This window comes from Hipposideros armiger, unplaced genomic scaffold (genome assembly GCF_001890085.2).
Source record: "Hipposideros armiger isolate ML-2016 unplaced genomic scaffold, ASM189008v1 scaffold_142, whole genome shotgun sequence".
In the NCBI taxonomy this organism is placed as follows: domain Eukaryota; kingdom Metazoa; phylum Chordata; class Mammalia; order Chiroptera; family Hipposideridae; genus Hipposideros; species Hipposideros armiger.
In genome coordinates, this window is record NW_017731492.1 from 1,595,901 (window position 1) to 1,667,989 (window position 72,089).

The 72,089-nt window shown below is 36.2% G+C and overlaps 1 pseudogene; it reads left to right on the top strand.

The window, feature by feature from the left end:
• Positions 1-24,936: 24,936 nt before the first annotated feature.
• LOC109386960 (40S ribosomal protein S7 pseudogene) lies at positions 24,937-49,955 on the top strand (annotated as a pseudogene).
• Positions 49,956-72,089: the final 22,134 nt, after the last annotated feature.

Consider the following 72,089-nt stretch of genomic DNA (forward strand, 5'->3'; position numbering starts at 1 on the left):
TATCAATCAGCTACTATGAGTTCATCTAATTAATAGAAATCTTAGATAAATTTACATAGTATTTTTAAAATCTCATGCTTTTACAAAACAATGTCCAAAATAATCCCTTTACAACAAACTTGGCTTTTAGAAGCACATTGTAGAAATCCAGGCATACTCTATGCCTTTTGACTCATGTATTATATGCCCAATAAATATTTGTTGGTGAATAAGATCATTTTGAATGTGTTCTGTGCCAAAGAAATCCCAGGGAAGTGTGGATATTTCCCAAGACACTACATATCTGGCTCCAGTTTTAAATAAGCAATGGTTAGTTTTATTGAGGGGACTAGACAGAGGTCATTGGAGGAGTCAGCCAGGATTTGGAAGTGGAATACTGCTGGCTCTCGGCCTTGTTTCTAGTAACTACCCCACCCTGTTGTTCCCAAGAGAACCAATGCACACTGGATAGCTGAGCAGGTGGCATGGGCTGCAGTCATAAACAGCTCCTTTCCTGTAAGGGAGCAGTGGACTGGTTTATGGATCCATGAGCTTTCCTGTGGGGAAGCCATTATGTCCAGTTAAAATTGTAACTGAAAACATCCGTCTTTATCAACTTCTCAGTAATTCTACCCATACCTACCCCAAAGTCCCTCAGCACTGCTCCCCTCATTCATTCATTTGAACACAAGTCCAACTAGCTTTAGGGCAGAAAGATAACATGGGGACAAACTAAAAATTATTTCGTTAGTCTGTGTGTGATGAGAAGTGGCTGTGGATTAAGCCCACCTGCAACTTAATGTTGGGGAAAGGAAGCCATTTGGGATTCAATGGGTCTCCTTCCCTGTTTTTCACGTGTTTACTTCCTCTGCTTCCGTAATGAACGCCATAGCTTTGGAATTCCAAACCATTAAATGGAATTAAGACACAGGCTCATTATTTAGAGCCAAAAGGTTACAATCAACTCCTGTCCCACAATCAACCAATATCCTTTTGTTTACTTGAAATATAACAGGAAAACACTACCTTGTGCCTAAATGACTTAGGGAGTTATTTTCATAATTGCTTGTTGAATTTTCCTAATTAATCAGAAGTCTGGCACAAAACATGCAACTGTTGAGACCTGAGACACGAGCCCGGCAGAAAATTTGTCAGCAGAAATTGTCTTTTATGCAATCTCTGTGCTACCTGGCACAGAAAGTACTTTATAAATCTTGATTATGATTATAACACAATGGTTAATTAGCAGAGCTTTTCTTTGTCCTTATAAACTTCTTCAGACTTCTTGACATTAAAGAATTGAGAAATGAGAGTTTCCCTACTGTTGTATGCAAAAAAATAAAAGAGAGAGCAAGTTTGCGTTGTTTTCCAAAGGATATCCCTTGTACTCACAATATCCCATGGCGTGAGCCCCACAGCACCCCAGCCAAAGACTCAAGCTAGCCAAAGAAAATTTTGACCCTACTGGACTTCAGTGGGTCAAGGAGTTTTATGGTGTATGGAGAGTGACTGTAAAGTTAATCTCTTATTTATGTTACACTGTGATAATCCTGCCTAAAACTAACAGCAACCACAAAAGTCAGGAAGTTGAAAAGAATTAACAGAAAACAAATTTCATAGACCATCTTTTTGTTTTGACAGTTATTGGTCTAAACATGATGGAGGGTTTGTTTGTTCAAAAAGCATTTTTGGAAGCCTCACTCAATGCATACATTTTGTAATCACATATATTTAAATGGGCACATAAGATATTCTAAATTATAGAACTGTAAATTAAGAAAAATAAATTTACATAACATATACTTTTAAATATTAGAGATTAAATGGAAGCCTTATTTGGAAAGCATTCAGAGTATCTTGAAAATGATTCAGGATTTGTTTCTTTTTGTTTGTTTTGTTTTTTAAGACTTGAGTTAAAAAAAGTTGGCAAGAAATATTTAAAAAATGGTTTTCCAGTTTAGAAAAGTTACCTTACAGACACTTACAGTGAAGACACATAACAGGAAATATTTAAGCATGTTGCAAAATATTCAGGTTAGATGAGAAATGCTTTTCTGAGGGCATTTAATCATTGGAATAAGTCACCAGAAGTAAGCTATCTAAAATCTTTTTTTCTAGAAGTCTTTAAAACATGATACATTTCATCTCTTCAGAGTGGCACTGTGTGTGAAGATGGATAATTACAATACATGATTTCAGAGAGAATATGAATTTTTCTAACTATGAGTAAGGATTTTATTTCTTCAAACACACTTAAGATGGAAAAACACAAAACATTAATTAGATTCCAATAGAGTAACTGAGAAAACAAGCAAAGTTTTACAGAAGCTTTCATTGCTTCACAGAAAATAAACGTTGCTCAGCATACGTGGTATTGTTGCAGGCTCTATAAAATTGTTAGATTTTGTCTCTTTTTCTACCTCAATGTAACAGTCCATGAACTCATATTTGTCAGCCCAAGCAATGACATAACTTCTTAAACCTTGCCAAGATCAATACTATTTCTTGTTGTTGAGTGTTGTTTCTTTATGAAAAATAGTCATCATATATCATACCAGAAAAGGCCCCAGAAAATGAGCTTAGATATTAAAATTGTCATGGGACAATTTTTAGGATAATTTCATTAATGAGAAGATTTTTCACTAATGAATCAAGACAGGTTTAACTCCTGTGGTGTAATATACTAATCTCAAAGATACAATACCATCTTGTGAAGCATTTATGTGCCAGTAGCCACACCACTCCTCATTCCTCTCTACATTTCTGAAATGAATGGATATGTGTGACAAAGATAGAAAAATAAGAGAAAAAAAGGATGAAGACAAAGCTTAAGGCACACATGCATGTAAGAAAAGGGAAAATGAGGAAATGCTCACTGAACAGACAGAAAATAGTGGTCCCAGCCGTGTAAGGAGAGACAAAACATCACTGCACCCGGTGAAGCAAGTGAGGGAAAGTTTCAGTAAGGACAGGGATGCACACCTGAGTCAAGCAAGGGCTAAAAAGCAACCAGAAGATGAGGACTAGGTAAGGCCCGAGATTTCACAGTGAGGACATTATCAGAGACTTGCTGATCAGAGACTAAAGTAGGTAGGAGAGGATGAGAGATGCCAAGTGAGGAAGAGAGGAGTGATCTGGATATTTTGCTGGATCATTTATAGTTGGAGGTGGGCACTGGAAGCATTCCTAAGGAAGAGCAGAACCAGAAGAATAAAGGATGCTCAAATGAGGCAGAAAGGAAAACCGCAGCACTGCCCAACAGGAATGGGCAAAGGGACTTAGAACAAAACCCTTTTCCTTTTCCACTCCCTGAGCTCCAGAGTACATTGGCGTCTTCACGGTCCTCCCCGTGAAAGTGTTTATGGTGAGATTTTAAATAATATTCATACATTGTAGTGTGATTTTATATTATTTATTATTTTTTCTGAATTGAAACATAAAGCGCATGGTCTCTACGTTATGTAGCTAGCTTTTGCTGGGTTGTGCTGAGGTAATAAACAGCTTCAAGATCTCAATGGTTTCTAACGACAGAGGGCTATGTCTTGTCTACATTACAGGTAAGTTCTACATGTGTTCTTAATTCATGGATGCAGCATGACAATGGCCCTTATGTGGACATGTTGTGTTTACAGCAGGAGGAGAGCAGTGACAGAGGCTCACAGTGGTTCTTGAAGCTTCTGCTCAGAAATGGCAAACATCATTCCACCCCCATTTAACTGATCAAAGCAAGTCATCTGCCTACGAGTTGGGTGCAAAACTATAATTCTTTGACAGGGAGGGAAGAAAACACTTGGTAACAATATCGTTTACCACAACTTTGAAATTTTTCAAAGCACAAAATTCATAAGAGAAAATTAAAAGTTGCCATATCTTTCCAATTCATTTACTGATGAGATCATAATATGAATATACTTTGCATCCTAATGTTTAATTAATATTACATTATACATCTTCTCCTATGTCATTTAGTATTCTTGCCAATTTGGTTTTCAAAGCTGTATGTTATTCTATTGCCTGGGCATTTTTTTTTTTTTAGCTATTTCCTAGACTTTTCTGCTTTTTTATGTTTTGGTTAATAAATTGTCATTCAGTCACTTATGACATTTTCTAAGCTATTTTTAAATACACACTGTGAGGAATGTAATGACCTGAAACAAATCCCACCACACCTTTAAACATGGCTGCTTTATTGTCTCCTCCAGAAGAATTAATACTCTATTTAGAAATATGGTTATTTTTAGTTTCAGTTGCACCTGAAAAATGAAATCAGTGCTCAGGGGTGTTGAAAAATTTTTTGTTTCACTCTTATGATTTGATTTGTTGTGAAACTGAGTGACCAATTAACCCTCTTTTTTAGCCATAAGAATTTTTCAATTATATAGCAAGAGAGTTAGCAGTTTAGATACTGTCCATTTCAAAATCTTTATTAAAAATATAAATTAGAAGTTTGAATGTAGAGGTTAAATGAGTTTCTTGTAACAATTTGACATCTAAACAAATAAATATTTTAGTGATGTAGTCGAAACTGGTTTGCCTACACATAATCAATCTCTCTCTTTTTTTTTCCTTAATATAACCTTTCTACAGTCATCCAGGTGCTTCAGTGGAGACTGACCCCGCCTTCTGTTTCAAGAGTGAGCATGACTGTTCTAACTTTAACCTTGATCTTGCCAATGACGAACTCGGGAATGGGCAGTTTGCTCCATTCTGCCAATAAGACAAGAAGGATGTCTGCATTCTAAGAAAAGTTCCCTCTCTCCTAGGAGAAAGTCAGGGGAAAAGTCATTCCTTTTCTTCCTCCTAACATTTTCATGTTCTGGAGTGATACGTAGAGTAGCTGCAGACAGTTACCCAGCACTTTAGGAGCATGCTAACCTGGGCATCAAACATAAGAAGAAAAAGAACTTTGGTCTCTGATGACCTTGGTGAGCACGGAATCAACCATACTGAAAATTTGCTTTTTTGAAGTCCTGTTATATAAAAGCTAGAGCATTTCCTTATTGTTTAGCTAGTGTTAGTGGATCTTCAGGATACCTGTAGAAGGCATTCTACTTCATAAAAGACAGGCAGAGATGCAAAAGTATATTAAAAAATGTCAACTGAAGGCTCCAAAATTATCATTGCATTTCTAAAACATATTTTTTTCTGATATTTACACATATGACCACAACACAAATCTATATACACTTTCTGCCTCTGACTTTGACCCAGGTGCTAAGAGGTCTGTATGTCTTGTTTACATGTGTTAATAAAAAGTTACATTTAACATTTAAATGTTGAAATGAAGATAAATGGACAGGATGATTTCATTCTTAAAGTATAAATGCATATACTTTAAAATAAATTCCAGCTCTCACACTTGCAAATTATTTCTCAGAAATGTCCACAAATTTTACTCACAAAAGATCATATCCTAAGTAAAAAAGATGGTGCTGACAATCTTAATGTGTTTCCCACAGGGTAATTAAATAGAGCTAGAGAATTATACTTAAGAATTAGTCCTATGGTTAGTTGATATAGAATGCAAGCAATTCTACCTTATTTGTGAGAAAAGATATATGAAAAATTTGGATTAGTGAAACCCATGGGTAATAAAAATCTGATTTCCATCATTGGCTTTAAAGTCCTTCCAAGTCTCTCATCCAAGTTTTTGATGGCAAAATTCATTGACTTGTATGGCCTTTCACATTTTTGCTTTCCATTTTCTGAATCTCATGAAAAATATAAATGAAAACAACTAACTGAAGTTAAATAAATAGGTATTTATAATTTAGACAACCAAGTCCTACAGAATTAAGTTCTCACTAGAAAGATTCATAAGTATACAAAAGATTCCTCAATAAATTCTATACAGGGTCAATTTTTTTTTCCAACTCATTCAAGTTTCCCTTTTGGTATATGCAAGCATGTTATATTGTTTACATATTGTTACATATTGTTCAAGATTGCAATCCATAATCTTGTTTGCATGAAATTAGAGTGTTTGGTGAATCTATTTTTTTGCCTTTCCAGCTTCTAGTGATAACCTACATTCCTTGGATCATGACTCTCTTTGTCCATTTTGAAAATCAGCCATATTATATTTCTCTTATACTGCTTTCATTGCCACATCTTCTCCTCTAACCCACTTCTTCTGCCACCCTTCCCCAATTTGAATGATCCTTGTGATCATATTGGACCCACATAGATAATCCAAGATAATCTTCCTGTCTGATATTAGCAATCTTAATTCCATCTGCAATGTAATTCCATCTGCAATGTTGTTTCCCCTTTGCCATGTATCCTAACATTCACACATTCTGTTCTGGTGATTAAAACACAGATGACTTTGTGGGGCATAATTTTGTCTACTGCAAACTATACCATCAATGCTTAAAAAAAATAAAATATGGAACCACAAATATGAGTAAGCAATACACAACCACCAGTAACTGTCAGAAAGACTTTTTAAAAAGATAAAATTTCTTGAAATGGAAAATGCAATTTTTGAAATTAAAAAAGAAATCCATAAACCAGTTAAACAGTTTTATAGACACAGATAAAGAAAGAGTGAACTGAATATATCTGATTAAACTACCCAGAAAGCAATACAGAGGGGGAAAAAAAGAAATAGAAAATATAAAAAAGTTAAAGATATATAGAAGATGGAATGAGAAGCTCCAAGATATGTGTCGTTGGAAGCCAAAAGGGAGAGAATAGGGACAAGGGAGGGGGAGGAATATGTAAATACATAGTGACTGAAAAGGTGCAAAATAAATGAAAAACCTGAATTTGCTGATCCAGGAAACATAATGAATCTCTAAGAATATAGATAAAAAGAAATCCACATGTAGATGTGTTTTGGCAAAATTGTAGAACACCTAAATCAAATAGAAGCTCTTAAAAGCATCAAGAGAATATAGACCTATCACCTAATAAAGACAAAAAATTAGACAAACAGAAGAACTCTCAATAATGTGTTAAACGATTATAACTGTATTCAAACATTTTTTTACCCTGAGAAATTATTTTTCAAAAATAAAATTGAAATAGATTCTTTTTCAGATCCACAAAAAACTATTTACTACTAACAATTCTTTACTCAAGGAACTTCTAAAAGACATAGAGCCACAAAATGGAAAAATTATCACAGGGATAATCTGAGATAGAAAGAAAGAATAGTGATAAAATGTAAACATATATCTTAATCTAAATAATAGTGTCTGCATGAAATAAGAAATACAGTGTCTAATAATTTGTAGTTTTATTTAAAAGGACAACTCTAAAATACTGGGCAAAAATGTAAATCAGAAGGGGGAGTGGTCAGTGTTACTGCATTCTTACAGCTTGATAAATTTTGTCAGTTTGTTAGATATCTTTGGACATTATAAATTAAATATGAAAGGTGAAATTTCTATAATAACCACCAAGTGAAAAGTAATATAATATAAATGCTAATATAATAGAGGGGAAAATGAAATAAGAAAGAACTCAGCCAATTAATTAAAATGGGGAAAAAATAAGAAAAAAAGCATAAAAAAGTGAAACGATTAAAAAACAAAGTGGTAGAATTAAGTCAAACTATAGCAATAATCATAGTAAATCAATAGTCTCCAATAAAAATACAGATAATTAGATTGGATTTTTAAATATAGCTATACGCTATTTACCCCTAATAATAAGAACATGGGAAGACTAAAGTAAATGCATGCAATTAGATTGCATTGTCTATCAGTTAATCAATATGTAAGTATTGCTACATAACAAATTACCTCAAAACCTAATGGCTTAAAACAAACATGCTTTATTTAACAAGATCAGGAATTCAGAAGTGACTTAACTGCATGATTCAGAATCAGGGTCTCTTAAGAGATTGCAGTCAAGATGTAGGCTGGGCTTGCAGTTATCTCAAGGCCTGACTGGAACTGAAAGTCCTCTTACAGGCCTCGTACCCTCAAAACATGGCATCTGACTTGGATTGCCTCAGAGTAGGCAATCCAAGAAGCTATGGTGTTTTTTTGTAACCTGGGCCTGAAGCTACACACTGCTGTTTATGCAACATCCTAGTGATTATGCAAGTTAATCTTATTCATTGTGAGAGAGGACTATTCAAGGAATTGATTACCAGAAGCTGGGGACTATTGAGCACCATCTTGAAGACTGGTTACAACAGAGACATACCAAAATAATACTATCAAAAAAGGATGGGGTAGCTAAGTTCATATCAGACAAAATTAACTTTAAAATAAAATCATTGTTAAAGATTAGAAAAGACCAATAAATAATGACAAAAGTTTAAATTTATCAAGATGAGCTAACAAATCTAAACTCAGATCCCTGTAGAAAAAATTTGTCTTAATACCAGGGGTACCAAAAAAATGTATACACATGACATCTATTCATCTTTTGTTATTGGTATATATTGAGTATTATAATTGATAGATTTTTCCTTTCTTAAAATGTGTATACATTTTTTGGCACTCTCTGTATATAGGAAATAAGAGTATATTGAACAAAAAGAGGAATTGTCAATCTACCATTTGGGGGAGAAATTTCAACACATTTCATTCAATTATTGATGGTTCAGTCAAAAATTAGTGAAGACAAAGAAGATCTGAACTATAGGGCTAGCAAGGTTGACTATGTAACAGAGAATATATATTATCTAATGCATACAGACATAAAGCATTTAAAAGAATTAACCATACATTAGGCCCAAAACAGGTCTGATGTAATTTAAAAATTATCATATGAAACCATGTTCTCTGGACACTGTGCAATGAAGATACAATATCAAAAAAATATATATATTTTTGTAATCTAAAACCACATTTCTAAATAACTTATGAATTAAAAAGATACCATAATGTCAACTTCAAGTTACTTAGAACTGAACAATTGTACAAATATCACATCAAACAAACCCTGTGAATTGCTGTGAAAGCAGTACTTTGAGTATAGTTAAAATGTTCATATTACATAAAGAATTCTATAGACTCAATGAAATCCCTATCAAAATATCAATGGCTTTCTTTTATAGAACTAGGACAAATAATCATAAAATTTATATGGAACCATAAAAGAACTCCAATAGCCACACCAATCATGAGAAAGGAGAACAAAACTGGAGGTATCACACTATTTGATATCCAACTATAGTACAAGGCCATAGTAATAAAAACAGCATGGTATTGGCATAAAAACAAACACATAGAACAATGGAACAGAATAGAGAGCCCAGAAATAAATCTATGCCTATATGGTCATATAATTCATGACAATGGAGGTAAGAACAGTGGTGTAAAGACAGTCTATTCAATAAATGGTGTTGGGAAAACTGGACAGATACATGCAAAAAAAAATGAAATTAGACTACCTTCTCATGCCATATACAAGAATAAACTCAAAATGTATTAAAGACTTAAATGTAAGACCCAAAACCATAAAACTCCTAGAAGAAAACATAGGCAATAAACTCTTAGACATCACCATTAGTAATATTTTTACTGATTTATCTTCTCAAGCAAGGGAAATAAAAGAAAAAATAAACAAATGGGATTACATCAAATGAAAAAGTCTTTTCACAGCAAAGGAAATCATCAACAAAACAAAAAGACACCCTGCAGAATGGGAGAAGATACTCACCAATGATATATCTGGTGAAGGATTAATATCCAAACTTTATAAAAAACTCATACAACTCAACACCAAAAAACACAAACAATCCAATTAACAAATGGCCAGAAGACCTGAGTAGACATTTCACCAAAAAAGACATACAGATGCCCAATAGACAAATAAAAATATGCTCAACATCACTAATCATCAGAGAAATGCAAATTAAAACTACAGTGAGATACAACCTCACATCTGTCAGAATGTTCATCATCAGTAAATCAACAAACAAGTATTGGTGAGGCTGTGGAGAAAAGGGAACCCTTGTGCACTGTGGGTAGTACTGCAGATTGGTGCAGCCACTATGAAAAACAGTTGGAGGTTCCTCAAAAAATTAAAAATAGTATTACCATATGTCAGTAATTCCACTCCTGAGTATTTATCCAAAGAAACCCAAAATACTAATTTGAAAAGATATATGCACCCCTGTGTTCAATGCAGCACTATTCACAATAGCCAAGACATGGAAACAACAGAAATGCCCATCAATAGACAATTGAATAAAGAATGGTGGTACATATATATAATGGAGTATTACTCTGCCATAAAAAAGAATGAAATCTTATGATTTGCAACAACATGGATGGACCTAGAGGGTATATGCTAAGTGAAATAAGTCAGACTGAGAAAGACAAATACCATATGATCTCACTTATATGTGAAATCTAAAGAACAAAATAAAACAGAAATAGACTCATAGATACAGAGCACAAATTGATGAGTAATAAGTACATACAGTGTCAAATGGGTAATAGACTTATTCAGATTATCACTTAGACATATAAATGACTAATCACTATGCTGTTTCGTGTACCTAAAACTAATTTAAAAAAGAAAGTATGTGTTAAAATGAGCAAATTCTGAGAAAAATAGCACTTATAAAACTGGTTCATAAAAGAAATACCCTAAATATGTAGTAGTAATTTAATTAGTTAAAATACGCATATAATAAGCACTAAATCAAAATAGTTTCCCAAATTGGACAAAATTTTCAAGGTACCAATTGTTTTGGTCTATGTACATTTTTAAAAATAGTTGAAGAGGAAGAAATACTCCTCAATTCCTCTTTTGAAGTCAATATGACCATGATACCAAAATCAGATAAGGATTATCTGAGAAAGGAAAATTATAGGCCTGTTTCAGTCATGAATAAAAATGTAATATGCCAAAAATGAATACAGCAGTGGAAAGAAAACATAATTCACAAATGACTAAGTTACATTTTTCCCAGGTATCTAAGAGTAGTTTAACATTTAAAAATCTATAAATATCATTTACCACATAAAAGTTTTAAAAACATTCAAAACAAAAATTTTGTAAAACTCAGCACCACAATGATAAAGATTTATAGCAAACTAAGAATAAAAGGGAACTTCTTTAACCTGGTAAGAGGTTTCCACCAAAGGCTAAAAGAAAAATCATTGCTAATGGTAAAACATTAAGAGAATTCCTTTTAAAATAATGAACAAGTTAAGGACATATAATCATACTACGCTATTAAACATCGTACTTGAATATTAGCCAGCATAGTAATATAAGAAAAAACAAAAGTCACACCAACTCAAAAGGAAGAAACAAAATTGTCTTGATTCTCAAGCGATATAATAGTTTGCAAAACAAAACAGAACAAAACAAAACTTCCCCACAAATTGACAGACTATTAGAAACATGAATTTAGCCAGCTAGCTAGTGATATGATCAAAAGCAAAATATCCATTGCACTTCTGTATATCAGCACCAAATACTAAGAAGATCAGTACTCAAGACAGCATTTTCTACAGGAAGAAAATATATTGTATACCTAAGAATAACTCTTACAAACATTGCGGGGCGGGGGGGGGGGATTGAATTCCAATCTCAAAAAAGGTATAAAAGTAATTATCAGATAGATTAAAGGATTTAACAGTTAAAGACAAACAGCACTTTTAGGGCAAATAACAGAGAAACATCATCATGAGAAAATCCAATCTCCTCAGAGTAGTCAAGAATTTCTTAAGGAGAATAGGAGAAGTATTACAACAGAAGTAACAATTGATAATTTACACTAGATTAAAAATTAATAATTTATATTCAACAGAAGATACCATAAACACAGAGGAAAGACAAGCCACACTGTAGAAAAATATATTTGCTGCACATAGCCAACAAACAGTTAGTATGAAGCATATATTAGGAATTTCGACAAATCAGTAAAAGACAGATAATGTGATAGAAAAAATAGGAAGAAAATATCTACAGGCATTTCTCCAAACAGAAAACAAGAATAGTGAATAAGTATATGAAAAGTTATTGAACCTCGTTAATGATGAGGGAAATGGAAATTAAAATCATCTTGAGATTCTATTTTATTCCCCTAAATTAGGGACAATTAAGAAGTTTAATAATACCAAATATTGGTGAGAATGTGTAAGCAACAGATTTAGAAAAAAATAATCAACATTTCCTACTAAAATTGAAGATGTTCATACACTAAATAACTCAGCAATTCTCCTTGGTACTTACTTTAGAGAAAGGCTTATATACACAGACTAGAAGTAAAAGAACGTTCATAGTAATAGTTCATCGTATCAAAAAGCTAGGAGATCCCAAATGTTCATCACCAGGAGAATGGATAAACAAATTACGGTAGAGGCATACAACAAAACACTGTAAATCAATTATTACATAACAAAGATGAATCTGAAAGATATATAGTGTTTAGGGAAAAAAGCAAATCCCAGAAGACTGGGTGATACCATTCTTCCAGAGATGAAAAATCAACAATATGGTGTTCAGATCTGCATATATATGCAATAAAACAAAAAAGGTGGGAAGATGGCAAACAGAATTCAGAGTAGTGGTTATGCCTAAGGGTAAGGCAAGAGGATTGGATTAGGAAGAGTACAGGGTGTTGGGTACATGGTCATTCATTTTATTAGTATGCCTCGTAACTGAAATCTGCGTCACATATAGTCTTTGAACATAGCAAATATTGCATAAAAAGATGAAAAAGAGAAAAAAGAGAATAGTGTAAGAGCTGATTAAAAGGATCAAAACAAAGAATTTAAAACTGAGAGAATAAAAATCATTTTGAGTCTCTTCTTTGGGTTTTCATGAACAGTCTTATGGCATGGTAGGAAAAGCAAAGCATAGCATTATTTATCCACATTATAACCTAGATTTCTAAGTATTAGATGTTTTAAAGCTAACTGGCATGTAAACTGTACTTTTTGACCATGTTTGTGAATGTTTTTTTGTTATTTTTGTATACATATTAGAAGTGGAAGTTCTTTAATTTTTTTATGAATAAAATGAAAATAAACATGAGCACCTACAAATAAAAAAATACAAACATGTATACACAGACACACAAATTAAGTGTAATTACAAAACACATATGCAAAATATCCTAGGAAATTTACCTCTTAAAATAATATGATAAAGATTATTGGAAAGGTGTATGTTTTAAAGGTAATTTTAGCTTTTTAACTAGAAAAGCTGAAGACCTGAAACTGAAATTCTTCAGTCATTTAGTCCAAGAGGTGATTCTATTAACTGTTGTATTAGTAAATCTTTGTAATGATTTGTACAGTTCAAGGACACTTGGCATATGAAATCTCTCCATCAGAAAACTGGTTGGGTTTCGAGTGTGTGTTTCTCTCTGGTTCTCTCTACTGGTGGACATATACCAACAAATCTTTCTCATTCTTGCTTCTTTCATAACCCACACATCCTATATACATACTCCTTGTCCACTCATTCATTCACATTTAACAAACATCAAGTAAAGATCTTGAGGCATATATGTGGGCAATTTGCAAGGGATGCTTTGTTTCGTTTTTTACTTTTGAGGGAATAACAGAGAAATTATCTGTTCTTTGATGCCTTTACATTGTGCCTGCTGTGAAAAATATTTGTTTTTGTGTTTTTACAATATTGGTCCAATCCTGCCACTAGCCCAGCACTTCCTAAAGTATCTATTCACAGAGTCTGACTGGAGCAGATGGACATCATAGGACATTTTTTAAATATTGCCTGAAGAAAAATTTTCATCATAGCAATCATTCCTTCTGGATTTTCAAGGATATTCTGTTTGTAAAATCTTGTGATAAAATATATTACTGGGGATGGTACAATGTAAGTTACCAGCCAACACCCTTTCCAGGCTATTTAATAACCAGCTCAGAGTGACGTCCTTTGGCTCAAGATACACCTAGAGGGCTGAGGCCAAACAGATGGGATAGACAGAGGGATGGGACCAAGGTCAAGTTTTACCTATGTTATAATTTTGTAAATGATCTCAAAGTTATTCCAAGATAAATCATCTCATCTGCTCTTGTTTTAACTGGAAAATAAAAAGGAGTGTATTGAAAACCTATTCGAGAAAGTCACATTTGTAGATTAGGATGAAAAGCATAACATTTCTAAAAGAAAACTATCCAATGGATTCTGTAAAATAGTCTTGGGAATCTTAGAGGGAATAGTATTAGAATCAGAAAATTTCATAATAGTATCCTTTTGAGAGCTCTGCAGATCAATTAACTGCTTCTAAACATGAGGAGGAACTTCCTATACTGCCATATTTGATGGCCCACCGAGCCAAAAGACAGTACAAACTTTAAAGGGCATGTTCATTTAAAATGTTCTGTTTGGTAATGGAAAATAATTATGATAGGAAACCTGAGTTGTAAATTCAAGTGTTAAGGGCACTGATTTATTTTTTTCCAGATTTACTGAGAAATAATTGACATACATCACTGAATAAGTTTAAGGTGTACAGCATGATGGTTTGATTTACATAATATTGTGAAATGATCACCATAATACCTTTAACATTCACCATCTCAAAAAAAAAAAGATACAAAAATTGTATCTTTTTTGTTCTCCTTGTGATGAGAACTCTTAGGATTTACTGTCTTAACTTTCCTGTACATCATAGAGCAGTGTTAACTATAGTTGTAATGTTGTATATTAGATCCTAAGGGTATCTATTTTTACATCAATATTAATACTTTCATTTGCATTTTTCTAAGTGAATTCCTAACTATACCCCTAATTATATTAGATGATCATGGTTAGATTGTTTTTTTTCTTTTCATATTTATCTTTTTATTTTTAATGTTTTTATATTTTTTATTTATTTTGGCTTATAAACAACCGATATTTATTTCTCACCATTTTGGAGGCTGGAAGGCTGGGATCTAGGTTGCAGACTGCTGACCTCTCATTGTATCCTCACATGGTGTTAGGAGCTTCATATTTATTTTTAGGTAAGTCAAATGGTAGTTTGAAATACACATTCAGCTACTCTTTTTTTTTTAATTTTTAGCTGTAATTTCAATTTTGTAGGCAGAATGAAAACTGAAAAAAATATCATCTGATGAGTCGATGGGAAACGTTCCTTGTGTGCATTGTGTTCTGAATTTAATGAGGCCATCATGAATCAGAATGCTGGGAACTTGCTGTAACAAACCAAGGTTAAGAAGATTCTGAGGAGCCAACTCAACCTTATGACATAGGAAATTAGGATTTCCTAGCATGAGGTCTTAAAATACAGGACATGAACATGAATCAGAGGAGAAATGGATATGTTCTGGAAAAACAGCAACTCCTCTCAAGGAGAAAAAGAAAGTGTGTTAGTAGTAAGAGAAAATATAATGTCTACTCATTCATTCACTTATTTAACAAGTATAATGAACACATGTCATGTGCCAAGCAGGAAACAAAAATGCCTAAAGCATGACACCTAATTTCCAACCTAGTGTGTGTGAAAGGATAGAATGGATTACATATTGAAATAGTAGAACTCACAAATTACATAAGCCTTGTGTATAAATTTAGGTGCTCATGTAGTTTTGAGCTATAACTGGCCTTGCACAAAATGTCACAGAGTCGAGTTGTTGTGTTTTTTTTCCTCTGAGTTTAAAGTGTAAAATGATCAAAACCATATGCTGTGAATTTCACAAAGGATAGTATTACTTGACCAGAAAATATAAGCTGGTCCTTTTAACCAAAACAAAGTCAGGCGTTCAGTCCAAGTCCAGTCTTTGATGAGGGAATTGGGAGCTGGGAATGGGGTACTGGGTGGTGGCATATATCCTGGCTCCGAAGATTTAGAAGTCTAACTAGGTCTCATCCATGTTTTCCTGGTTCTGCCCTTATTTTTGACAACAGGCCAATAACATAGAGGAAACCAACTGTGAAAAGATGGTCCTCAAGTGACCCTTAGCAGAGTACATATCATCCCAGAGCAGGAAGTTTTTTCCACTCCATTCTTCTTGCCCTTCATTCCAACCTCAACCTCAGCTGACAACCTAATTTATGATTTAAAAAAGAATTCATTTATTCATTCATTAAACACATACTTATAAAGCACTTAACTATGTCAGGAATTATGTTAAGCATTAGAGATATAATGGGGAACAAAATGGCCACAGCCCTGCCCTCATGAAAATTATAGCCCTGTGTTGAATATACTTTATCAAATATTTATTTAATTCTCCCTGTTTCTTGTTATTTGGAGGATATAAAAGAAGCAGGGCACTGTCTCTGTCTTCTAGGAGTTAACCATTTGCAGAAATAGATACGTCCAGTTTAAAAATATAAGGCAGTACGTAATTAACAGTGAAACTGAACACAACCAAGTGCTCAAATGTACAATTATATAACAACTGATACTTCCTTGGTGACAGCTACTGATTCTCAGCATGGCATTCGGAGCACCGACTAGGTAGTGTCTTTTGTCAGACAGGTGGTGTCTTTCTCTGCCATCTGTCCCTGGAGTGCATGTAACAGAAAGGCAGAGACCCTGGAACTTGCAAAATGAAAGAAAAATCACACCAGTGTGGATAATTGCAAGAGAATCAAAAATTTCCACTTAGAAGCCAAAAGTGGTTCAACTGGCATTGGACCATGGAGGAAACCGAGTGACTGGATTAGTTTAATACATCAACCAACCAAAAATGAAAGAACACACACAAAGATGCTAATAATATAAAACTAACTTGATGACAGCCATGCATCACATCTATTTTCTCCCCTATCTCACCCCTGCCCGGGGTCTTAATTGGAACTAAAACAAAACACAGGACATCTTTTCTTCAGGCCTCCATTTACTGTCATTTACTCTTTTCTCTCTTCTACTTATAGTACACTGCTTCCTTGGGTTGGACTTGCTCAGAGCTGTCCAGACCTTCTCTCCAGGGGAGAGCCCTTCCTTGCCCCTGTCAAAATTATGTTAATCTACCTGTGTGGGAATCCAGCCCTGATTTTGCCTATTGCCCAACTATTACATCGGAGCCGTTGATTAAATGATTGGGTCATTTTACCTCTTGATTCAAGTGATGCTTTTTGTTTTACTTTATGCACTTGTCAGTTCATTTTATTGCTCACAGAGATAGCTCTGTCCTCACAGAGAAGGCAGCATGGTCTGAAGCTGAAAGGGAAGGAACTCACTTACATGGTAGCAATGACAATAAGCCTTTTCAGAAAGCAGCAGTTACTCCCTACCCCTCCATCCCATCCTTCCCTGCCCCCTACACACACATATAAGTGGCTTCCACTCCTTCTGTCATTCCAATCAAAACAGGTTGTATACCGCTAATTACTGAGAGCTCAGAATCCTAATCCTTCACACCTTATTTATTAGCCAGTCTAATAATAATGTGAGAAATCCAAAGGGCGAGGGTGATGGTCACACTTCCAAACAGCTGTGCTAGAACTGTCCTCTGGTCACCCAGCACCATTCAAGTCTTCCTATTTTGATATTTATGTGTGGTGTTTTGTTTACTTTCTTTTACATATGGATATGCTCATTTTCCACAACATGGTCCAAATAATGACTCCATTATATTTTCAGAAGTAGAATGATGAAGAAATAAGTAACTTATGAAATGTTTTCTAAAAGAACACAAGTTTGTGAGCACAAATTTGTAGATGGGTATCTGAAAGATACTGCGTTATAGTAATAGTTCTAATTAATATACTCTGGGTGTTTTAAAATGTTAGTTATTATCCATAAGCTAATCATTATACATTGTCTCCTAGGTTTTCATGAGTCCCCATCTTACAAGGCTCAGATTCAGATTTTAGTTGCTCCTACTCTGTGCAGTCTGTGTGCTGGACAGAGCATGCAAATTCTTGAAGCATAATATGCACAATAAGAAATGAATTCATTTTGCACTGGTCGAATCTTTGGACAACACCATATAGTGTTTAAAATGTATCTTGCTGATTTTTAACAAGAAAAAAAATCACAGAAAATATAATGTTGGTTTAAAAAAAAATATTTTGAAACAAAACAAAATAAAAACTGCTTTATCTTCCCAAGCCAGAAGTGTAGAGTTAGCGGCATAGTGGCTGACCCCCGTTTTCAGTATATTCTCTGTTTTAAGGACATTGACAGGAAATGGTCAGCCTGGAGATACAATGAAAGGAAACTCAGCAGTGAAGGTTTCACTGATAACATGTGATTTGAAGTCAGAGAACGGCCCTAATGGTCATTCACTCGCTTAGTCCAAAGTGTTTAATAATCTAAAGTCTCCATTAAAATCTTGTCATAAAAGCACACAGAGGATGGTATTTGACACAGGAGGCAGGGGAGAACGTTTTCCTACTAATAAGTCAGTTACAATCACTGGTATCGATATTAAGGTATTATTTTACAACATTCTATTTATCTAATCTATATTTGCCCTAAAATTTCTTCTGTTTTACAATTTTAAAAATGACTAATTTTTAAAGTAAGCTCCTTTATAATAGAACTTTGACAAACCAGAGCACAGCCCTATTCTTTCTCATCTCCTGCTACTTCTCTCCACCTGTCACTGTTTTTCCATTTATCTTAAGAGAATAGCTCTTATTAGTGGACCAAAAGACACCAAAATTCAATGTTTCATTTGCATTAAAAACTCATCCTATGTTTTCTTAACTGGAGTATGCCTTATGGTCAATCATTTAACTTTTTCTAACATCAATAACTGTCCTAAACTATGTAAGAAAGTCCTCAGAGACAACAAAGGGTACACTCTTATTCCCATACAAAGCACACCACCTGCAACCCCATAACTTAGATTTATTGTTCTGTCTTCCTTTATTAGATTATTATTATTATTATTATTATTATTATTATTATTATTACCTTACTTTTAACCAGATTGTCAGCCTAACAAGATGTGGAGCATGAGTTTACATTCCTAGATATATGTGTGCTTACTAATGGTTGCCTTTCTCAACTCTTGCAATTTCTTTGACCTTAAAAAGTGAATAGGTAAATTTGTTAAATTGTGGATTACATAAAGCATTATTAATGTTCAATGGAAATATGAAAATTTTCACTGAGTAAGCTCTAGTACTTGGTTTTTATAAAGATTTTTATTACTCAAACATCTCTTTTGCAGAATTTCCAAGTTTGCAATTCTTTTAAACGGGTCGTAAAAATGTATAAAGCTGATTTTTAGTTGCATGAAGTTTTTTGTATCTGTGAATTAAAAAGCAGCACCATCCAAAGGAAATATATCGTGAGTCACATATTTAATTGTAAATTTTCTACTCGACCCAATCAAAAAGTAAAAAGAAAAAAGTGAAATAAATTTTAATAACATATTTCATTTCACCCAATATATCCAAAATATCATTTCAACATATAAGAATTATTCAGATTTTTCTCACTCTTTTTTAATACTAAGTCTTTGAAATTCTGTGCATAGCTTACACATAGAGTGTGTCTCCGTTTTGACTAGCCACCTATCAAATGTTCATTAGTCACATGTGGCTGGCCGTTATCACGCTAAACTGCACAGGTACAGAGGACTTTTCTCCTTTAATCTTTAGGTCTCTTTGGGTCTAATCAATAGCCTTTTAAAAAGTTATGAGGGACTTAATGGAAAAACATTCTGTTTAAACAGGTTTTATTTACCTAGAAATCTAGGGAGAAAAAGATGTTTTTTCACTTGGGGCACTAGAATGTGCCTTTTGCTGGTAAGTCATGACCTCCCAAGTTTAGATTTTTCTATTTAATAATATCTGAAGTGGCTCTTAAAATCATCATTTCATGAAAACATCAAAGTACTCATGGAGCATGGCTGAACTCTCTCTGTATGGATGCTAATTATAATTTGCAATGCATATTTCTCTGCAATCTATTTACCTAACAAATCTTTGTCATGCATTCCCTATATGACAGGCTAAATGTAGAGAGGTGAAGAGTTGCAAAACTAGACAGTTTCTACCCTCAGGGAGTATCCATTCTAGGGAGCAAAAAAGAGATATTAATCAGATAAATACATGTGAAATCACAACGCTGAGAAATGCTGCCCAGGAGGCCACTGTCTTATGAACATAAAAAAGGAGGTCTGACCTAGGAGGCAAGGTCAGGGGAAACTTCCTTGAGGAAGTGGTGCTTGAGCTGAGATCTAAGGGATGAGTAACCCTGAGCGGGCAGAGAGGAACTAGAAGGATATACTGTGGAGTTTGATATCAAGCTCTAGCTTTGTCTCTTGAAGAAACTGGTGAAAAGAAACCTTTTTTCCCTGTGGCTGAGGGAATAGTTCTCACCCAGACTGAATCCTTGGCTTTTCTTCCTGAGAGTCTCTCATGAGCCCAGCACTGTCTTTTCCTGTAACTTCTGTGCCAAGCGGGGACAGTCTCTTCTGCTTCAGACTTTCACGCTCTTGTTTCTGCTTAGGTATTTAGTGACTCCAGGACTCCTTGGGATATGCACTCAATCTTTTCTTTGAAATATTTTAAATGCATGTGAATGGAGATTTCTGTATAACTAATTCACCAACTGATAAAAGCGTTTGCAACATATTAAAAATGATATGAGACAAAGAACTCATACAAATCAATAAAAGAAAGTCAATAAATCAAATGGGAAAAGGACAAAATAGGCAATTCACAGAAGAAACACAAATGACAAAAGCACATGAAGCTCAGCAGTTATCAAAGAAAAAAAATGATGCATGTAGATTTTGTTTAGCTTATCTTATTGAGCATGGTATGTTTCTAAGGAAACAGGTATTCTAAAATACTACTGGGTAGAAGAGTTATTTAGAGCCACTGTTCTGGAGGACAATTAGTCAACATACGCTAAAAGATATAGAGTCTATACTTATGAACCCAATATTTCTATTCTTGGAATTTATAATGAGGAGCTAAATAGACAAGTGGCTAAAACAAATGTATAAATTTTGGGCTGTAATAGTTATAAAATGGAACCTACCTAAATATCCAATAATAGAGGAATGATTAAAAAGTATATGTTAGGGCCAGCCGAGTGGCACGATGGTTAAGAACTGGCTTGGGAAGCCAGAGGGCCCTGGTTCAGATCCCACATATGAGGGCCAGTGACACTGCCCTCCACAGCTAAGATGCTGAACAACAGCTCAACCTGGAGCTGGGCTGCCGTGAGTCGCCGGCGACGGCGTAGGCTGTAGCCCCTGTGGCACTGGGTTGCCATGGGCTACCATATGTAGCCAGCAGCCAGCGTGAGCGGCCAGCAGCCACAGTGAGCGGCCATCCAGAAGCCGGCGACTCATCTGCCTCGCCCGGGAGGAGCGCAGTAATGGTGCCAACTTGGGCCAGTGAAGCAACGACCTCCACAAGTAGACTGAAGAACAAAAGGACAGCAACTTGTCTGTTCCCCTTCCCCCAATTCCCCAGCACTGTTCCTATCCCCGCAATTCCTCAATAAAAATCTTTAAAAAAAAATTATGTTAATACAAATATATTGTACAGTATCATATAAATGTGTATATATTCAGAGGAAGATATTCACAATATTCTGATAAGTGAAAAGAAAAACAGAGTATGAAGCATTATGAACAAAATACTCCCATTGTTTTGTAAGAACATCTGCACACACGTGCAGTATATGTGGTCCTTACATTGGAAAAAGTCTAAAAAATGTAGCCAAGTTTTAACACACAATGATGTGATTACATGTAATTCCTTTCTTTTTATCTAAATTGTCTGCTTCTAATAGAAATTTTCTCTCATACTTAAGAATAAACATTCTTTTTGAGATATTTTCTCATTTAGAAAACTAAAGTTTTTAAAAAGGAAAAGAAAATAAAAAAAGTCACCCACCCTATTACCATCCAAAGACAACTGCATTAATTGTGGAGTATTTTCCTTCAACCTTTCTTTTTTAAGTGTACTTTTTCTTTTTTTTTAAATGGTTTTGATCATATTTAATTGGGCTTCTGAGACCAGTGCTAAACCTTTCCTGAGGGACAAGCTTTTACAGAGGATTTTCTTGTATCCAGTTACAGACTTTTTCCAGAATAGGGGAATAACAGTTTATAATTAGGTTGACTGAATTTAAGCTTTATCCAGATGCCCTTGTGAAAGGAGATACCACCTCTCCTCGTTCCTGGTGTGTTCCATTCAGTCAGATGTGGTTTTTCTAAGCCAACGAGTCTCCTCGGGAATTTTAGCTGAACTGGACAAAGTGCTTATTAATCACACAAACCAGTCCTTCAAATGCCCAGAATTAGCATTAAGAATAAGATCATTAGTAGTCTTATTAAAGAAACACTGTGACAGTGACTAAGGAGATAGACACCAGAGCCAAATTACCTGAGTTCGAATCCTAGCTCTGTCACTTTCTAGCTATGTAGTCTAAGATTATGTACTTAATTTATGGTGCCTTAATTTCCTCCACAGTAAAATTGGAATAGTAAAGGCATCTACCTCATAAATTGTTGGAAGCATTAAATGAGTTAACATAGGCAAAACACTTATAATAGTGTGTGGCACAAATTTCAATGCCCATTAAACGTTACTTTATACTATTATTCAGAAACCCTACCTACTTGGAAATTATGCCGATGCTCAATGGTTGAAAGGTGTGGACATGCGTATTGTGATTTCAACAATAAAATCCATTGAACAAAGTTACCCTAGGTGTTCTGTATATATCATCTTACTATTTCTTACAATAACACTTTACAATAAGCATTGCTTCTATTTTTAGGACTATAAAACTGGGGTTCCTAAAATTAATTCTTGAAATCACGTGTACTTAGAAAGAGGTGAAGCAAGGATGCCAGAGTGGGGAGGTGTTCCTTGGTTTACACCTTTCATTGGTTGAAGTGCTTTCTGGACGAGGAAACTGTAAATGGCAGAAATAAAGATGCCATGATATTTGCGTACTGCTTACCCATCCTTCAGTAACCGAGAGTTTCTCTTCATTAATTCGGCAATATTTATGGAGCACCCGCCATAAACCAGGCACTGTTGTAGGAACTGGAGCTACCCTGCCTTTCAAGTTTATTTTGGAGATGGAGAGACAGGCAATAAATAAGAGAGTACCATTTATGAAGCTATTGTCTCTTATCGCCAAACCACCCTTCTATGCTCAGCTTTCCGATGGCGGGGCAAACACTCACCCTGCCTAGCCAGCCCTGGGTACCTCTGTCTAGTGCATTAGCCAAGGTAGAGCTTGCTCACTGCAGCTACACAGAGCCTCCTGCTCAGCCCTTCAGGGAGCACCCCCGCCCTCGCACACCCCAACTCACTCTCCATTTTCCAGAGGCCATAGGAGCTGATGAGGGAGAGGGTGAACACAGAGAGAGGCCAGGCTGCCAGGGTCTTACGCAGGGAGGAGCGTACATAGGGGCTGAAAGTTTCTGCCATGCCCGGTGGTGCCCTGTTAAGCTCTGCCAAGAGGGGGCCCTACAGGAAGAGTGGAGAGTTGGAGGAGAAAGAAGTGTGCTTCCTGGGCGTTCCCTATCTGTGGTATGCGCCCCAAACATCATCTAGAGATGCTTTTTCACGCTGCAAGTAGCAGTTCCCGCCCATAGCAGCAGGTAAACCCAGTTTGCAGTAGTTTAGACAAATAGAGAACAAGCTTCATCATGCTTCACCTCAAAAACATCAGCATCGGCTGGCTGGGCTGCCTTTTCCCAGGTCTATGCTTCAGGTAAGAAGGTGTAAGGTACTAAAAGTTTAGTAACTCCAGTCTGTACTGTTTGTTCCCACAGCCCCAGAAGTCATAGCTGTTTCCAGCAGCTGCTGCCTCTGTGATATCTTAGTGTTTTCTTCTTACCTTTTCAGTTACTTAGTTAACTGAATGTACTATTAGTTACCTAGTTATGATCCCATGTTGAACAACTACTGTTCCAATTTTTACGTTTAAACACTACAGCCAGGAAGGTTGTGCATAAAGCTTTTCTTTTTCTTTTTTTCTTTCTTTTTTTTCCCCCCCCTCCAGTATTTAGCATTATTTCTCAGGCCCTCTGGCAACTAAGATGACCTGTGAGATACAGGTGGAAGTTATTGGGTGGGACTTCTGGAAAAGCTTTTTGGCCATTCTTTCTCTTTCTCCTGTATCCTAACAGAAATGAAGATAGGATGGCCAGAACTTCAGAAACCACCCTGTGCCCTTGAAAATGGAAACCATGTGCTGAGTACAGCAGAGCAATAAGAAAGAGCATCGTTTTCTAATATATAGTGTATATATTTCTAATATATATATGCTATATATGTATATACATAGTATATGATATATATAACATACTTCCCTCAACCATGTTGAGTTTCCCAACTTCAAATTCCTTTAACATGAGACAGAATTACACATCTCTTGTTTAGACTATTGTCTCTAGTAGCCAAATATAATTCTTAACCACATTCCTTCAATGATCACAGAGTGACATCATATGTGAACATGTAAATTAGATTTATTATTTCCCCTCCTACCTTAATAGGTTTACGATAATAAATTTGAATACATCTATTTTATTATACAAGTATCTAAAAATAATTCTTAGATATTCTAAGGTTTCAGGACTTTTAGTTTTCACTTTAACACCTTTAGATAACATCTGCAAAAACAATCACCAAACATTTGTGAAATGGAGATAAGAGGATTACCTACTTTAGAAGATATTATACATGTGAACACTCAGTAAATATTAAAGGAACATATAAATAGTGCTGTTATCCAGCCAGATAGACTGTGTGAAGCCAAGGTTAAATCATGATAGCAAAAAACAATTACATGAAAGATAAACCAGTGAAAGTAATTCTGATATAAAAAGTAAGTATAGTCTTATACTTGGCAGCACAGTATTTCAAAAAAATACTGTTATATATATTTTTTACACCCCTACCATTAGATATGGAGGATTCATTTTTTCATCAGAGCTGTATTTTGTAAAGATTAGACAATCAGTACTACCTCATATTAAAAAAAGTCTCTGTGAAAATATAGCACCTGCAGTCTCATAGGGCTGCATGCCGTGCTGTGAAAACAGCAGGGAAGTTTTATAAAAAGTAACTTCACTTACATTTTCCAATACAAAAAAAGGAAAGGTTTGGTTTCACTAATGTAACCTGTACTACAGCTCTTTATGCATATTTCTGTGAGACACTGCATTTCCCTTAGAGATTAAGATGGTCTCATAAAGAAATCGCCCTTTCCAAAATAGACAGTTTGCTTTTCAATCCATTACATAACTTATGCTCCAAAGGAAGGAAGGAAGAGGAGCGTGAGCCAGAGGGAAAGGCAGCCCTGTAAAGTCGTACACCCAGGATCTGCAAGGGAGAAGCCGAAGGTAGGAAATGATCGTGCATGCATTTATATTCACACATATTTGAAGCAGGACAGCAACTTATATTTTGTAAATTAAAAAAAAAAAGCTAGCATTGTTTTGAGAATTATCAAGACCCCTCTTTTCAATTTAGCTTGAACCATTAAACACATACACACACATACACATACACATACACACACACACACACACACACACACACACAAGCTGTGATAATGAACCTAGTTCATTACATAGAACACCAAATTTTGTATAACTAATAAATCTGAACACTAATTCTTTGCATTACATCTAAAGACTCAGATTATGTTTAATAAGTTCCATTTGTATGTTAGTAGAGTCGCTTCATTTACTTCTCTCTCTGTGTCCAATTTTAAATTAGTTATATCAACTAATTTCAGCACCTATGCTGTAAAAAGCATTGTGCAGGACACAAAGTGAAAAAAAACGTTACCTCCTGGCCACTGCCGTCCCCTCAAAGGCGGCACACACATCCCACCACCAGCTTTGCATAAACAAAGCTAAAAGGATGTGATAGTTCAGAATAAAGAGAAACAAGCAGGCAGCCATGCTGAACTGCTGTCCAGGCACTTCTTGCCTCTTATCCTCACATCAGACTACATCAACCAGTTCATTTGTAAAAGTATGCAGCTTTTACAGAGAGCACAGAAATAGAAGATGGACAACGCAAAAGAGGACATGTTACTGTATTTTAGAAAGCAGAGTTGACAGAAATTTTGTTAAACAAGTATCCCCTTTAGACCTTCAAACAACTGTGCTAAATATAAAATACACGTTCATATTTGGTAACTTAGAGGACTTCTGATTTTTACATGAGTGCTTATCTTGAGATTTTGAGATATCTCATTCCCAAGTAATTTGCCAATTGAATAAATATTCAATTTATCATAAACTGCTTTGAAATAAAAACCTAGAACTTGACATAGGTGTTGTTGGTCCATAGGCAACATTTCAAGACGATAACTTTTGTGTTACGTAAGATATGTATATATCCCTATTCTGTGTCTACGTAACAAAGACTAGATTAAGAATAGTCCATTTGGTTTCTATGGTATGAAAGGCCAAATTAAAGTAATAAAATACTTTACCAAGATTTATAAATAAGATAATTAGAACCACAAGTCAAGTGAAAAAAAACTTGATAAAGCTGCCATATGTAGAAATCTTCATTGTCTAAATGATTAAAGGAATTCTGAATGAGTCTAGTTTACCTAGGTCAGTATTAGATGCAGGGTCATGATTGAAGCTAAAAAGCAGAGATATAATTATAAATAGTATAGGACTCCTATCATCCAGCTACTTATAATATAGCTTAATATATGTATAATTAATTGTTTAAAATCACCTACTCTCAGTTTCTAGGACCTATGGGTGGGAGCTCCCTTCTGACATTAATATCTAGGTTACTGTAATGTTCCCTTTGTGTGCGTGTGTGTATTATAATACCAATTCTCTGTTTAAACACCCTCTGTTCAAAATGTTTAATGTGGTTTCTGTTTCCTTGGTGGTTACAGTGTCAAGTACAAGAGTGATCTGATCCCAAGAAACCCTCAAAGATGGGATCATGGAATTATTTAAGTTATGTCCTTGACCTTGAACTTAATGCTAGGTTCCTTGTCAGTAGAACATGGGATACTGATACTGCCATGGCATACACTATTCAATTATATTATCACCTGCAGTTGCTTGAGATAAAATGCTTATTGAAATAAATATCTTAGGGGACCACGTGGCTGCTGCAGTTGACTGATTTGGTGGTTATGATAATAACTACAATCCATGACTGTGGGGTAGAATGGCTATTTCTGACTCCACTGGGGACCATAACAAAGGAAAACGAAGTTCTCAGAAGTACCAAAGCTTCCCCTGTGCTCCTTAAAGAATCTCTTATTTTTTGTATGAATGTATTTAATTTTTATATTGCAGGGCAGATATGGCTGAAAATTAAACTCAACATTTAAGTATTTGGGTTAGATATAGAATTGCAACAGAAGACATATTTGCAGACTCTCCAAGTGTCCTAAGTGAAAATTAGGACATTGATTAAAAAGGAGTGGGGATATCTGGGTAGATACAAGTAAAGCTGAAAATCTTGAATCTACTCTGAGCCTTCCTTTCAATGAGATGCATTTTCTCCTTAAGATCTACCGTTCTTACTGTGTCTAGTCCTATAGGTGGAGAAATCTGAGTATATTCTAATAGAGACAAGTGAAAATACAACTCAGGAAGAAACAAGTTATACACCAAAGAATTAAAATGGTTTCCTAAATTATATTGGCATGAATCTAGGGGACATATGTGAGAATACATTATAAGGGTGTTAGAACAAGGAAGGTGAAATGTGACATTGAGTCAGAACAAAATAATCAACATAGGTGTTCTAATTCCATATTTAATATGGCAGTTTGAGCAGATGAAAGTTGTTCTAACAGTTTTCTTAGTTTATGGGGTTCAAAGACGGCTCTCTTTCAATAAGTTTGGATGAGAGTTTCCTAACCTAGTATAAAGAAAAGGCTTAGGAATATAGGAATGGAAGAGTAATCTTATGAAACTTGCACACACTACCTCATTGCTTCTCTTTGGAGGGCCCAGAGGACACTCCCTTCACTAAGGCATGCACCAGTACCTTTGTAAAGTCCTACGGCAGCTATCTTCTGAAGGCTAAAGATGGTAATGGGAGGTGCTGTCACTAAAAAGTGATTCCTAATTTCAATGGATATCATGGGATCACAGATTAGTAGAATTTAAGTAACAACATTAACTTCAAGAACTGAGATTTATATAATTACTCTAATGGGCAGAGGAAGAGTTGATGGTCAGAATATCTTGCCTTGCAGGGATTTTTTATTATGGCTACTTAAGCTCCCTGGAGTGAAATATATTAGGAGTAAAACATATGGGCAGATTTCTAAAGTGTTACTTAGTCAACAAATAGGAAAACTCTAGCTAGGTCTGATGGGCAAAAATCTGGCTTGAGTATTCAGTTTCTCACCCACTTCCCAAACATAAGCCAATTCATTGACCTGAAATTTGTTTATAAATAAGAAACTGGATACCTTTGAAAAAGGACCCTAAAATATTTCCACAATTATATTTTGGAAAACTTTCTAAGCTTTCTTGAAGCCTGCCTGCACACATTTAATAGATGATTGTGCACTAGACTTAAGTTGATGCTAACCCTAGAAACTCAAAAATTATTTTGGACCACTGATGAAAGTGGGTACCTACACAGTAAGTTTAAAAAACAAATCTATCTCACAGTGGGCCAATTGAGGGGGAAAATGCAGTGGGGGAAAAAAGAGCTATGATTGTTTCTTCTTTGCTTATGTAGCATATTACAAACTAGCAATTTTTACAGCTTCTCCCTTTAAGAGGTACAATCTATGTTTCCACATTTTGAACTGGGACCCCCCTTTGTGACTTTGGCCAATAGAATATGGCAGAAGTGACTGTGTGAATTCTAAGCCTGGGTCTTAAGAGACTTTGTATCCTTCTGCTCTCCTTTTTGGAACCCTGCAACTGCCTGTTCTTGCCATCTGGAAGATGAAAAACCACATGGAACAAAGACAAACCATTACAGCCAAGACTCCAGACACACAAGGAAGTCCAAAAACCAGCACAGCCATCCCAGCAGCTGACCACAGACAGAGATGAGTGAGTCTATCTGAGCCCATTAAAGGAACCATTCATTTTTTTTCTTCCTTTATCTTACGCCTATTAACTTTGTGTAAGGATAGTGAGATTGTGACTGAACATTAATATTTAACTTCCCCCAGAGCTGGGACATCGTAAATGTTAGGACTGTGAGTCTCCTCCTTATAGAGAAAAATGTGAGAATGACTTCATTTATATAAAAGAGAATTGGGTGGAAGCAAGGGCTGTTACTGTTGTTGCATGGAAGTGAAAATATGTGGTAGAGGAGTTTTTATGAGTGCTGAGTAGCTAAAGTGGGTGTCTTTATGATGGTGAGACTGGGGCTGGGACTTTGCACCTTCTATTTCCCACTTACATTTGCCAGCTGGCTTCCTTTTAGGTTCTACCTACAGGATACAGAGAGAGAGAAGGCAGAAGAAGGGACTTCTTTCGTGTTTCCCCTGCCTTTGCCAGCATTGCTCAGAAACAGCAGTGGGAGCCAGCCTCCAGTGTTCAATGACATTTCCAGCACAGCCCTGTGGCATACTCTCAGAGGAGTTATCAGCACCCATGGCTTATCCCTTGGAAGTAAGAGAGCCAGCCCTACAGGGACCTTCTTCTAAGTTCCTAGGTTCTGGTAACCTACCTCTTCCCTTCTGTTCCCTCAACCAGTGATAGCAGTTGTTGCCTACAGTTATTAATCTCTGTTCCCTTTTGCTCTTCAAGTTGGATGTGTTACATTTAACACCTATGTGAGAGTCCCCTCAGTTTGAAATATCCAATGTTGTTTCTATTTTCTTGAGTACATTCTAACTCACACAGAGCCACTGGAGGGTTTTGAGATCTGGAATAATTTGTCTTGCATTTTAATAGGATCACCCAGGCCGATGTGTTGAGAAAGACTGAAAGCAGAGACCAGTTAGGAGACCATTTCAGTAGAAAGAGCTGAAGAGAACTTGGTCCTGAGGATGAAGGAGTGGCTAAATTCTGTATAAATTTTGAAGTTATTGATAATGGGATTTGTAGGTAGACCAGGTGTGAGTTTTGAGGAAAGAGAAAAAGTATGAATTATTATCCAGGAGAGTAGAGACTGAATAGAGTAGGGAAACTGAGTGTTAGGCGACAATTAAGGTTAGTGATCATAAATTTGAAAGTGAGGCCAATTGGCAGAGCTGTATGTTTTCTACAAACATGGTTCCACAGCGGTTCTATTTGTTAAAGTAATGCTAGCTGCTGTGACAGGTTATCCCTGAAATTTTAGTGGCCTGACACAGTATAAATTTATACCTCAGTAACCTAAAGTTTAATAGGTAGTGGGCTATGGCAGTGGAGGTGGAATCCAAGGTTGTTCAACTACATCTTTCAGTGATCCTGGCTCAGAAACTCAACACATGTTTTCCAAGGTTATCCTAGACAATGACACCCAGTTGGAAATTGGGAAAGAGAGAAAATGGAGAATGTTAGCTGGTGAGGCAGGAGGTGCTGGTTGGAGAGTGCGATATTTGAAATGGACGATTTGGAAGAATTACAGTGTTTCCATTTAGAAATACAAGAAGAGCATGATCCTCAAAGTTAGTAGCTGAGATAGGAGACAAGGAAGTTAATTGGGAGAGACATTGTCAAGGAATTTAGAGTCCATGATATTGACAGATGATCTCCACAGATATTGAAATGTTAAAAAGAGTAATAGTGAGCCATGTGCTGAAATCTTTGAGGAATGAGAAAATGTAAAAATAAGAACAGTAAACGATTTAAAAGCTACTTAGAAGATAAAAAGGCACGACTTGGTGATTGGTTATTGGCAGTAAGGATGAAGGAAATGTCAAGAATCAATCCCAGATTTCTCACTTATGCAAATAGGTGGATAGTCTAGCCATTTACAGAGGAGCAACACTCTAGTATAACTAACTTTAGGAGATAAAGCATGAGGTTATTTTTGGATCTATACAGTTTGAAATTTCTCATTTCAAATATCCAAATAAAAATTTTGAGGTTGTTTGAAATCTAAAGATCTAGGGCTCAGAGAAAAAACAGGTATGAAATATATATTTGAGAGTTGTTGGAGAATAAACAGTATTTAAAACCATGTATGGATAATAACATCTGGGAGCTATCAGAAAACAGAACTGAACCTTGAGATGTACAGAAAAATATGAGGCGCAAAGAGAATACTTTTATTTGATTCAATCTATCATATTAATTCAGAAACAAGTACACCCAAGTTGATTAACTTGGCCAGATCCAATGTCATATTTCATCCTCCTTGGACTAACACTCTTATAATATATTCTCACATATATCCCCTAGGTTTATGCCAATATAACTGAGAAAAATATTGCAATCTTTTGAAGCATAACCTGTTTCTTTCTAGGTTGGAGTTTTCACTTGCCCCCATTGGAATTATTCAAATATCTCTAGTTATAGGTCTAGATGCAATAGAGATGGTAGGGATAGGTCTGAAGAGGAATAAGCACCCTATTTAAAGAAAACTTAAAGTAGATTCAAGGTTTTCATCTTTACTCACGTCTACCCAAATATCCCTACTCTTCCTATTCAATATCCTAATTTTGACTTAGGACACTTGGAATACACCTTACATTTTGATTCTATAACTACCCCAGATACTTATATGTTAAGTTTAATTTTCAGCCATTTCTGTCCTTCCATATATAAATTTTTAAAAATACAAAAGTATGTTTTTTGGGTTTTTTTAGGATCACAAGAGAAGCTCTCCACTGGAATTGATATTGTTAAACCCCTGAGCATGTCAGTTTCCTTTTGTATGGTCTCCAGGGCACATATAAATAGTCATTATACCAAAACCAAGAGAGTATGAAGTTTAGGAGCCAAAAAAATAGAGTTATTCAAGGAGGAAACAGCGTCCAACAGAATTAATAACATTTATTAAGAACCTCCTAGATGCTAGGCTGTGTTCTAAGAACTTTACAAATGTTCACTTATTTTATTCTTACAACATTCCTATGAAATAAGTACTATTTGTATCTCTGTTTTACAGAGAAGAAAACTGAGGCACAGTGAGATTTTTTTTTTCAACTAATTGTTTTAAGTCCCAGTTAGTAATTGGCAGATCCAGGAATCTATCCCAGGCTGTCCCATAGTTTTAACAACTACTTTATACTAACTTCTAACTAGAAGTGGTCAGCACTACTCAGAGAAAAGTAGGCCATGGAACAAGAAATTGGTTTATGGATTTAGTGGCTTAGAGGTCATTGCTGATGGTAGCAAGTGCTGTTTTAGTGGAGTAGTAGTAGTACATGAGGCTCATCAGAGTATGTTAAGGAGAAGAGAGCGATAAGAAGAGGAAGATACAGCCAGGGATCTCAACTTTGTCAAGAAACTTGACTATCAAGATCAGGAGGAGAAGAGAAATAAGATGTAAAACTGAGGCCAAGGAAAGTTTTATTTTCACTTATATTTTTTTTTATATTGTTTTGTGTTTGAGATGAAAAGAGCTTAACTGCTTATGGGAAGGATCCATCTGAGGAAGAAAGAGGCTGATTACATAGAAGAGCAATGGGATAATAGACAGTGAATGCTGCCTGGGAAGGTGAGAGGGGATTGAATCTAGGGCACTGGTGAAAAGACTGACCTTAAATAAGGTCATGGACAATGCTTCTTCTATGTGAACGAGAAGGGAGGAGAATAGGATGGATGCAAATGCAATTAGGCTTATAGGTTAGGTGACTGAGAATTAAGGTTGTGCCCTTATGATAGCTTCTATTATTTTCTCTTTTAGGAAGTCAATTCACCTCAGCCTGAAAGATGATGGGTCTGGGGTGGTGTAAATAGAGGTTGAGAAAAGTATAGAATGTGTGAATAATTGAGGTCAGTAAGATGAGAGATTTGTTAGTGACCTAGATGAGATCGGCGAAGATAAATTTATAGTGTTATTTTGTTCTTTCTGTTTTTTTCCTCCAGTATCATTCCCTGCCCAAGACACACACACACACACACACACACACACACACACACACACACACACACACACAGAATTCTTTTAGAATTTAGATTTTTTTAAATGAATGCAATGGAAAAACAGAAGGAAATGAGTTGACAAGGAAAAAATAGAATAGTGGAAATAATGAACCATAAGCTGATCAGGATGGAAGTAATGATAAGAATTATGGTTATGGTTATATCATGGTCTTGGTCATGGTTATGGTTAAAGTTAGGGTTAAGGTTAGAGTAAGGGTAGGGTAGAGCATGGAAGGGCCAATGGACTAAAAATCCTGATTGAAGTCAAAGAATGGTCATCTTAGAATAAGCTGAGAAAAAATAAACTTATTATGGACAGATGATTTGAATTTTATTAGCTTCAGGTTATGGCCAGGACCAGATCATGTCCTTAAGAATGAGTATCAGCAGGAAGTAAAGGAAAGCATTAGAAAAAAGTGGTTCGAGTCCTGAATAGGTTGGCTATGGAGCTGGTGATCTTACAGGGTAATAGCAGGAATCTGGGATGAAGCGGACGCCTCTGACTTACTCGTAGGTGTCAAGATGTTCATTGAATGAGGTGGAGTTGTTGAGTGCTTGGTAGGTAAGGGATGGGAGGGGAGATTTGAATGAGTGGCAAGCTTCACAGCAGTGGGAGTGCTCACTGGACAGTGGGAAAGCAAACGTATGAAAAACGGCTAACCCCACTGCTTGATGCTTAGTATGTGGAGGTGACAGAAAAATAAAAGCTACTTCTTGAGACCTGCAAGTGAAACTGGGTTCTCAAGAATCAGGCAGGGTCCAGTTGAGAGAGAGGTAGAAAGGATGGTCTGAACGGAAGGTGATAGTATAGAGGAAGTTTACCATTATGGAATAAGTCTTTTAGGGGACACTGTAGTATGATGTGGAAGAAAAGAGAAGGAGGGGGGACTGGGAAAGTTGTATCAGGAAGGTAAACAGTATATGGCAGTAGAAAGTAGATGTTTTTGCAATAAATTATACTATTTTCTTAAAGAGGTCACTGAACTTTGGATATTGGCTGAATTAAACAGGAATTAAAAGCCTAGGGAATTCATTAATTTAGTCCTGACAGTATCTTTGAAGGAGGGAGTATTGAGGTACTGATAGATAGTTCTTGGCTCACTCAACTGGAGGTGATGTGGGTTTGGCCACATAAGTCTGAAAACAGAACACAAGGCTTGGAGTCTGTGCTGACCCAGCATGTTTATTATTTGTCTAAATGTTTATTACTTTGGCTACAATCTATTATTGCATGTATCACTCTGTGTTGCATCTACATAGTTACAAATCTCCCCAACTAAACTCTGGGTTCCCAAAGGGCAAAAACTGAATCTTGTCTTTTTATCCTTAGGACTTGGCTTAGTGCTTGTTCAATAAATATTTGACCCAAGGACTTTACACACCATTTCCAGTCCAAGTTCATTGCACTATCTACTACTCAATACACTTTATCAGTGCTGTCCATAGCTTTGTTAGTTCATGATTACTTAAAAAAAAGTTAAAGTCTAATATATAGAGAGGTGGGATACAAGCAAGAGGAAGAACGTGGAAGCATTAGTTTGTGTATGGATCAGTGATAAGAGAGGACACCAATTAGCATTCTTTTCATTATCAGTTGTTTTCAATTGTGTTGTGATGACCTGCATAGGATTTCCCATAAGAACTAAGTAGTGAAAAATAAATACATAAAACAGATGCTTAACTGCATCTGTTACTTAAGTGATCAATCTGAAAGTATTATTTCAAGAATAAATGGCTTAATGGACTCAAGTTGAATGTTTGTAGCTGACATTTTAACAATACAATACCCTCCCTCATTTCGTGAAATAATAAGGCCAAATTTTCTTAAAAGGAGTTAAATTTCATTCCATTCACTATGTTAAAATTAAATCAGGACCTTCATTTTTAAATGATCCTCGATTACACTTTACATCTTTCCTGTTGAGTGAAAATTCTTTCTCCTGTTCTAAAATTCTGAAACATTTTTTACACTAGTTGGATTATAATTTCTGACCATGGGCTTTGTAGGGGAAGTTGTAAAATAGTAGACGATATGCACTTTCATCAAATATTATTAAATATAGCTCTTGCCAAATTCCACTGGTGAAAATATGTTAACAGTCTTGTAGGGAGAAGCAGAACAACATTTTCACAAAATGAGATTTTAAGCTGATTTCTAACACAGTTAAACTTCCGTTTTCAATCAATTGTAAATTTCTCTATTAAGGTTTTAACAATACTATAATAAACTTATTATTATAATCACCACTTATCAAGTACCTACCCTGTGTTGGATGATTGACAGTATCTCGTGTTATTCTAAAAACAATCCAGAAAAGTTTCATTTATAGCTCTCACATTACAGATGATAAAACTAAGGTTCAGAAAACATAAATTATCTGCAGTCACGGGTTTTTAAAAGAGAACTGACAATTTAAATAAAACCAGGTTTACTAACTCCCATCCCCATGCCCTTTGTACTATATCACATTACCTCCCTACTGTACCATATTTACCGGTGTTTTCTCAGAAATGGAGGCAAATGTGAACACACACACACAGACACACACACACACACACACACACGTATTGGCCAGGGCATAAAAGAAATCAGGCCCAGCTGAATGAGAACTAAGCAATGATTCTAATAAAAAATTTAATATTGTACTTCTTCAATTCCATGTTGAGTTTTTGTTTGTTCACTTTAGTAGGGAAACTGTATTTCCTGTAGAAAGATTCTTCATTTCTTGTAGTTTTTGTGATATGGGTACAAATTTTAAAATGAAAATAAATAGGTAGAAGGATGTTTCACGCAAGCAAAAAATGTTGTTTCATCCCTATAGTACATCCACTGAAACCAGAAACTATCTTTGGCTGGGATTACATTTCCTCACTCAAAGAACAGTGCCATGAATTTAATGTTGGCTAATAGCCCCATACTTGATAAAAGTACCAGTTCATCACAACTTCATGTATATATATATATATATATATATATATATATATAACCTTTAAATACAGTAGGCATTTTCTTTGTTGAGTCATTTTAATAATTACTGGTAAACTGAACTACAGGTCTATAGTATCTAAACTGCAATTTTGAAATCTAAAAATGTTTAGAAACTAAAAGGAGGAGATAAGTGTGGTACTAGATCTAATCTGGCTTAAAAACATGGCCTGAAATGAAATGAGGCTATATACCAGGGGTTCCAAAATACATATACACATGACTTGTAGTCATCTTTTGTTATTGGTATACATTGAGTATTACAATTTTAATAGTTTTTTCCTTTCTTAAAATGTGTATACATTTTTTTGGAACTCTCTGTATACATTTATTTTGTATACATTTTCATGTGTTTCACTACAGAAATATTAATATTTTCATTAAGGGAAGCTTTAGCTGATGTGTAATATATAGTATACACACATTACTATTCTGAAAATCCAAATAATTCTGAATACTAAAACACATCTGACCTAAGAGTTATGGAAATTGAACTTCAAAACTGTACATTTCTCTTTTGTATTCAGCACTGTTGCAATAGTACAAAAGCTACTCAAGTTTATATATAAAGTTTCACAAGTTCAATAAATTTAAAATTGACTTGAACTACTGGAACATGTTTAATAATTCATTTATTAATGTATAAATAATTTGACTTCCAAGAGGAGGGAATCTGCCCTTTGCAAAGATGAATGTGTTTTTTCTTTCACACTGTGAAGTCTTAAGAGTTAGTCAGGATATAGGGCATTTCCATTACACCAAAAAGTTTCTTCAAGCACTTTTGCAGTCAATTCCTTTATCACTGTCGTCATGGCAGCCACTTCTGCCCATGTTGATGGAGTCACACAATATGTATGTAGTCTCTTGTGTCTGGCTTCTTTCGCCTAGGTTGATGATTTGGGGATTCATCCATCTTCTTTCCTGTATCAGTAGTTTGTTTCTTTGTATTGTTGAGTAATATTTCATCGTATGAATATTTCATGATTTGTTCATCTCTTTACCTGTTTATGGGCATTTGGGCTGTTTTTATATTGGGGCTATTATGAGTAAATTTGTACAAGTCTTTTCGTGGGCATATATATATTTTTTTCCCTTGGGTAAATGCCTAGCATTGAAATAAATGAGCCCATACAAAAAGTGTATATTTAACTAATAAAAGAAATTGCTAAACTGTTTTCCAAAATGGCTTTCCATTTTACACCCCAACTAACAGTATATGAGAACTTCAATTGCTACACATACTCAATACAGATGATATTGTCATGGTTTTGTTTTGTTTTTAAATAATTTTAGCTAGTCTAATGGGTATGTAGTAGTGTCTTATGGTGGTTTAAATTTGCATTTTCCTGATGACTATTGAAGTTCAAAATCTGGTTTTGAGATTAAATATTTGTATGTCTTTTTGTGAGGTCTTTGTTCGAGTATCTCCCCTTCTCCCCTTTTCTGGATCATCTCATTGTTGAGTTGTGAGAGTTCTTACTATATTCTGGATTCAAGTCCTTCATCAGTTATATGTGTTGTGAATATTTTTTTCAGCCTGTGACTTGACTTTTCATTTTCTTAGTAGTGTCTTTTGCAGAGCAGATGTTTTGACTTTAATTGTTTATTTAAATTTTTTTCCCATGGGTGATGCTTTTGTCCTAAGAAATCTTTGCTTGCCCAAATTCTGCGATATTTTTTATTATGACTGGTCAAAAACCAAATCAACTCTCCATTTGCTTCTTTGTTGATAAGAAGTTGGACCAGATAAACATTAAATTTCTTCTTAACTAGTGTTTTTAGAATTAGTTTCTGAGATTTTCTATAACCAAACCTGGACTGGGTATATTTCTAAATAATATGGGTGAATCAGAGGTTTATATTTCCAGTTCTCAATTAACATGTACTATTGGGTTGTTGGAAAAGTCATGACGAATTTTTGCAATGAAAAACATAGAAAAAAATACGTCATGACTTTTCTGACAACCCAGTACATTAGAAGAAATAAAAAAAGTATAGTACAAAGGCAATGTGTTAAGTGCCTCAAAAACAATATAACTATATTGCCAAAGATGTTCTAGGCACTGGAAGATCACCCCTTATTGAGCAAGAAATGCTTTACAAAAAAACACAGCATTCAACCTGGGCTGTGGACAATGGCGGAATTTTGATAGGATGAAGAGAGAGCATACAACATAACATGGCATAAATAGACAGGAGCAAATTAAAAAAAAATAGGTGTGTTTCCAATTTGCAGATATAAAAGACATAAGTCATGGAGATGGAATGTACAGTATAAGATATATAGTCAATAATATTGTGATAGCATGGGACGGTAGCAGATGGTTGCTGGACTTATCATGGTGATCACTTCTTTAGGTATATAAATGTTGAATAGCTATGTTGTACACCTTAAACTAATATAATATTGTATGTTAGCTATGTTTTAATAAAAATCTTTTAAAAATTAAAAAATAAAGGAAAATACAATTTAAAAAGAAAGGTGTGTTCAGGCAATAGTGGGCCATTCAGTTTAGCTAGGGATGAGTTCCATTTTAGGAGAATAATGACACCTAAAGCTGGAAAATTAATTTGGAGGATAGGTGGAGGGAGGGTTCAGACAGTGTTTAGTGCTGCTAAGTAGTTCTAGATTCTTTATGAAGGGATATCCACATGATGGTTTCAAGTGGAGAAAAGAGTATAATTCAAAGAGGTGCTCTACAAAGGTTTTCATGCAGCTTTGACGACAATGGTTCAAGGGGTAAAGATATTGCAGAGAGAGAGAGACACCAATTAGGACCCAGATGAAAGGGACTGGAAGGGATTGGACTCACTGCATACCACTGCCTTTCTCTTTTACTTATTTCAAGCATTCATGCCTCGTCTCTCCATCATGGTTGTGAGGTGTTTTTTTTTTTTAAGGGTGGGGTTGTGCCTTATTCCTCCTTTCATATCTCCAGCCCCTAGAGTAAACCATACAGCAGTTGACTGATACACATGCAGTCCAAAGACGGCACAGGAGGATGACAGAGAGAGTACAGAAATAACCAATTCCAGGGAAGTAGTAATCCTAGTCTCATAATTAGAATTGCCTTACAGGACATACATCATGTTGTATTAGAATCTCAGTCATTTAGAAACCAGTTTTGTTTTTGGCCATGTGAACACAAGGAAGTCACATTTGCCATAAACGCTCTCAAAATCACTCTCACTGTCTTTAAAAGGATAGGTTTAAATGAAACGATCCTAATGTGCTTTTTATTGCTGAACCTCTAAACATTGGTACAAAACCAACATGTTGATTTACATAGGGGTCTTTAAAGTGGTCATTCTGTGTACTAAAAAATAAGTTATCCCAACATTAGCATTTAAAATGAGCAACATAGTGAATCAGTGAATATAGAATTTACACAAATTGACTCTCTCTGTTCGGGGATGGAGCTCTCACCTTTGTTTAGTGCTAGAGTGATGTCTATAAGCATTTTTCAGCATTCATTCCACATTAGCTTTTACCACATCATCCACCGAGTTAATATACTATGGTCATTGTAACATGGTTTTCAAATTCTCCATTTTTCTTTTCCTATAAGTGCCTAAATACGTGTTATCTTTGCTTGTGGGTTTAGAAGATAGTGCTTATCACATATTACTTTTCCACTATAATCCTCCTACCACCAACATTAAGGAAAGAAAGGAAGAAAAAAAGGAAAGGAGGAACAAAATAATGGAGACCACCGAGTTCTTTTTGAGTTGAGGAGACATGACAAAGGAGAAAGGAACCCTGCTAGAGTCTGTAACAACTTAATAAAAACTTGCAATTTCATTCACTGTCCCTACTATTTTCTGTAAACCTTGAGGGTTATAGTCCTCAGTTAGAGAAACTTTGATCTAGTGTTCAATTAATAAAATAATTTATCCAGAAATTAACATTTTTCTCTTTATACGTGGTAAAATAATGGAATTTTAATATTGAACTCATTTGCATGTTTCTGAATACCATTTCCAAGGAGTTAAACATTATTAATGTAATAGAAAAGACAGACTCTGTGTTATATAATTGACAAACTGGTTCCTTAATGATTTATAAAAATTAACTAGTATCTTAATAAATTCTAAATGTTCAACATTTCAAGCATTTTATTTTGCTTTTTTTTAATGTAGAAAGAGAAATAAAAGCTCTCCAAGAGAAAATTTCTGTGCAAGCAAAATGTGTTCCAAAAAGGCTTGCGAAACTCTATGTGATATTGTTATCTGCTAAGAGAGAGAATGAAATTATCATTTGATAAAGCCCAAAGAAAACTTGATGGTCTCAGATAAAACGAGTGATCTTTGCAAAGGAAAACTACTTCACAGAAGCCGGAAACTGGGATACCAAAGGGAGGAAACTGGTACTAGAATATTTCACTTAATGACTGTATGACAAGTCCATCACAGGTCATTATTTATAGGTCATTTTCCTGTCAATTGTAGGAATCCTGGCCTTAATCATTTGTGTCAACACACACTTCCGTATAAAAACTTCCACCATGATACAGATAATTCTGAGAAACACGATATGTGTTCTGACAATTCTGTGCTTTCCTTCTGACTCTGAATTTGCCAAGATATTTCCTGTTAACTCCTTGGCATGAGTGTTTTTAAGTGTCTGTTACTGATGCCAGCACTGGGTGTCATGCTGGGAAAATCCAGTTTTTGAAAGGAAAATTACAAAGCATTGTGGTCAGCATTAAATTTAAAGGAACATTACCACTTTTAAATGCATTTCCACAGTTCACTATTTCATTATGTTAGACAGGATTTCTTTTTTACACATCCTTACTGAGGTATAACTGATATACAAAGAACTGCACATATTTACTGTGTACAAAAAATGTGGACAATTGCAAATACCCATTATACCATTACCACAATAAAAGGAATAGATATGAGGTGTGATAAAAAACTATGGTGAATGTTTAAATTTAAAAAAATTTATTACAGTAAAAGACACATTGCCATTAATCCCCTTCAAAATACCCCTCCCCCCCTCGCTTCAAACACACTTATCGCATCATTCTTGCCACTTTCTGAAGCAGTTCTGGAAGTCCCCTTTCGTGAGTGTCATGGCTGCCTCTATGTCCTGAATCATTTTGACTGAGGAAGAGACAGAAGTCGCATGGTGCCAAATCAGGTAAATAAGGTGGAATGTGACACACCATAGTGTTTTTATTTGACAGAAATTGCTGTACCAGAAGCAAAGTGTAACATGGAGTATTGTCATGATGATGAGGATGAAACCATTTGCCCATTTCATGTTAATGCATTGTTTGTGATCCATGATTTACAGGACACTTTAAAACACACCTTCTCTCAGATGACTGGATTAAGAAACTTTGGTACATTTACACAATGGAGTATTATTCAGCTATAAAGAAGAAGGAAATAGTACCCTTTGCAACAATATGGATGGAACTAGAGAACATTATGCTAAGTGAAATAAGTCAGTCAGAGAAAGACAAGTATCATATGATCTCACTTATACGTGGATTCTAAGGAACTGAATGGATGGGAGAAGTGGATGGAGATAGTCTCAGAGACACAGAGGAAGAACTGAGGGTTGCTAGTCGGGAGGGGGTGGGGATGAAGGAGAAGGGGAAGGGATGAGACAATACAAATGGGTAATTGTAATATGGCCGCAGGGATAGAAAAAGACAGTCCGAGGAATACAATCAATAATGTTGTAAGTATTTCTTAGGGGGCCAGATGGACCCATGTCCTTTTGGGGAGTCCACTTCATAGTTGATGTAGAGGCCTGACCACCGCATTGTATTTCTGATACTGATGTTGAATAATACTGTATGTCAACTATAATTATATATACATATAACCTCGGGACATGGAGTAGAGAGCGGGAACGGATTCAATGGAATTGTAATAGATAAGCATGATATCGGGGGTGGGAGGGCAGTGGATGGGGGAGGGGGGTTGTTACTTTGTGAGGGTGAAAAGGGTAACTAAAAACAAAAAAAACAAAAAAAAACTTTAAAAAAAAAAAAAACACACCTTCTCTCAACCATAGCTCACACTCTACTGACTGCACAGAACAAGTTGAAACTTGTCACACACTGTTACTAAGGTTTAACGTGCCACTACCTGTATTGAAGATCCCTGCCTTTCCATTGCATGGCACTCAGCAGCAGCATTCACCTTATTCTTTGATCACAATGAAAAGGCTCTGGTCATACATCACTTCTGGTATATGGCAATTTCTGCCAAATAAAAATATTATGATGTGCGCTCATCCACCGTTTTCACTGGACCTGGCACTGTGTGACTTCCAGCTCTTCCGCAAAGTCAAAATGAACATGAAAGGTAAATGTTTTGAATTGATTCGGGACATCAAGGCAGGCATGACAACACAACTAAAGACACTTATGAAAGAGGACTTCCAGAACTGCTTCAGAAAGTGGCAAGAACGATGGGATAATTGTGTTCAAAATGAGGGGGAGTATTTGGAGGGGGATTAATTTAATGTGTCTTTTAAGGTAATATTTTTATTTAAACATTCACCGTATTGTTTAATCACACCTTGTATATTTTGAAATCAATAAGTTGGATGTCTCCAGCTGTCTTTTTTTCCTTTTTTCTCAAGATTGTTTGGCTATTCTGGGTTTTTGTGGTTCCATGTGAATTTTAGAATCATGTTTTCCTAGTTCTGTAAAAAAAAAAAAATGCCATTTGGAGTTTGATGGCGATAACACTGAATCTCTAGATTGCTTTGGGTAGTACGGGCATTTTAACAATATTAAGTCTTTCAATCCAAGAACATGGGATGTCGTTCCATTTATTTATGTCTCCTTTAATATCTGGCATCAATATTTTATAGCTTTTAAAAATCTTTCATTTCCTTGGTTAAGTTTATTCCTAAGTATTTTGTTATTTTTGATGCTATTATAAATAGGATTATTTTGTTAATTTCTTTTTTGTATTGTTCATTGTTAGTGTATGAAAGTGCAGCTGATTTTTATGTTGATTATTTGTATCCTGCAACTTTACTGAATTTTCTTATTAACAGTTGTGTGTGTGTCTGTGGGTGTGTGTGTAATCTTTATGGTTTTCTCTAAATAGGATCATGTCAACAGATCATTTTACTTCTTCCTTTACGATTTGGATGCCTTTTCTTTGTTTCTTTCTTGTTTGTTTTTTGTTTTGGTTTCGGTTTCCTTTCCCCTCTAATTGTTCTGGCTATGGCTTCTAGTACCATATTGAGTAAAAGTGGCAAGGATGGGCCTCCTTACCTTATTCCAGATCTTGGAGAAAAAACTTTCAGTGTTTCACTGTTGAGTATGATGTCAGCTTCTACTTGTAATATATGGCCTTTCTATGTTGCAGTACATTTCTTCTATACCTAATTTGTTGTGAGGTTTTATCATGACAGGATATGAAATTTTGTCAAATGCTTTTTCTACATCTATTGAAATAATATGATTTTTTCCTATCATTCTGTTTTTTGGTATATCACATATATTGATTTGCATATGTTGAACCATTCTTGCATCCAAGGATAGATCCCACTTAATCATGGTGTACGTACTGTTAAATTTGGTTTGCTAGCATTTAGGTGAAAACTTTTACATATACATTCATCAGGGAAACAGACCTGCAATTTCTTTTTCTTGTGTCTCAGCCTGGATTGGTAATACTGGGTTTAAAACATTTGATGGGTTCCCTTCTCTTCAATATTTCGGAAGAGTTTGAGAAGAATTCGCATTAATTCTTCCTTAAATGATTGGTAGAATTCACTTGTTAAGCCATTTGGTCCTGAGCTTTCATATGAATTTAATGATTTATAAAGCACAAAATACAAAAGAGCCCTAACTAGCCTGCCAATGTTATGGTATTAATTAATTTTATAAACATGCAATTTAATTATTTCTAAAGACCCCTCAATTAGCATTGCAGAAAAAATATTTAATAAAAATAATGAGAATTAAATAATCTGAAGATAAAATTGACACAGCATATAAGGGTGTAACTATAATTTAGCCTAATAATTAAATAGCTGATCAGAAATACTGAATATCTTTACTGGTATCAGTATTGTAAAAACCTCTTTTAGAAATTATAAAATATTAGGCAAAGGATCTTTAAAACCCCAGAATAAGAATTCAAATTCATTAAGCATGTATTGAACATACATTAAATAGTAAGCACTGTACTAGTTGTGAATGCATGACTATGGCATGGTCTTTAACATGGAGGAATTAATGACATAGCTGAAGAACTAAATATAATGACAGGAAGCTGTCACAGTAATAGCAACGAGTAAGAATGAGATATGAGAGGAATTTCCCAGGAAAAATTGACAGGTCTCCGTGACTCTAAATCAGTGTTTCTCAACTTTAAATCTTATGTTCTCATTTAAGAATTCTAAAAGTATGAAATAACAAAAATTAAAACCATGGCAATTTTAACATGGCCTTACTCAAAGTATACACATTCTTCTTGAAATTTTGTGTGCCTTTCTTAAGATTATACGTTTTGCTCAAGAATCGCTGCAATAGATTCAGAGTAGATTTGAATAGAAAAAGAATTATGATATAGAAGAGTATGCTCCAGCTTAAACTAAACTTACATCCTGAAATGGATCTCTATTTACCTGTATCACTTTGCCTCAAAACCAGCCTGAAGGGGCCAGCCGAGTGGCGCGTTGGTTAAGAACGCCAGAGGGCCCCGGTTCGGATCCCACATATGAGGGCCAGTGACACTGCCCTCCACAGCTAAGATGCTGAACAACAGCTCAACCTGGAGCTGGGCTGCTGTGAGTCACCGGCGATGGCGTAGGCTGCAGCCCCTGCTACAGTGGGTTGCCATGGGCTACTGTGTGTAGCCAGCAGCCAGCGTGAGCAGCCAGCAGCCAGCGTGAGTGGCCAGCAGCCACCGTGAGCGGCCGTCCAGAGGCCGGCGACTGATCTGCCTCGCCCAGAAAGAGCGTAATGATGGTGCCAGCTTGGGCCAGCGAAGCAACATCCTCCACAACCAGACTGAAGAACAAAAGGACAGCAACTTGTCTGTTCCCCTTCCCCCAATTCTCCAGCACTGTTCCCATCCCCCCAATCCCCCAATAAAATCTTAAAAAAAAAAAGAAAAAAAAAACAGCCTGAAGAAATTTTTTTTTATGCCGAAACCTAAAGGATGTGCTACAGGTGAATATTTAATAAGTAGGTCCCCCTGATATTACAATGTCTTTTTGCCACAGTAACTCCATACCTAACATGCCTCCTGAAGCAAGCGAGGTACTCAATAACTATATGTTATTGAACACATAAATTAACATCATTCCTATTTGTAAGCCTGAGATTTTAACAACAACAGGAAGACTTTTTCTGGGAATGCATACAGGCAGAGCAGTTTTTAGGTGACTACTAAACACATGGCCCACCCTACGTTTGGTCAAGATAATGTAGGTATATTAGTTTTCTATTGCTGCCATTACAAATTGCCATGTATTTAGTGGCTTTGAAATAACAAAGATTTATTCTCTTACAGCTATGGAGGTCCAAAGTCCAAAATAGTCTTATGGGGCTAACATCAATGTGTCTACACCTGGTTACTTCAGGAGGCTTCAGGGGAGAATACATTACTCACCTTTTCCAGTTTCTAGAGGCCGCCAGCATTCCTTGGCCCATGGCCACATCACTCCGACCTCTGCTTGTGTTGTCACATTGCCTTTTCTTCTGACTCTAGCTCCTGCATCCTTCCTATCAGGACCCTTATGATTACATTGTGCTTACCTGGATAATCAAGGATAACCTCCCATCTCAAGGTTCTTAACTGAATCACATCAGCAAGGCACCTTTCACCATGTACAGTAACATATTTACAGGTCTAAGGTATTAGGACATGGGCATCTTTGCAAACCATTATTCTGCCTACTACAGGAGATGAATGCATGTTGCTCCTTGGAGGCTGTCTTGAAGACTCACCAGGTCTTTCTACATCTAAGAGAGGATCTTACTTTAGAGGTAGGAAGGATGCAGAGAAGTTATGCTATCATTTGGCCCTGGTCACTTTAGCCCCCTAAAGATAGTACTTCATCTCATCCATCATGCCCCTCAATATCTCTGACCGAGACAGCTGCAGCCTAATTTCCAATTTTATTTTTGCAGTTTTCTAATTCTGAATGTTCCTGAGAAATGTCATTTAACATCTAAATTGATTATAAAGTAGTCCTGACTTGTTACAAAACAAAAATAAAAGAACTCTCAGGTTTATTAGCTGGACATTTCATCAAATCCTGTGGTTTAAATAAAATGCAAATCTGTAAGTTCTCTAGATTCCACATATAAGTCAGATCATATGGTACTTATCTTTCTTGGACTGACTTATTTCACTTAACATAACATTCTCTAGGTCCACCATGTTGTTGCAAATGGTAAGATTTCATTCTTTTTTATGGCTGAGTAATACTCCATTGTTTAAATATACTACAATTTCTTTATCCAATTGTCTATTGATAGGCATTTCAGTTGTTTCCAAATCTTGACTATTGTGAATAGCACTGCGATAAACATAGGGGTGCATATATTTTTTCAAATTAGTGTTTTGGATTCATTTGGATAAATACCCATGAGTGGAATTGCTAGATCATAAGGTAGTTCTATAAATGAGCAAACAAAGCGGAAATAGACTCAAAGATACAGAGAAAAAACTGATGGTTGCTAGATACGAAGGGGAGTTGGGGGATGGGAGAGAAGGTGAAGGGATTAGAAAGTACAAATTGGTAGTCAGAAAATAGTCACGGGGATGTGAAATACAGTATGGGGAATATAATCAATAATGTTGTAAATATTATGTAGGGTGCCAGATGGGTACTGGACTTACCAGGGGGACCACTTCATAGATTGTGTAGATGCCTGACCTCTGCGCTATACACCTGAAGCTGAAGTAGAATAATATTAAATGTCAACTATAATTTTATGTGTGTGTGTGTGTGTGTGTATATATATATATATATGTGTGTGTGTGTGTGTGTGTGTGTGTGTGTGCATACATATTTTCATGGGATGTGAGGTACAGCATAGGGAATATAGTCAATGGTATTGTATCAGCTATATACGATGTCAGAGGGGTAGTAGACTTGGGGTTATTACTTTGTGAAGGGTGTAAATGTCTAATCATTATGTTGTTTTGTACAACTGAATCTAATATAAAAAATAAAATTTAAAAAATCAGTAAGTTCTCTTTCATACAAATGGCAGGACAGTGTATTTAGTTACTTAGAAAGTTATCTTGAAGAAATTAAGCTTGAGTGTTCATGAACTTTGCTGTAACAATAGGCAAGGGCTTACTTTACAAAATGCTTTGTCTATACCATTGAAAAAGAGAACAGTGATGTCAGTACTCTGAATTATGTATTAAGGGCTGACTTCAATTTAAAAAGTCACAATTAATGTGTTTCAAATAAAAGGAAATCTTCCAAAGAACTCATTTAAACTTGTTAAGAATAAGAACAAAACTCAAGTTCTGCCTTTCTCGGTATTATCAGAATTTAGATTAGCCTCCCTTGAGGAAGTGGTGGAAACAGGTAGAATAAATGTTCCCAAAGAAACAATGACTCATCTGGAAGTTTATAATTAAAATCTGGGCCAGGCATATCAAACACTCTTACCAAAGTGAGCTTGACAGCAGCAGTTTTCTTCAGAGCAATACACTGTATAACCTAACCATGTAAAAAGCACCTTTTCTTTAAAATATGATGACGATAATGGTCTTTTATTCACAATGTCTTTAAAAATGGTCCTTATTTTTGGTTTATTCTTAGATAGAAAAAGAAACCATATCCACTGCGAAAGAAGGCAACAGATTCACTGGAGCCATCAGTTATTCAACATTAATAAATATCTACATCATTCATTAATTCAACAAATAATTACTGAATGCTTAGCACATGCCAAGCTGTATTCTAGATGCTAGAGATATAAAGATAAACAAGAAAAGGACTCCCCCTCATGGATCTTACACAGAGTGGGGATTCTGACAATACCTAAATAGCAATTAATACCTAAATAACAAGTTAATACTTAAATAACTATTAATATCTCATGCGATATTGTTACATGTACAGTGTTTTATGAACATTGAAAAAAAATTAAAGCAAAATAAGCAATTAGTTTTGGGTGGGTGAGGCAGGGGTATTTTAGAGAGGCTGTCTGCCCAGGGACCCAAAGGAAGTGAAGCCACCAGCCATGTGACGATCAGAAGAAAGTATATTCCAAGCAAAAAGGACAACAGGCTAAAGCAAGCTCCTGATGTGGGAAGGAGTTTGACATGCTCAAGATTGACGCTAATGTTGCCAGCCAGAGAGAGCAAGAAGGAGAGGGTAGGAGAAGATAAGGTATGTGTAGCCTGGGGCCATGAACTTGAAGTTCAAGGACAATGGGAAACATTTGGAGTCTTTTGGGCAGAGAAGTAACATGACTGATTTCTGTTGTCAAAAATTCACTCTAGCTGCTCTGCAGTAGATGATGTAGGACCCAAGAGTAGAAGCAAAGGAACAAGTTAGAGACTGTTTCTGATGAAACACATTAGTTACTTGGACTAAAAGGTGGTGTTGGTGTGTAAGGAGGGATTGAAGTTCTGAGAGCAGGATTCTAACAGAACCCTTTTCCCAGGGAAAACTTTAAAAAGGAAAGTTCATGGGACCCACTGTAGTCCCTTGGCTGGTCTCAAGGCCACAAGTGAAATTCATTTTCCTCTTCTGTCATTCCAGATACGCTCACTGTCAGCTATCACTTTTTTGGCCTGTGTGGCTGACCTGTTGGCATGGTCTCAACCCTCAGCCCTGAGTTATCTGAGCCCCGAGTTTTAATGCTCTTCTTGGGCCAGACGGTGGGACATAGCCATTTACCATCAAAACTGGGCAAGGGATACTCAAGCCAATCACCCAAGTGCCACATTCCTTTCTGCCCCTCTTGGTACCAACAGCTGTCCCTCTCCTTGATGATTATGGTCACTTATCCCTATCATGATGGTAACTTCTTCTTGCCTGCTGGTCTCTTGGCATGAGGATTCTGAGGTGCCTGGGTAGCCGTATAGCTTTAAGTTTAGTCAGACGCACGCTGAAAATATTCCCCTTTTGGGAACAAAGACCTCTAAATCCACAGAGCCCAAGAGATTCAGGGAGAGGAAGCACAAGTTCTCCAAGAGGATAACAGACAGTGATGGTTCCCAGACTCCTGAATTCTATCCACTGAGGACACACCATCATATAACAGTCATTGATTTAGAGCATGTACTACATCCTGAATGATTAGGTTAGTGCATAGGGCACCAAGCTGGTGCCCCAGTGGTGCCTTCAACCAAGTAGTCTGATCACTCGCTCAGTGCGACAGTTTCTACAGGGTATGGTATGGGATACAATCACTAGATTTCATGGTCATGTGCTCACCGCCTCACTTCCTTTGCTGTTAAATGGGTTTCCCAACGTGGCTACAGGAGTGAGTGGAAGGAGAGGCATTGGGCATCGATAGTAGATGACCTGGAGCTCTTGCGAAACCTCGGCCTCTTCCCAGGCTGGACCTCGCCAAGGAGAAGACCATGGTCAGTTCAAGCACAAAGATCGTAAAGTCCAATGGTGAGAAGCGGGATGAGTTCAAGTTCGGCATCTCCCAGGCTCTCTTTGAGCTGAAGATGAACTCAGACCTCAAGGCCCAGCTAGGAAGCTGAATATAACAGCAGCCAAAGAAACTGAAGTTTGTGGTGTTCTGAAAGCTATTGTAACCTTCGTTTCTGTTCCTCAACTGAAACCTTTCCAGGAAATCTAAGCCCATCTAGTACACAAATTGGAGAAAAAGTTCAGTGGGAAGCATATTGTCTATATTGCTCAGAGAATTCTGCCTAAGCCATCTAGAAAAAACTGTACAAAAAATAAGCAAAGGTGCCCGAGGAGATGCACTCTGACAGCCACGTATAATGCCATCCTGGAGGACTTGGTTTTTACAAGTGAAATTGTGGGCAAGAGAATCCATGTGAAACCGGATGGCAGCCAGCTTATAAAGGTTCATTTGAATAAAGCACAGAAGAAAAACATGGAACACGAGGTTGAAACTTTTTCTGATGTCTATAAGTTCTCGGGCAAGAATGTTAATTTTAAATTCCGAGTTTCGGTTGTAAACAAAAATGACTAAATAAAATATCATTCACAATAAAAAATAATAATAATAATAATAATAATAGTAGATGGCATGTGGCTCCCAGGGTTCGGGACTATCTGCCTGTGCAGCTTTCTTGTGCACCCCCCACCCACCCACTCACCCTCACTCCAGCATATGCCTGATCCCACATGTGCCACTTCCACAACCTTGCAATGTCTGACTTGCCATCAGCGGCACTCCCAGCAGCTAGGAAGAGAAATCCTTCATTCAACAGGAGGAGCTGGGAAGTATATCACATTACCCATTGCATGTTCCAAGGATTTTAGATGTTAATTAAATATTTCCTCGATGTTTCTAGCACAAGGATCAATATTATTATCCTCTTAAAGAGGAGGAAACTAAGATACGTAAGAAAGTGTCTTCTTCATTTATATGGCTATCTATAACTTAACTTATCTTTTCTCTATGTTTTCACAACTGGAACCACAGGACTCTACAGAATAAAGAATCCCTCTTCCACTGGACAATTTCATTTACTCTAAATCCTATATCTACTATATTGCATATTTCCAGGTTTGGGTTTTTTTTTTACTGTACATGTTTCCCAGACCAATCACTTTTCCCTGCACAAACAAGTTCATCAATATCCCTTCTGAAGCTTGATGTTGTTTCTCACGAGTATATATATAAAGCAGACACCTAATTCTACATTTTGCAGCTGGCATTTCAAAATGACGTCTAACCCTATGATATGTTTACTCCTAATTAAATTTCCTCTTCTTAGATTTGATGTTCTGTTCCAGACTATGATGCTATTTGAAACCCTGGCTCTGTGATCCACCTATTACTCAGCTGAATGATCTGTAAATAAGTATTCTGCTGATATGAGAAATGTTTTCTATTGACTTTTACCACTTATTAGCTGCACTGTACAGGAGGAGTTTTATAACATTGACACATCACTGGAATTTCATTAAGATTATGGAACTAAAGTCTTCAGCAAACCTTAATGTCATGCTAATTTTAGTTTATGCATACCAGATGTTAGCAACTAGCAAAACTGCACTTGGGTTTTAGTAAATAACCTTTCATTACAAAAAAAACTAGAAGCCCAAGGACTTTCAGACCACATACCTATAAGACAAAAGATACAACTTCAATGTCTGTATACATTTTAATCCTTTCAGATGAGCTTCCACAGCCCACAGGTGGGCTTTGAAGTGCATGTGGAGAGATACGGCCACCTGCACGTCTGACTTCAATCCATTAATTCACATGTTTTGAATGTGCTTGACTTGTTGTACAGCCTACGTTTTGTTTTGTTTTTTCATTTTATTCAAAATGACATCATAAGATGTTCCTTTCGTCCTTCTCTTCATCTCTGACCAGAAATGATTTGGCCCATACCTGGATCTGAGAGGCAACTGGGATAGTCAAAGAAAAAGAGAACTACCGTGGCTACTCCTGTGAACCACTGAAGGCTGTGGCACCACCACATGCCCCTGCCTGCCTGTCCTATGGGTATAACAAGCCTTCAATTCTGAAGATTTACTATCTTAAACGCTTTCACCAGAGAAATACGTTGATGAGCCACACAATAAACACTATCCCCTCAAAGTTTTAATGATGCTAAGATGAGTATCTAAATAGATGGTATTAACACCTAATCCCTTTTTTTTTTTTTAACATGAGCTATCACTTATCCATAAATCACAGTCTATTCCATGATACTTCCCCAATCAGACTAGGCCCAACATAGCTCTTAGTTGGAAAGGTTTTCATTCTTTGCCTTGGAGATATATAGGTGGACCACTGATCCTGAGTTTACACATATATAATGATGATGTTCAATCATTCTCTTGATTGAAGTAGGCTTGGAAATCTCAGGAAAACTGGCAGCTTCTATAATCTCTCTACAGTGGATTTTACTGTTCAGAGAACACATCTAATTACACCTAAAACTGGAATATATGTGTGTATGTGTATGTATCATGTATATGTGTATATATGTGCATATACATATATATGTATATATACATATATATGTAATTTCAAAAGCCAGATTACTTTGTTTAGACTTCCTGTTTCAGAAGAGGAAATTGATACAAAAGAAAACAAGAAGACAGATTTTTCTTGGCCCCTTCACTGCTGATGATAAAATTCCGTAAGGAAGGAGGGTGTCAGGGGTTCCCACTGTTATCTTTGCTTCTTTGCCTCTTGCTCTTCTCTTGTAATAAATCCTGACAATACTGCCATGAGCTTTGAAATTAAATTGCTTTACCCAAAGCAGATGTTTTCTATGAGCATTTTCCCATTTGAGGGGTGGAGGCTCATAGTTTCTCCACTCATTTGTCTTTTAACTCATATCTAAGAGAGCACATGGAACTAGCATGGTCAGAAAGAAATTGGATACATAGAGAAAGAGTTTTAATTGTTGCTTTTAAACTAAAATTATTAAACTTCAAGTCATCTGTAATAGCTAAAAGACTGAAAAAGACATAAATCAGCCACCACCTACATATTTTATTTCATTACCATTTTTTTTTACTGTTTTAGTATTTTGCACAGCTTGAATAATGATACAATTAATTGGTTTCAGTTTTAAAGCTATGTTATTATAAACATGTACTCAAACTTAATAACCTTCTGAAATATATTTTATGTACTAAAATATGTATTTTTAAGGCAACTCTGAATTTAACCCAGTCAGTGAAATCTCCTCTTCTATATACCTGAATGCATATTTTAGTGTAATTTAACTTCCACTGAAATTACTTCTCAGAAATCTTTCTATTAGGTTTTAAAAATGTTTTTCTTTTTATATCTTCAGATGCCAAAATTGTCCTAAAATATAAGAATACTTTTAATTTAAATATAAATAACCTTCACATGAGAGTTAAATAGCAAAACTAAATGCAGTAAAATATTTTAAACTTGAGATATCTGAATTTACTTTGCTCTTGATATTTGGAGAGAAATGTTTTTTCTGAATGTGTAGTTAGATTAAAAAATATACCTTAATATTTTAGCTCTATATAGAAATTTAACCTAAAGGCAATATGCAACAAAAATATAAAATATTTTAAGAACCTTTATATAGTAAGATTATCTTACATTCCTATGTGACTTCAATTAACTAAGAGAGAGTGATCTATATTTTGATCTAAACACCACTGAAAGTTTTATGATTCACTTGGATTTACTAAGGGTGAAAAGAGCTTTATTTTTCCTTTGAATCATTTCCAAGTTGCTGTTAACTAATACGTATATTTTTAAAGTTATTGATTTTTATGACAAAGACTTTCTCCATCTGGAAAATAAAGTATATATTATGGCCATATTCAGGGATGAATATACAAGATTTGAGTTTTGCAAAGCAATAATATATGGGGTTTTCAGAGGGGTCTGGCATGGAGGCTGGAAGAGAGGAGGAGAAAGATCATCTGACTGTGGGGGGAAGCACAAGGTCGCACATGATCCGCTTTAAGATGGTCTCTTACGTCCAAACCAATCTTTAACACCACTCTGTTGATGTGATGCACGAGAAGGAAAAGGATCAAACTTCTAATGCCCTTCAGAGGAACCGCTCCATGCTCTGACAAGTCTGAGCGTGGATGGAATTGGGGTGTCTGTTCTTCCGAGCATTTCCTATAATGCTGTGGCTTACTTATTGATAAATTTTATGTTCCTTTTTAGATTTCTCTAATATTTTCAAGGGGTTTTTCCTTAACATTTAAAGTTTTCATCAAAATATTTTTCCCCCTAAGGTGATGGAGACTACTTAGAGAAAAAAATTGAGTTAACTGAGAAAACGAAATAAAACATTTCATGGCTGTGTGCTAAGATACACTCTCATTTCAGGATGTATGTATATGCTGGGTAGTGGTTTTAAAATCACGTCTTGCTCCATAATGATACTTATATTTTTGCTGAGACACAAGATATTGTATTTCTATTGGTATAAGATGCACAGGGTTGGAGTGGAAACAGGAACCCTCGGTAGCCATTTTAGCTTCGCCATTACCATAATAGCAGCGATATCTTGCAAACGTCATTGATCCTCTCTGGGTCTCAGTCTGCTTATTTATAAAATGAGGAGCACAGACTAGATGATTTCTAAAATCGTTTCTAATTCCAATTAAATGGGGTCCCTCATTCCACTATGATTCTTAAAAGCAAATTTTCAATTATTGTATAATTCATTGCACGGTGGTTTTCAAATCAAGAGAATGGATTGACTAGCACATATCCTCATCTTTCACATGGAATTTTGTGATTACAGTAATTCTGTAATTACTTCCAAGCCTCTTTCTCAGATGATGCTCTCTTCATATGGTGAAAAACAGGGAGTAAAAATAAAAACAAAACAGGATTACACTATGCTAATATTGGAATTTATTTAGCACACCCAACAACTTTCATGTTGTATCTTTAAGAGTCTATGCCATCATTAACCAGATTATTAATAGAAAGAAACTTAGGGGAGAATCTAAGAAATATTTGGAAGAGAAAGGGAAAGAACAAGATTTTGAAAAAGTGTAGCAATCAGAGAAAGCACTTAGTAAAGCACAGTTGGAATCTGAGCAAAACAGGACCACAAAAAAAAAGTCAGATTTTCCTAACACTTGCTTCTTTAATCCTCAGGGTAAGGACCTCAAACTTCCCATATTACCAGAAGCCCTGTTCCTTTATTTATTTTTGTCTTCTTATAAGCCTATTTTGAAGGATTGAAATGCATGAGACTGATAATACTAAGATTGGACCTATCCCAAGGCAAAGCAGTTTTGTATGTACGTATTTGTTTGTACCCTAATAGGTTTATTGAAAGCATTTTGACTGTGATAAAACAGACCAGTTTCCTCCCATGCTTAAACAAAATTATGTGTCTGGTCCAGCTGATAGTTGCTAATAAAACCTTCACAAGCCCTCCATGGCCCCATTTTCTAAAAATAACCTCATATTAATTTTTTGTTTTTAGTTGTCTTATAAAAGTTGATGTTCTGTCACGTATTGAAGTTTCATTCTATAAAAGAATACTTATTATTAAAATATGTTCTCACCAATAGTATAAAGTAGGATTTTAAAACAAGTATTCATTTAGTTATCAGAACTTCAAAGACAGCTCAAGAGCACATAATCAGGTTACAAGAATTCTTTGAATATCTTCCCTTTGTTGGCTTATTAATCTTGTTCATAATTTGTCTGTTTTTCCCCTTCGCAAACACAAAAGGGAAGGTAAGATTTGAATTGCAAGGTAAATAATAACACAATGTAGTATAGAAAGTTACCTGTACCAAATGCATCTGAAGTGTCCATGACAAACAGCTTGAATTTTTCTCTCCATGTCTCAAATACTTCCTCAGGTATTCTTTCATGTTTTTGTCTCCATGTGACCAAGCACTGCAAATTAATTGAGGATTTGTAAATATTCTCCACCCCAATAAACTCTGATAATTTGTTTTTCCCATACTATTTAAAACATACTATCACTACAATGCCAGATTCCTGCAGAAAACCTTTTAACAACACAGCAAAACAAATTGTAAGAGAGATAAATGAGTTTTTAAAGAGCACACACTAAGTCAGAATGGAATTCATTTTCACAAAAGGGTCCCTATTTTCAGTTAGTTTCTTTAGAGTGTACTCTTGAGACTCTTATGAAAACAACAACCAAAAAACCTTAAAAGTCCTTTCACGAATGTTTTTCACTGAAAATAAATATCTTAAGACACTTAACGTCATATGCTCTTCCAAAGGGTTTTGTTCCATACGCACTTGAGGATTATATTCAGAATATTTGGGTCTGGGCACTGCTGGCTAGAACCTGCCCAATTAGAAGTGATGGCCAGTGGAGACCCTGGCTGCACTGGCCTTCATTCATCAATGAATAGATCTGAGAGGCTGGGTGATGGGGGAGAGACTAGAGATGACAGGGGAATTGTTTCCCAACTTCTTTGAAAATATTACATAATTTAACAATTATTCTGCTATTAACAATCTAGCTAAACCACTACATCCTCTGCCCTATATTAGCTGAATGCATATCCTTCAACATTATTGTCATAGTACACACAATAGAAATTTAAAATTTGGGGTATTTTGTTTACTATTTCAACAAAATTTACTGAGAACAAAGTAGGTACCAGGCACTAGGCTAGATCCAAAAGAAAAGAAGACTAATGGTGGGGGATAGGGTGTGGCCGGTTAGCTCAGTTGGTTGGAGCACAGTGCTGATAACACCGGGGTTGCTGGTTCAACCCCCACATGGGCCACTGAGATGTACCCTCCACAACTAGAATTAGACAACTACTTGACTTGGAGCAGATGGGTCCTGGAGAAAGACACACTGTTCCCCAATAAAAAAAAATTTTTTTAAATAAAAAGAAAGAAAAAGAAAACCAAAGTCCCATACATTGAGGATTAAGACTTAACATTAATCTAAAAAAAAAAAGACTAATGGGGCAATCCTCTACAGAGGGAGTTGCACTAATGGGAGAATTCTTTCATAAAGTCTAATAACTAAATTTCTTCCTGACTTCTTCTGCCCATACCGTTTGTGTCCACAACTGACCAAATATTATCTACCTTCTCAATCAAAAATAAAGCCAGTTTAAATCTCCTACCTAACACTAGAAAAATTTATTTTTTTCAAGCCTTCTGCATTTATTCCAGACGGGTCTGCTGAGTTTTAGAAAGTTTGATCCATAGCCCTTCTTAGATCCCTTTTCTGTTGTCTCTGTCTCATTAGAGGCCATTCTTGAAAACATCCCACTTGGTCAGGTGCTCTGTAGGCTGCCTTCTTGTGACCAAAGAAGAGAATGCACAGTTCTCCCTGCAGACCATATAAGCCTTCCCTAATCAGTTAGTCATAAGGAGAATGAATTTCTCTTTTTAAAATTTGTTATTAAAGTATAATTGGGATACAATATTATATTCGTTTCATAGTGATTTGACATTTATATACCTTACAATGTGATCACCCTGATAAGCCACTAAGCCATCTGTCACCATGCATTATTACCATATTATGGACTTCATTCCTGTGGCTTGTTTATTTTATAACTGGAAGTTTGTACCAATTATTCCCTTCACCTTTTTCACCCGTGAAACATTTCCTATTTAAAGATAAGTGTATTAGTTCAGGTGTCACTTATTCCCTTTATTCTGTTCTTATTTTATATGACGTTTGATGAAATGTTAGGGCATTTACACAAACAACAGCTTTCTGTTAGCTCCTGTTGGGATCACTTTATTCTACAGTTATCTGAATGTCTACCAGACCACTGAGACCTACGCTAAGGCACCACACTCAGGTCTAGAAAAATATCTGGGGGATGGGGAACAACATTTCTTCCAAAATACTGCAAATTAACCAATAGTTAAGCATCAGTAAGTATTTCAGAAATACTATATATTCATTTACACTAAAATTGTGTAGAGAATTATTGGTTTGTCCAATAAAGTTAAGATCGGTGAAGAATTTTTTAAAAACTGAAGTAAACTAACAGGTTAGTTTATATGTTGATGGAGGAGGAATGGAACACAAATAATGATAGGGGTATGAAACCAATACAAATAATCAGTTAAACCTGAGTAGCCTTAGGATGGAGGCAGATACCTTCATGGGAAATTGGTCCATGTGTTCTGTAGTTTAAGCAAACATTTTTTTTTCTAAATGACAATAGATATAGATTGTCCAATGACTGATTAATATAGCTGATGGTCAAGCCAAAAACCAGTATGAACCTACCACTGCACTAGCAAGATTCAGCAAAACAGAAAAAAACACAGTTCATTTTTTCTCCTCTGTTTTGTAGGTTAAGTTGGGGTCAACCTAAAGAGCTGTCTGGATCAAACCTTGGCACCATTGTAAAAATGTGTGGCGCTTTAAATTTGTAGAAAATTACCTTCTGTGTGGGCATGGTAGTGGGGGAACAGAGGGTGGAATAGGGTAGAGATGCAAAGGCCGTCACCCACTTGACAAAAAGGTAGAAAGTAGAATCAGAATCATGATCAACAGAAAAGTGTCTGAAAGATTCTTTAGAGCATGTTTTAAGTGATTAAAAAAAATTATATAGGATTAAGCCCTTGTAATATATCTGGTCCAAAAAGAAATGTGCTGTAAGTATAAAACACACAATGAATTTCAAAAACTTAGCACAAGAATGTAAGCTACTTCATTAATCATTTTTTTAATATTGATTTACACTATAATGATAATAGTTTTGATATAGTGGATTAAATTAAATATATCATTAAAATTAATTTCACTTGTTTTTTGTTTTTGTTTTTACTTTTAAAAGCAGAACCAGTAGAAAATTTAAAATTACACGTGTGGCTCACATATGCCTCGCACACCATATTTCTATCAGACAGTGCTGGTCTACAATTGCCTCATTATAGCCCAGAGGGAGTTAACTAATCAACAGCTGTTTATTGAAGAGATAGTGGTGGTTAGTACAGCACTTATCAGGCTGTATCAAGAGTCCCAAAGTAAGTGATGTCTTCCTGAACAGCAGAGACATTTGATTCAAATTTTTGGCATTTACTCTGACTTTGGACCAGATACAGTGCTAAAAATCAGCACATCTAACTTTTACTAGTCTCTCAGGGCAATATCAGATGACAGATCTGAACAAGTTAATGGGGGAGATCAAAATCATTCTTAATATCATTCTTCTGAAGGCTCAATGCTAATCTTTTAAGAATGAAAATTTCAAGCTTGAATTGTGTTTGAGGGAGCTAGCAGAGAAAACTAAACATTTCAAGGGAATGAGGAGAGCAGAAGAGATGATTGGAGTAGAACCCAAGTTGTGTGAAAGAGAGAGAACTCATTCTTCCCAAAGGCCGGCCTTCGTGTGAGGCTGGCAGGCCTCTGGGATCTGGGATCGGGGCAGGTTGTACTGTGGGAGAGGGGGGGGGGACTTTGGGACCGGGCAAGTAGAAGAGAGGAGTGATCTCTGGCTCCACAACCTTTTGCACTCTCCATTTGCTCTTTGATTCCCATTCTGCATCCTTATGGATGTTTCTTTATAAGTAAAAGAAAGAGTCTTGGCTATTGGCCACAAAGCACAAAAACAAGTTACCTCCTTCACTGGGAATAAACCTGGCTTAAGGGGGGAATTCAAGAATGACATTGTTTGTGCTTCCTTCTTGAAATTGTTATAAAAGCGCCTTAGAGAAGTGACTTTCCCCTGACCCCTGCTCGCACTATCCTCCAGTTGTTTTCAGTTAGCTTCACCTGTATTTCTGTTGTCAAATTATATTGGAATTGACACTAACCAGAGAGAATGAAAAAAGAAAGTCGAAGCTGGGGAAACTAAATGTTCCATGTCCTTTGCCCTAATTTCCATGCTGTACACATGTTCTTTTATTGAGTTGCTTGCCCTTACTCTCTCCATTCCTGTAGATACCATGGTGGGAAACCATTCTGCAGGGACCTTGAACTTTTGGTCTTGCTCAGCTTTATTATTCAGTGGCTTCTTTGGACTTGGTTATTTACTAGACCATTGAACGATTTCTGCTCCGACACTTGTGTTTGATCTCCTCTGCTTTTCTTGGCCTGCCTCTTTACTTTTTCCCCTCAAATCATTGCCACCCATATTTCTACATTGTGTGATTAAATTGTGATTCATTTTCCTAATATAAAAATAGGCCTGTTGTGTTAAACATTTAATGTTCACTTCTCCTTGTCAAATAGGTAGCATAGATCTTCCACACACCTGTTGTGTCTGTACAAACACGTAGTTTATTATTAATTATAGAGCTTAAGACTTTAGCTTATGCTTCGAGACTTCAAAACCATGATTCTTGCTTCATGTGAAGTTATAAATATTTAAACTTTGGCAATGAATCTTAAAGAAAACATACAATGATTTATTCTCTGAGAAGAGGCCACTGTTAAGAAGTTTGGCATGACGCATTTTTCTTAGCATTTGTAAGACAAGCCAACTTCTCAGCTCATGCACATTACTGGATGAATGACATAGGGCTATTGTGACTCTGCATAAAAATATTACTAACCTCACAAATCTTAGGGAAGCATGCCTGCAAAGGAGTGAAATAAATATACTAGCAACATCCAAAATTAAAAACAGAGCCTAGAGAAATGTTTCTGCCAACATGCCATATGATTTATTACTGGAAATAGTTCCCAAATCTGGAAAAAATATTTAAAATCTGTACTTGAGGTAAACTGAGGGCCTACTTAAATTGCTTAGTTACTATTGGAGTAAACCCATGACATTTTGCTACTTTGAGACTAGAGTGTCATACAATATATACTGTATACCACCATAAACTACATGCATAAAAATAAAAATGGGACGACGATGCCACATGGAGATGTGGGCATGTGTGGCCTGTGAAGCTCACTAACTAGTGAAGTGATTAATGTCCTGACTACCCACCTCCAAAGACTAGACTCCACACAATTGAACATTACTATATTCCATGGACACTTATGATCACTCACAAACAACGTCAAAATGTTAAATCCACAATTAAAATATATAAATAATTTTGCCATTTTTGAAGAATTACCCCAATATGGGATATAAAGGCAGGCAAAGTCTTGATTGTGTGTCAGGATGGCAGAAGTGTCATCCAGCACCCCATCATTTTCTGCCAATATCCCTCATAATGTTAGTTGACACTGTGGACCAGATCTTTGAAGCTATGAAGAATTAGAAGTTGAACCCCAGGTCTTTTCACACATGGTGGGACTCACTGTCCAGAGGAACATTGACCATATGCTCCTAAGTGATAGTCCCATGTACTGTGGGGGATGGGTATGCTAGTGCAACCTCAAGAGAAGCATGGAGCTCCTGATGGGGGTTTCAAGAAAGTACAAATTCAATTCACTGCAAGCTCTTTGTTTTTAATTGCCAAAATTATCCAACTTGTCCTGATTCATTTTAAGTTGTAAGCCTCTATCATGGTGGGCCAGGTTACAAACTCAAATATCTAAATGCCCAAAGTAAAACAATACAGATGACAGGAACATATCAGACCAGAGAGCTGAAGTTGCAACAAGAGAGCAGCCTCTCATCAGCTCCAAAGGATTATTGCCAAGGGTTGCTCGATATACTAAAATGAAAAAGAAGTCAACACACTAGATTTTTATGTGAAGTTTCCCTATTATCAAAATATTTTGTTCAAGAAAAATACACCTGTTATAGGTGTATCATCTCTCTCAGGCCTGCTGGCTCCCAGTCCCCAACCTGGGGTCTATAGATTCTTATAATTGCTAGTCCTCTACTTTCTCTCAGTGTATATCAAAGCATTCAAGGGCAATGGTCCCTTAATCCCCCAGGAACTCAGATCATGAACATTGTATTGAAAGGAAAACTCACTTTCAAATTCTTGTTCCTCAAAGGCTAGAGCCACTCTTGTCTGCAGTACCCAAACTTGCAGCTGTGCACTTAAATGTGTCACAAAACAAGGGATGAGAAAATCTCATTCAACTCAAAACGTTTTTAGGAAATAATCTGCGTGCAAGTTCCCCATACAGAAAGCAACTTTGTATGGGGAAGGTGGAGAAATATAATTTGGTTTGTACATTGAGGGAACTCACAATTTAAATAATCATTAAGAAATTGAAAGTCTAACAGTGTTTCTGTCAAATATATAAAACAATTTGTTACAAACATAGTTGGAAGAAAACTCATTTTTCCCCCAATTTAGCAAGCACCCTGACAATTTGATTGACGTGTGCCTTTTTCCCTCTCAGTTTCCAATTATCCAATAGAAGTTATACACGAACAACGGAAAAACCCAAAACCCTTACTGCAAGGTTGAAGAGGAGAGTAAGGGCTGGAAAAAAATAAACCCAAGTAATTACCTCATTTATACACACAGACTCATTAAGTTCTCATTGCCATTACTGCAAGATGAAAACAAAGATGTGATTGATTCATTCAGATGGTGGCTTTTGCAAATTATTACAAGCTAGTATTCAGCACTACAATAACTGTCTCTTAAACTCTCTCTGCTTTACTACAAATGAAAATACCTGCTTTCTTCATTTCTGAATAATTACTGGGAACATGCTGAAATCAAATGTTTGATTAGATAATATTAATCATAACTATTAAACAAAATTAAAGTTCAGGCTTAATAAATATTTAATTATTTAGACTTCCTATGATATGTTAAAAAAAAAAAAGACCAAACATAGAAGCACCCAGATGGCTAAAAAATACATTTAACTTTTGTCTATAAGAACAATAATGCACTAAAATGTTTTCATCATGCTTAGGTATTTGCCTCATCTGTCTCTAGCAGAGGCCTTGAAGGAGTGAGATCTGCAATGTTCCAAAAACCACATGCATGATTAGTGTTTGTTTTTAGAGCAATGATCCTATGCGCTATTGTTTGGCTTTGGTTCAGAATTAAATGATGATTTTTAAAATACCCATTACCTTATTAGCATATTTGTAAAGATTTTGACACAAAGCTAAAGCGGCAAGAGGATATGAAGGGATCATCTGTCAAGACTGTACTAACCCCGGTGAAAGCAATTGAACTAGAACAGTTAGAATGCAAATTCCAGGAGCGTTTTCAAAAGCATAAAAACAATAAATTGAATATAATCCTTTCAAAGAAACACCTCATTGAGTAAAAAACAGATTTTGTTTGTTGTAGTCATTTGATATAATGGAATCAATTCTGTTAGAACCCACATTGTGACGTATACGACAGAGAAAATATTTATCAAGACATGTGGACACTGGATTGACTGCTTTTCCATTCATGTGAAGACTAAAAGACCTATAGAGTGTGGGTCAAGTGGTTCAAGTGTTCTTGCACATCAGTGAGGGAGCCAGGGCAGAAAAGAGGAAGAGGGGGACATTGGAGCATCCTCTGGTGCTTCTCGTGGTGCAGGAGGTGCAAGGTCCCTAAGTTGAGTCCAGGCCTGTAGGCAGCAGTGGAGGCAGAGGGCAAGGCAGCTCTCACACACAAAAGAGCTGAGTCAGATGACTGACCTGGTGACAGTTAACAGGATTTCCTCTGTGTGTCTATGTAGTTCCAGCTTCCAGGTTTCTTAAGCTGAAAAATCTCATTAGAACCCTTGGCACTTCCTGATGAGGTCTCTATGCCTGAGCCTCTTATATAAGTTTTGTTTGGCCAGAGCAGTTTCCCTCTTTTCTATCATTTGTCTACAGTGATAAATGGAAGGACCTAGAGACCCAAGTTCCTTCTTACCCAGTCCCTCCTGCAGGGGGGGAATCAAGGGAAAAAGAAAACTCTGAATAATTCTTCAAACAATCAAATTTTGCCTTGAAAACTGCATGTAATGTGGTAGCAATACATTCCAAAATGAAGGTGCAAGAAATGTAGCACAATCTCCCACATTTTGATATTATCATCCATAAATGTATGCTATAGGCCAAGCCAATTTTTTTCCCCAAAAGTTTGGTTGCTATCATTTACAAGCATCCTAATTATGCTGATTTAAGAATCACCTTCTTATTTTAAACTAGGGTTGTTCTTTGACATAAAAATAAATGTAACCTGACAGGAACATTAATTACCACTTTTGTTGGCAGGCGTGGCAAGCTGCCTGGCCTAAAACAGTGGTCCTCCAACCTTGGCGTGGGTAAGACTCACGAAAGAACTAGGAAAACGCTGATTATCAGGCCCACCCATGAAAATTCAGTTTTGGTAGGTTTGAGCTGCCTCAGGGATCTTTTTAACAATGAAACCCAGGTAATTCTAATGTAGGTGGGCCATGGATCTCTCAAAAGCACTGGCTTAGAGATTGTACAGAGGGTAATTGAGCAATTAGAGCTCTACCAGTGTATAACTTCAGATCGTGTGCATGCGCGCGCATATGTGTGTGTGTGTGTGTGTGTGTGTGTGTGTGTGTGTGTGTGTGTGTGTGTGTAGACACCAAAAAAAAACCTCAAGTGCTTTGGTTATAAATCTTCACAGTGCAACTCTGAGGTGAGCAGGGGACAGGAAATAATATTCTATAGACAAAGTTAAGTAATTTACTCAAAGTGACTTAACAAATCTGTGTTTGAACAGCTGTTGGGACTAGAGCCTCTGGCCTCTTGAGCCCTGCACTCTCTGTACAAGATCTACATTTCCACAGTTATGGCACATTTACTGTATCCCATGCTATCAGTCCCTTTGAAATATTATATAACATTTCTATTACAGCTATTATGTAGATACACATATCACATATGAAATAGCTCAAATGATAATCTAATTTGGAAAAGTTACTATTGTATAGGTGATTGTCCGGACTTGCCGCTGTGGCTCCTGCACCCACTACTCACTCTTTAACCCTCAAAATTCTGCATTCCTTTTACCATTTCATTAAACCCGCTCTCACCAAGGTCACTCACAACTTTCTCACTGCAAAATCCAAAGGGCAGCATTTGGGTCAAGGTTGTGGAACAAACAATGTTCTATCTCATTTCCTACAACAAAACTCTTGAGATGACAAAGACTTTTAATAAAAGATTAATCTACAACTTCATTAAGAAATGAGAATGGGGCCGGGCGAGTGGCTCAGCTGGTTAAAGCTCGCTTGGGAGCGCCAGCTCTGAGCAGCAGGGCTGCGGTTCGGATCCCACATTGAAGGCCAGTGATGCTCACTCTCTACAGCTAAGATGGTGAACAACAGCTCAACCTGGAGCTGGGCTGCTGTGAGTCGCCGGCGATGGCGTAGGGTGCAGAGGGGCTGCAGTGGGCTACTGTGAGCTACATGAGTGGCTGGCAGCCAGCGTGAGCAGCCGGCAGCCGGTGTGAACTGCCAGGAGCCACTGTGAGTGGCCAACCAATGACCGGCGACTAATTGCCTCACCCGGGAAGAGCACAATGATCACACCAACATGGGCCAGTGAAGCGACATCCTCCACAACTAGACTGAAGAGCAAAAACAGCAATTTGTCTACCTGTCTGTTCCCCTTCCCCGATTCCCCAATGCTGTTCCCCTCCCCCCAATTCCCCAATAAAGTCTTAAAAAAAAAGAAATTATAATGGGTGAAATAAGTAAATCGGAAAATTTGAGGAATTCCTGAAAGATTAACAGCAAATGGGTCGGATTGAGGGAGAATAAGAATGGAGAAATGGGCCAAAAGACCACACAGATAAAAACTACCAGAGGTTTCAATGATACGTTAAAGAATTGAAAAGATATTCTAACAGCTTTGCCTCTATTGTCCCTCCCCACTCTTCCACTAAGCTAAACAGCACTGTTTATGTAGTATCTGAGAATTGTTCTCTAAAACAAGTAGGTAATCTTCTTAGGAGAGTCTTTTAAAAAAATAATAATAATGGGGCCCAACTTATGTTATTATTGAGATTAAAAACATAAATAACAAGAACTAATGCCAATAAAGCACCTGGTATGTGCCAGGCCCTGTTCCCAATAGCTTATAAACATTGATTTATTTAATCTTCACAATAACCCTGTCAGGTAGATTCTGCTACTTTCCCCATTTCAACGAGAAACAGAGACATCAAGTGACTTGCCTGAGGTCACACAGCTATGGTAATGTATGGTGGAGTTGCTATACAAGCCAAGCAAATTGCAGAAGCCTGTGTGTTTAGCCAGTATGCAACTCGAGGTCTCGATACCAAACACAGAAGAAAAGAAAAGCAGCTAGGCTCAAAAGGAAAGTACATGATAGGCTATATAGCATAGGCCTTTTTATTTTGGAACTTGGATGAGGTAGTGTTGGTCCAGTTATATATCCAGAACAGATGAGAAAATTCATACTCACTACCTATCCCAATCAGCCTAGTCCTTCATGCAAAAGTATAAACAATAAGGAACAATATTTGAGAAAAATCTAAAGGAAAAACAAAGATCAACAAACAGAATACATCGTCCTGAGGAAAAAAAATAATACAGAAAATAGAATTTAAAAATATTCTTAATACTACTCTCAGGGACACAAAAGGATATAATCCATTTAAAAAGTCTGCTAATTGAAAAAACAAACAGCAATCAGAGAAAGAGAATGAGTTCTTGAGAATTAAATGTATGATTATTTAAATTTAAAAATCGAGTACGTGGACCAAATTCTAGAATAGACATACCTGAAGAATAGACTAATAACCTGGGAGATAAATTCAAAAAAGTCTTCCAAAACATAGAGTAAAAAACAAACTTGAAGAACTAAGGGACATGGAGAATCAATATAAGTTCAATATCTGTTTAAAGACATTTCAGAAAGACAGAATCAAGACAAGAAAATAAAGAATAATAAAAGAAGATTTCTCTAAGTTAAACGAAGGCACAAGACTCACATTGAAAGGGCTTATCAAATGCTGAACAGTGAAATAAATTCTGGTGATGGCGAGAAAACAGTGGCAATAACAAATATCCTTCAGGTAGACTGGAATAAATAAAAAAATCTACTGTGCGAGAAATAATAAAATCAAGTGTTGAAGGACACAAAAGTAGTCCTACACAGATAGGAAATGCCACTGTCTGAAGGTATTGATGCTCCTAAAATTACTCTAAAATTCAATGAAATTCCAATAAAAATCCTAGTAAAAATATGTGCACAATTTCAAAAGATAACAAAATTCATATAGAAGACTAGAGGACCAAGGAATAACTAAGATATTTTTCAAGAAGAAGATGCCTATAAACTATCAAGACTTAATATACACCTAAAGAAAATAAGACCATGTGGTATTGACAGAAGTGGGTGCCCAGTGGAACAGAATAGAGACCTCAGAAATGTGAAAACTCGGTATACTACAGACGTGAGATAAAATCTGTGGGGAAAAAAAAAAACCAGTCAGTATATTTTTCTAGGACAAATGGTTTTCATGTTGAACAAAATAATGATCCTTGCCTCACATTACACAGGAAATTAATTTTAGATTGGTTAAAAACCAAAATGTGCCAAGTGAACTTTAAGGCTTTTATTTAGAAGTAACATGCTAGAAGATCTTTGTGACATAGTAAAGTTGACCTGATAAAAATGAGCTTTGACTAAGCAAGTTCATTTCTTGGTATGAAATCTAGAAAATTTGCACCCATATACACAAGGAGACATGTAAGAATGCTCATTTGACATATTTCATTGACTTGAAATAACAAAAAAAACAGGGGAAAAAATCCAAAATAAATAAACACATTGATGTACATACATACCTATATAAAAAAAGAAAAAAGAAAAAGAAATAACATTGAACTACATAAAACTATATACTGCACATCTAAATGTTTAAACAGTCTGAAAAATACAGATTGATATATACATTATTCCACATAAAGTTTTTAAAAATTTACCCCTTCATATTATTTATGGAAATATATGCATATAGTAAAAATATAAAGCTATGCATAAGAAACAAACCAACATCAGGAGAGTAGCTTTCTCCGAGGAAAGTGAAAGGTGAATGGGACCAGGAAGAGCTATAAAGCACCTTCAATTAAATCTATGATGTTTTAGTATATGTGTAATATTTTATTATATCTATAAACACAATGGATATTTGTTATAGTATTCTCCATACTTTTATGTATATTTATAGCATTTCGTGAGAAATTTTGCTATTAAGATGAAAGACACTGAACTTATTAAAGTGAGTAATGTGTTTTCCCATAACAAACAAATCAACTTCTCTAGCACCTGGGAATGTCTCAGCAAGAAATGTCTAATAGTAATTACTCACACGAATGCTTTAATATGCCCTGAACGATAATATACCCTCCTACAAAGATTATGAGTAAGCACTTTATATTCCAAGGGCCTCCAGGGAGTGACAAAGGAAATTCAAGTGGAAAGCCCTATTCAATCGTCAGGTCCCAGTTCCCTGAGCCTATCTGCTGCACTGAGCAGTAGTGCAGGAGTAATTCTCACACTCCCAGAAAGGACTTAGACCATTTTTGGTCCTGTATTTGGATGAATTAATGGGGCTATCTATTGAAAAACCTACTGCAGGGACCAGGGATAAATGAAGAAAGTGAGAGAGGGAGAAGGCAGCATACTTCTTTGAAGCCTGATCATATCTCTTCTAATACTAGTAAATGCAATGGAGTCGTTATCATCCATAGACACAGACAATATTGAGAACACACAACTAAGGTCCCAAATGATAGACAAACACCAAATGGGGCTCTTAAACCCAGTAAAACCCAGGACAGCCAAGGAATAGATCTTTAAATGGCTGCATGGAACCCATAGAAAAGGAACCCCAAGAACCTCATGGTTAGCCATCTTTAGAACTGACTTCTCTATAGAACAGCTCTGTCTTGCCAATCAATGAATGCTCACACTGTGGGTCCCAGGGAAAGCTAAGCATGGAACTCACAAAAACACATCTATGGGAGGACATTTGCTCTGGGTGTCTTATATCAGTTTGGATTTGAAATAATGTTTTGTTCTGTATATTTGTACATTCCCAACGTGGTTGGTGGTGCACTGTGGGGAAAAGTCACAAAGGTTGGCAAGGGGCAGGAATGGGGACTCTGGGGTAAGGTACGGAAACAGAACTTTCAGGGAATGGGGTGCTTCCCAGGGACATTTCTTGGCTTCAGATCAAGATCTCAGGCACTGCCATTCCTTTCTAATAGTCATCCCAGAAAATGGTTTGCTTGTTTCCCTGTCCACAATCAAGTGTTGTTTTAAAACTTAACTCAGGAATTAATTATTCATTCAATATAGACGGAAAGAATGTCACAAATTTTCCCAAATTCTCTAGTAAAAGAAGCACACAGCCAGCCCTACTAAGGTTTTCTAGCTGTTCTCATTAAAAGGGTGAAAGAAGACTTCTATCTCCATTTCTATTAATATTTCCCTTATTTCGGGCCGGCCGAGTGGCGTGATGGTTAAGAACTCGCTTGGGACACCAGAGGGCCCCAGTTCGGATCCCACATATGAGGGCCAGTGACACTGCCCTACACAGCTAAGATGCTGAACAACAGCTCAACCTGGAGCTGGGCTGCCACGAGTCACCGGCGACGGCGTGGGCTGCAGCCCCTGTGGCAGTGGATTGCCATGGGCTACCGTGTGTGGCCAGCAGCCAGCGTGAGCGGCCAGCAGCCGCAGTGAGCGGCCGTCCAGAAGCCGGCGACTGATCTGCCTCGCCAGAGAAGAGCGCAATGATGGTGCCAACTTGGGCCAGTGAAGCAACATCCTCCACAACTAGATTGAAGAACAAAACGACAGCAACTTGTCTGTTCCCCTTTCCCCAATTCCCCAGCACTGTTCCCATCCCCCTAACTCCCCAATAAAAATCTTAAAAAAAAAAATATTTCCCTTATTTTGATCCTATCAAGCAATACTTCCCTACTGGGCTGGCAGCCTGCAGATTGTCTGTGGCACTTGCTAAAATAAACATAGATGCCCCTATAAGGAGCCTGGGTTGCACCTACCCTACTGAGAGAGTTCCCCTTGTTCCCTACCCTCCTTCCCAGGGACTGCAAATAAATTATAAATATATAAGGGGGAAAGGGGCGGGTTGGGAGGGGTTGTGGAACTGGGGCTTTGTTTTTTCTTCTCCCCCCTTCCCTGGTCCCCTATCCCTGGAGTCATTTGTTAAAAAAAATAAAATAAAAGAATTTTTTTAAAAACGAAAAGGATGATGTCCCCTACCACTAGGGATTCTCATTTGTAGGTATGATGTGGAGCCCTAGAATCTAATTTTTTTTCCCAGAATTCCATAGATAATTCTCAGATACAGCTAATTTGAGGAATCAACATAGAAGGAAAAGACAAGATCATTGTAAATGCTTAAGGTAGGGATTTAGGGTGCACATAGGGCTGGAGATTCCCCTATATTTCAAATGTTTATCATAAAAATTTTGGCAAGGGCTTCCAAATGAAGGGGCTTGAAAATGATATAGCCTTCACACACTTTTATTTTGACATTCAATATTATATATTGTAAGCAGTACACTGGAGCTGGTTTGCACAGCTTGGTGGGGGCCAATTGTTAAGTTTTTGGGAATTTTGCCATTGAGTTGTTAAACTATTGGTAGCTTTAAATCAGCAATGGGGGAAATATTTACACTATGGAAGTCAGGAAATGCTACAAATCAGGGGATTTTCTCCCCAGGGTACTTGTTACAAATTTATCATCCACCCTACTGGTTGTAGAGGATGTAAGAAATAGTATATTGTAAATATAAACATTTTATACACTACTGTTTCATCACTCTTTTAAATATATTCAATGGAATCTAATACCAAGAATATTTGATACCCACCAACCATCATGCACTTGAGAAACACAGAACAATCTCTTAATATCCCAGAATTTTATATGCTCTCATTTTCTTCTTGAACTTATGTTTCCTTTCCACATCTTCCAGAGAATTCTAGTCAAATATAATGTTTTAAGCTTGAAAGTCCATTTTTGCTTATTCTATCACATTTCTCTATATTAGAATATGTACAGAAATTGAAATTAGAGAGTTTAAAATGTTCTATGATCATAAAGCTCTAAGTTTTAAATGATTTTTTTTCCTGGATTGAGTTACCAGTACTATTATTAGCAGTAGACAACTGATCAAAAAAAAAAGTATATAATGTATAATTACTAATTATAAAAAGCATTTTTTGGAAATGCATGTTTTAATAAAATGGATGGGACTATTAACTCAGTTTATGTGTTCAAGAATGAATATTATCTATTATTATCTATTGCTAGAATGAGAGAGGCTCCAGCCTAAGCTTGGTTACCTTCTCCTTATTTAACAGCAACACTGATTAAAAACAAAACAAAAAACTTGTTACAAAATATTCAGGAATAAAAAGAATTCAGTAGTGTTCCTCAATTTTCTAAATTCCTTCTCAGTTACAGGCCAAAAATCACATGGTGATCTAGTTATGAAAAATAATTCTTTGATGTAATAGGATAATTTGATTACGTTCTCTTTCAGTTGTGTTGAAAGCAAATACTTGGAAAACTATTAGATTTCAAAGGGTTTGCCTACTATAATTGGTCATTCCCTTTCTCACTATGAACTGCAAGATTTTATTTCCCTCTGGAGGTTTTCCCACTCTGGGGCAATGCACCATGATAAGAATATGAATGGGTGAGAACTGTGACCTCTTTTCCTTTCTCGGTAGAGTGGAAAAGGTGAGTTTGAAAAGGGAGGCAAGAAAGTAGAACCTACTGATCCTCTTTAGGATATGGAAACTGGTGATTTGAAATAGATTTCCACAAAATTAGGGGTGCTCTCATGCCCAAAATAGTCTTCACATATGTCCAGTAGTAAATGAACCCCACTTTGAGGACTGCTGTTCTGCAGCCTACTGTATTCAATCACGCAGGCCAAATCTACATAGTCTAAACCACAGCATGTGCCTGAACCATCAACCTTTTAGTTCTCTCTCTTCAGAGGCATCAAGTAGACTCATTTCTCCTTTGACTTCTTGAGTGTTGCACACAGCACTTTTATAGTTACATATTAGCAGCTAACCCAGGTCTGACTCCATGTAACTTATGGAACTACCTTTCTAATAAACAATTATACACAAGTTTGAATTTATTGGACACAGAAAAAAAGCCAATTTCCAGGATTTCCAGGCTACATTGGGCAATCTAGATTAGCTATTATAATTTTTTAAATTCTTCAATTTTTTTTACCAATTTTTCTTTCCTCCTTTCCCAAATCTCCCTTCATTTTTAGTAGGAAAAGGAATAGGAAAATATTGCTGTAAGTCCTCTGACATAGTGGAAATATTTAGAAACATCTTTATTTTTAAGCAGTAAATTTTCCAACTATTTAGAGCAATAATACTTAAACATTTTTCCCCTAAAGAAGATGATGAAATTCTGGACATGTGACCCCACTGAAAAATGCATTTTTGCAAATACACATAAAATGTACCTTCAACTGCTGAGGGTGTTGTTGATTCTGTAGAGCCCGTTCATGGGCCCCAGTTAACCTCATCACTGCATTAATTGATTTCAAGTTTGTTCTCAAAAATGTGCCAAAAATCCACAGAAAATATAGTACAGTAAAACCTTGGATTGCTAGTAACTTGGTTTGAGAGTGTTCCGCAAGACGAGCAAACATTTCTAATACATTTTAACTTGGCAAACAAGAGATGTCTTGCAATACGAGTAGTTTGTTTTTGGAACGAATTATGCTCGCAAACCAAGGTATTACTGTATTTATATTTTTAAATAAATACAGTTAAGGTGCTACATTTTATTAAGATACATTTTATATTTTAAAGT